This window comes from Polyodon spathula, chromosome 15 (assembly GCF_017654505.1).
Source record: "Polyodon spathula isolate WHYD16114869_AA chromosome 15, ASM1765450v1, whole genome shotgun sequence".
Lineage (NCBI taxonomy): Eukaryota > Metazoa > Chordata > Actinopteri > Acipenseriformes > Polyodontidae > Polyodon > Polyodon spathula.
Window position 1 is genome coordinate 2,718,399 of NC_054548.1, and position 71,395 is coordinate 2,789,793.

The 71,395-nt window shown below is 41.8% G+C and overlaps 3 protein-coding genes across 9 annotated transcripts; 1 reads left to right on the forward strand and 2 right to left on the reverse strand.

Moving 5' to 3' along the window:
• The first annotated feature begins 1,384 nt into the window (after window positions 1-1,384).
• On the forward strand, window positions 1,385-26,040 carry LOC121327764 (protein SON-like). Of its 5 annotated transcripts, XM_041271952.1 has the most exons (15): window positions 1,385-1,510; window positions 4,140-4,303; window positions 5,483-5,702; window positions 6,819-6,970; window positions 7,659-9,009; window positions 9,043-11,879; window positions 12,904-13,100; window positions 13,704-13,850; window positions 14,245-14,424; window positions 18,411-18,521; window positions 19,335-19,451; window positions 23,525-23,672; window positions 23,881-23,946; window positions 24,381-24,496; window positions 25,002-26,040. In XM_041271952.1, the coding sequence occupies exons 1-15, from the start codon at window positions 1,428-1,430 to the stop codon at window positions 25,155-25,157; spliced, it is 6,045 nt and encodes a 2,014-aa protein (XP_041127886.1). In that variant the 5' UTR covers window positions 1,385-1,427; the 3' UTR covers window positions 25,158-26,040. The 5 variants fall into 5 exon arrangements, 3 of the variants coding, with proteins under 3 accessions (XP_041127886.1, XP_041127885.1, XP_041127887.1); XM_041271951.1 differs by having other exon boundaries at window positions 1,386-1,510; window positions 7,659-11,879; XR_005951610.1 differs by lacking the exons at window positions 23,881-23,946; window positions 24,381-24,496; window positions 25,002-26,040 and adding an exon at window positions 21,512-21,593 and having other exon boundaries at window positions 1,386-1,510; window positions 7,659-11,879; window positions 23,525-23,612.
• Window positions 26,041-26,839: 799 nt separating this feature from the next.
• LOC121327617 (protein downstream neighbor of son homolog) lies at window positions 26,840-32,777 on the reverse strand. Its single transcript, XM_041271730.1, has 10 exons — window positions 31,977-32,777; window positions 31,602-31,691; window positions 30,721-30,924; window positions 30,154-30,332; window positions 29,754-29,932; window positions 29,149-29,257; window positions 28,872-28,982; window positions 28,513-28,711; window positions 27,871-28,083; window positions 26,840-27,626 (listed from the first exon to the last, which is right to left on the reverse strand). Exons 1-10 carry the CDS (start codon window positions 32,409-32,411, stop codon window positions 27,489-27,491), a joined length of 1,857 nt encoding a protein of 618 aa, XP_041127664.1. The 5' UTR covers window positions 32,412-32,777; the 3' UTR covers window positions 26,840-27,488.
• A 10,680-nt stretch (window positions 32,778-43,457) lies between these two features.
• On the reverse strand, window positions 43,458-60,585 carry LOC121327982 (runt-related transcription factor 1-like). Of its 3 annotated transcripts, XR_005951626.1 has the most exons (8): window positions 59,583-60,583; window positions 58,524-58,777; window positions 54,739-54,895; window positions 52,512-52,616; window positions 51,061-51,237; window positions 47,938-48,096; window positions 46,387-47,548; window positions 43,458-44,197 (listed from the first exon to the last, which is right to left on the reverse strand). XR_005951626.1 is itself a non-coding variant. In XM_041272383.1 (7 exons), exons 1-7 carry the CDS (start codon window positions 59,608-59,610, stop codon window positions 47,064-47,066), a joined length of 1,365 nt encoding a protein of 454 aa, XP_041128317.1. In that variant the 5' UTR covers window positions 59,611-60,583; the 3' UTR covers window positions 46,316-47,063. The 3 variants fall into 3 exon arrangements, 2 of the variants coding, with proteins under 2 accessions (XP_041128318.1, XP_041128317.1); XM_041272383.1 differs by lacking the exon at window positions 43,458-44,197 and having other exon boundaries at window positions 46,316-47,548; XM_041272384.1 differs by lacking the exons at window positions 43,458-44,197; window positions 51,061-51,237 and having other exon boundaries at window positions 46,314-47,548; window positions 59,583-60,585.
• Between the last annotated feature and the right edge of the window lie 10,810 nt (window positions 60,586-71,395).

Below are 71,395 nucleotides of genomic sequence, written 5' to 3' on the forward strand. Positions count from 1 at the left end.
TCCTCTTCAAAGATATTGTCTTTTGGTTGCAGTTCAATTCAAAGTTTAGTTCAAAGGCAGATCGAAGTTCTTAAGTTGAAGGTTTTCCCCAACAAGGCATCTTCTTGTAGCTTCCAGATATATAAATGATTCCTCAAAGAATAGATCCAAAAATAAATCTTGAATGGCTGGAAAAATCAAGACCCCCCCCCCCCCGAAATCAGTCGATTTCCAGTCTTTTAAAATTGGAAATGAGATGGGTGTTCTGAGACACCAGCCAATCATTTGGGATTGACCCAAAATGTAACTTCATTGGTAGTTGTCCTTAGAAAAAAGGTGTGTCTTTGATGTTCAAAGAATTGTTGTCCAAGCCTTGGATAAGGCTGTCCATCAAATGTCATTTTAAAAGGTAACTTAAGAAAAGTCTATTTTGTTAATAACTCCACTGTGCTCCTTCCTGTCTCTATATCACCTTCATATTCATGTTGCCCACAAAAAGATGAAGAACTCCATACCTTGTTATACATGGCTACTCAGAGCCTGAGCAACACAAACTATATTTGGTTATAAAGTACCAGAGTTGTCAGGAAAGCCATTGTTATTGTAGCTATATAAAAATAACTCTCCTAGCAAAACTCGCCAAAATATACCCTGTATGTGCAAATAAAAATAAAAAAGTTGGGTTTTCAATTAGGTGCCACAAACTCAAATGTTTTCATTGAAGAAATTCAGAGTTCAGTTACAGTGCTTTTCACTTATTTCTCTTCCTGGAAAACCTGCAACAAGCTCTCCGACATGTTTGGAAAAGGATGTCGTAACTCTGCTCATGTCGGTGATGTAACTTGAAGTGAGTCACCTAAAGCAGCCATGCCAGCAGTGAGTCGTATGACACGCTGTATCAACATGCGCACTACGAGATATAAACGAGTACATACATAACCTCTCCTGCGTGTTAATAGGAATCCATAATCATCATAGGGCTGCAAATACAATAACGTGAACTGCACATAAATAAAGCGAGGGGGTTCCGATACTGTCATTTATTTATGTATTTCTTTCTTCTATTATAGCCAGCCACTTTAAACCATAATACAAATAAGACGTGTTATCCCTAAACCATGTAATATTTGTACTTTTAATGTATGACACAATACTAAAATCACTTCAACCTGTCTGCTGCTGACTTCAGCCTGTACTCAGCTTAGCGAGTTTATGGTCTCAGTGAAATCAAAGCAAATAAAGCATGTAACTTGGTAAAGTAGCCCATTACTTTAAACTCACACACTCGTGTAAGGCTGATTTCAAAATGCTGCTTACTGTCCGGTGTGACGTGGCCTTATGGGAAAGTGGAGGACTCGCCGAAACATTCTTCGCAATGTATGCTGGTACCGCGCAACTCGAATGGGATGCTGGGATAGCGGAGGACCGCGCGTCTTGTTCCAGGTGTCATGGCGACGAACATCGAGCAGATTTTCCGTGATTTCGTAATGAATAAAATCAAAGAAATCCAAGACGAAGAGCAACACACCGGGTAAATATCTAGCTTAAAAATATTTCTAATCACGTGTGGTTCGTTTAGAAATGAGTGTGTTCACGTTTTCTGATATTTCCATCAAAGTGATCTGCACGTACACGCAGTGTTTACGGGCCGGTCAAAACCTGCGGGCCTTTGTGTTTGTATTGTGTTTATATATATATATATATATATATATATATATATATATATATATATATATATATATATATATATATATATTATTATTATTATTATTATTATTATTATTAGAGAGAGAGATAAAATACTCAGTGCCGGTATGTTAACAACACGCATGCATGTATATTACCGGATTGTGGTTTTGATTTTTGTTGAATCGGCGTTGCTTGCACTGCAGATTGTCAACATTAGCGATATATAAATGACTAACTGAAAAGTATTACAGCTCTACAACAAACTCGTATTAAACTTGGTACCATCCCAGCAACCTTGGTCTTGCAAAGCTGTGATCAGATCTAGTTTAAATCGATGTGCTAGGGAGCACAGTTCCGTGAAAAGCACGACTCATTAAATAAACTGTATCTGCATCGCAGATTGATTGTGTTAGTCCATAATTGAAAATTAATTAAAGCTTCTTAATTAAGCTTCCATTTTTGTTTAAGAAACACGTAACTTGCTAGGACTGAGCAACTGTATGTGTCTGTGTATCAGGCACCCCACGCAGCACAGCGTGGGTCACGGATATCTCCTGCACGGTGTGCGTAGCGGCACACAAACATTGCCGACGGTACATTCTAGTGTCAAATCCCTACACATTTTATAAATCATGTAAACAACCGTTTCAGAAACAAATATCCAACAGCCCAACTCTTAGATAGGCCTCTTGTACCGTTTTCTTACCGGTACATTAACGAGCACTATTGCGGCCTAATGTGACAAATGAAAATGCGCCACTGTGCCCGTTAATAATTAATACTAAAAGTAATGCAAATACATTGACTTCAGGACGCTAGTTAGTAAGGGAAATAGGCTTCAGATCGACGGAGGTTGTATTGCACTGTTTAAATTATGTAAACTCAGTGGTTGTTTTTTTAAATATATCTATTTATTTATGTTTACGACTGTGTACTATTTGGCATCATACTTCTTTCCCTGGTGATTAAAGTTTGGGGTCCGAGTCTTTTTTTTTTTGTTGTTCTTCCCCCCACTGAGTCTGCCTGACCAGTTCAGGGTGACTTGTTTTATGACTCACAGTAAGTCCCAGTTGTATTATTAAGCGTCTCTAAATTGGGAATCGGGTTTTTTCTTGCCTCCCCACATTGCGTGATGATATATTGCAAAATAACAACATTTAAATAAATGTAACATTCGGAATCGTCAACAAGTCAAAACTAAGAATGTGTTTAACAGAAGGCAGATTCTGTATCTAGTATTAGAAAACGGAAAGCACTCTGTTTGTTTTTTGAGGTTTCAGGATTGATTCTTATGAAGTGACATTGATAATCCAGAAGTTTCTCAAGTTTTTTTTATTTTTTTATTTTTTTTAATGCACGAGTGAAATATATTAAGATTTCCATAATACAGTAAATATCCTTGCATAGGGACTTATTGGAAATATGTGTGCATTTCAATACCAAAATATCAGCGCTTTTTCAGGTGTTCCAGTGGGTACATTGTGCAGTAAAATGGCAGCTAGTTGTCATTAATATGTGATCAGTGTGTGTTGCAGTTTATTAAAATGTTTAGCATCATAAGTGGGCTTCTGATTTTCAGTGTTTTACCCAGATTTTTCTGCTCTCCTTTAAGAATTAAATTGATCCCCGTTGACAGTCGTGTATCTTAATTACAACTGAGAAACATGTTCATAATACAACATTTGTTTTCTTCTTTGAAACAACCAAGTGGGCTTTTAAGTCATTCAAGCATTAGTTTTTCATTTACAAGCAGAACGTACAAACGAAATCGCAACATGTTAATAAGCGACTAGTCTTGACTAAAGCTATAATAAAAAATATATTTTTTTAAACTGGACATTTTATTACAGTCGTTATGCGTAACTGTGTTTACATTAATAAATAGGAGTTGTTTCTGCTTTGAAATGAAAAAGTAACCCTTAAGATTTAAAAGCCCATTTAGTTGTTCCACAGAAAACCAGTTGTTTTTAGATACATGAACAGGTATCAATTGGGTTTTACATTTTTAAAGCGTAGTAGAAAAGCCTGGGTAAAACAGCAACAATCAGAAGCCATATGATGACAGCATCAGCATCAAATTGTGGATGGATTATCTTGTATTGCATTAGATAAGATGATTTGTCTTTCTAATAAATCCACCAATCCACTAATTGGGTAATTCCGAGCCAAATCCACAAACCCAGGCACATTTTCCAGGGTCACCATCTTAGACTTTTTTGTCATTTCAATTGTCTGTTAATTCATCCTATTATAATTCACGAAACCAGTTTCCTAGCAGCACATCCTATGCAAATGTATATAGGCTGAACTGGTTAACACGGTAATACAACGTGTGAATGGTGTTCAGCAGGGTGTCCATATTTGTAGAATATAACATGGAGTACGATGCAGTGCAGTAGACAGTATTACTATAAGGGGTTACATTATCACATGTGCATATAAAAATAGTGACTCTCCTGTGTTTGTTGTAGTGTGGAGAGCGATGCCCAGCCAAATGGAGGTGTGATCCCTGATTTGGATAAGAAAGATGCCAGCGATGAGGCTCCTGGGATCGAAGGAAACCAGGAAGAGCTGACCCTGACAACAGAAAGTGTTCAGTCCGGAACTGTTGAGGGGCAAGAGAGCTCTCAGCCTGGCAAGTCTGCTTCTTCAGATAGTATGCCTTTCAGGGCAGACCAGCCCTGATCCTTGTGTCAGAGTCCAGGCTTTTGTTCTTCTTTCCACTACATATATCTACAAATATACGCATGCATGACACATTTAAAAGTCCTGGTTAAATCAAAAACATATATTCTATAATATATATTCAGTTTGTTTTTAGACTTCTTTATTTTGTAAATATTTTATAATCAGGGGTTCACATAACTGGTACTTATGTGCATCAAAAAAAAAAAAAAAAAAATTATATAGACAGCGAGGGTGCTTGCATTTGCAAGGTCAAGCATATTATCTGGCTGTGACCCACACCTGCCTAACCTCCTAACTTTCTATTGAGTCTCAGGGTCTCTGATCTGTTCGTGATCTCCGGGTAGCTGAGCTTATTATCGCTAACCATAATTAGGGAGGGATGTGATCCCTTTTTAAAAAAGTAAAAAGTCAATAAAAATATATTAAAAAAAAAAAAAAAAAAAAAAAACACGGCACAGTCATGGCTAAAAATAGACAATTTTACAGAATGGTCACAGCTACAAAGATTTGAACTTAAACAATATATTTATTCATGTAATATACTGTAATATTTTAGTATTTGTGCAAACTAAACATGTTTTGTTTTTTTAAATACTCTTCGTCTAAAGTAAATATAGATTTAGTTTTTTACAGTACCTCTAAAAAAACAACCAAAACAAGACTATGCTTACCTTTTAATTAACATGTATGCCTTGTCCGATGTAAAAATAAATAAATAAATAAAATAGAATAATAGTAATAATCTTAACACTGTTTTTTTTTTTTAATGGTTTTGCGATAGATGGAATTGTGCGTAATTGAGGTGTCTTTGTAAATGCATATTTATTTGATGTTTTATTTTTTCCTCAAATTGAGGGTGGGAAATTTGGGCTGCGTCTTAAATTTGAAAGGAATATATATATATATATATATATATATATATATATATATATATATATATATATATATATATTACACACACACACACACACACACACACACACACACACACACACATGTGAGACAGTGTATTTTAAATATGAGCAGGATTTATGTCTTAACTTGCCAGGCAGTTTGTTAAAAAGATCAGTTTGTGGTTTGTTTAGAAGTATTGTACGTTATTGGTTGATTGTATATTTGATTGCAGATACAGAAGCCAATGTGATTGCAGAGAGCTCGCAGGCTGGAGAAGAGAGTGGCAGCAAAGAAGGGAGCGAGACCCCCAGGAAGAAGAACAAGAAGCACAAGAGACACAAGAGCAAGAAGAAGAAGAAGAAACGGAAGGAGGAGAAGAGGTCCCGCTCCCGATCGGGTAGCAGCTCGGAGTCTGGAGTGGAGTCTGACTCGGAACTGCGGTCACGCTCCAGGTCTGCTCTGTCATTTCACCACTCATCACTTTTGTACACTATACTGTTAAATATGTAGCTCAGTTATTTTTGAGTTAGTAGTATCCACATTTATTTATGGAAAAATATGGTGGTGGATCCCTCCTGGTTTCCCTTTCTCTCCTGTACTATGAATTAAGCTTTGTAGGGAGAGAAATGATTAAGTGCTATGCAAGGCAGTTTGTGTATGTTGTATATGTTAATATATTGCCTTCTATTTCTAAGATATGTTAGTCATTTTTACTAAATCAGTTTTAGAGCAAATATCGGGGTGATCCTGGACATTCAAATAATAATAAAAAAAAAAAAAAAAGAACACAGAAATGACATGAAAACCTGGATTTCTGTATATGTGCTTTCAATTCATTTTGTCACATGTCGTAGTTGGCAGTCATGCTAATGGATTGCTTTGCAGTATTTTGTTGCATTCTGTTATGTAAGTTACATTTATATTGCATGAAAACATATTAAAGTGATTTAACATGCTGCAGTACTTTTAACCCTTTGCCACCTAATCAGAATTTAAAACCCAGTATATTAATAGAAAGGTCGGAAGTAGCTGTTTCCAATGCTATAATTTGTTAACTAGTGGAATATAAAAAATAAATATGTAAGCCACGCCCCCCATAAAAAAAAAAAAATTATATATGTGTGTGTGTGTGTGTGTGTGTGTGTGTGTGTATATATATATATATATATATATATATATATATATATATATATATATATATATATTATATTTATTTAATTTATTTATTTTTAATAACTGCTAATATCAACCACTTTCCAAGTTAGATAGAAAAATTATCTGGATATTGCAGTTGCAAAATTTTATGAGTATTTCAATTAAAAACGGTTTTAAAATATTTGTTACCGTTGACAGTCTACAAGGGTTTGTCCGAACCATAGTCTGTGTGTAAAAATGCCCCAAACAGCGCCATCTTATGGAAGTTGGCTGGACTAAGCAAAATATATACTCGAGCAGATTCTCTTATCCTTTGTGCCCAAATAGGAAGTCTATCTCCAGTTACTGTTCCCATGACTAATGACAATGTGATTTGTCAAAATTGAGCTGAAGTAAAAGTGTTCTTTTTGTAGTGTGAAGAGTGCCAATGTGATTCCTATTGTGAAGGAGACTGGGGCCAGCGAAGAGGCTCCCATCGCCCACAGGGCACAGAAGGGAGAGGTTGAACAGAAAATGAAACAGGACCTTTCTGGGACTGCAGAGGAACAAGGGAACACACAGCCAGGTAAGTGCGAGAGACCAAGAATAAGGAGAGCAGATTCATGCTTTCACATTTGGAGTATTCTTTAGTTATTGACTGGGCTGTATTATTTTTCACAGTAAAATGGCTTATTTCTAAAATTTGTCCTTTTCAGTATTAATCATTTCTCTTTACAGTTATTATACAACACGTTAATTCCAGAATTCTCAGTTTCAGTTCGTCCTTTAAATACATTTGATTTTCACGCAGTGTATTCAGACAAAAAATTAAAAAAAACAATATATAAATAAAAATATCCCCAGACAGATCAATTAAATGCTCCCTTCTTGTACTGAGTGATATTTACCAGAAATATTTCCCATCTTTGCTGCCGCTGGGGTCTTTTTTTTTTTTTTTTTTTTTTGAAGAAGTTTTAAAGAAGTCGTTCATCCCTATGCAATGTGTTCAATCATTTACTTGAAGCAAACTAAACCGGTTGCCATGTTCCTAAATGTGAAAGGTAGTGTGTCGGTAAAGCAAACGTTGTCTCTATGTTGTTTTTAAGTGTTACAAAATATGTATATTTACACTACTAAAATGCGGAACTACGTATTGCAGAGTTGTGCAATTGGTGATAACTGGGGGAACAAAATACAGCCTTAGACGTTTAATGTAGGCACTTTATTTTTGGCATTTGCCTGTTTCTTTTTTTAATGAATATAATATTCTACAGCTGGAGAAGAGAGTGGTGGTGAAACACGCAGAAGCAAATCCAAGAAACAAAAAAAGCATGCAAACAAGAAAAAGAAAAAGAAGAAAAAAAAGGAGGAGAAAGAAGAGAAGCGATCACCATCTCGCTCCAGATCGGAAAGCACTTCAGGATCTGGGACAGATTCTGAATCTGAATTGAAAAGGTTTCCGTTGGATTCTCTGTTAAACTCCTCAGACAGCCAGGTGGACAGGCCTGGTGCTGCTGTTGATAAAGTGGTTGACACTTGTACGTCACTGGAGCCAAGACCTGAGAAGGATTTAAGTCCTCCTACAGGGGTGGTATCTGACACTAGTGTCAGTGAAATGCAACTTCCAGCAGGCATTACAGAAGTTTCCATCTCAAAACAAAATGGTTGTTCATCAGGAGAGATTATCATTGCCCCTGTTCATGCAGATGTTTTCGACTCTACTAAAGGTAAGGACTCCGATGATTTTGTTGTGAAACCTGAGGAAGAGCAAGCTGAACTTGCTAAAGAGACTGAAACAAAGAAAGATGTGAGTAACCCGCTGGCAGTTAAAAGAGAAAGCAGTGAAGTGAAAAAGACAAGAGAAAGTCTTTCAAGGTCTCGATCCTGTTCAAGATCCAAGAAACGCAGCTCTAGACGGACCCCATCTAAGAAGAGTCGCAGCCGGTCAAGGAGCAGGCAACGTGCTTTAGGAAAGTTTAGCTCAAGAAGGGGTCGTTCCTCATCAAGAAGACAATCAAGGTCGACTTCTAAAAAGAAGCGAAGTCAATCTTCACCCAAGTCTAAAAAAAGGCATTCCAGATCAAGATCAGTCAAGCGTAGATCGAGGTCTCGCCTAAAGTTAAGCCGTAAATCGAGATCGGTATCCCTTAAAAGGTCTAAGCGCTCAAAGTCTAGGTCTCGCACAAGAAACAGAAGATCTAGATCGGCCAAGCGTAAGCGTTCAAAATCTAGATCCCAATCGCGAAACAAGTGTTCAAAGTCAAAATCGAGGTCTAGGTCACCAAGACGAAGAAAGCGAACATGTTCTAGATCCCAACGTAGAACCAGACGGTCAAAATCTAGGTCCCACTCAAGAACCAGACAGTCTAAATCTAGGTCCATCACAAGGAACAGGCGTTCAAGATCTAGATCACCCAGACGAATCAAGCGATCTCGTTCCAGATGCATAATAAGAAACAGACGTTCAAAATCTAGGTCACCCAGGAGAAACAGGCGGTCTAAATCTAAGTCACCTTGGCGAAGCAGGCGCTCAAGATCTAGATCCCCCAGGAGAAACAGGCACTCAAAATCTAGATCCCCCAGGAGAAACAGGCACTCAAAATCTAGATCCCCCAGGAGAAACAGGCACTCAAAATCTAGATCCCCCAGGAGAAACAGGCACTCAAAATCTAGATCTCCAGCAAGACGCATGAGGAGGAGTAGAGCTAAATCAAAATCACAGAGACGAAATAAGCGATCAAAGTCTAGATCCCTAAGCAGACATAGGAGGTCTAAATCTAAATCACCCAAACAAAAAAGACACTCAAAATCTAAGTCTCCCAAAAGAAACAAGTGTTCAAAATCAAAGTCTCCTACAAGAAACAAGCTCTCCAAATCTAGATACCCCTCAAAGGACAACAGATCAGAATCTAGATCCCCCTCAAAGGACAAGATGTCAAAATCTGGATCCCCCTCAAAGGACAAGATGCCACAATCTAGATCCCCCTCAAAGGACAAGATGCCACAATCTAGATCCCCCTCAAAGGACAAGATGTCTAAATCTAGATCCCCCTCAAAGGACAAGATGTCTAAATCTAGATCCCCCTCAAAGGACAAGATGTCTAAATCTAGATCCCCCTCAAAGGACAAGATGTCTAAATCTAGATCCCCCTCAAAGGACAGTAGATCAGAATCTAGATCCCCCTCAAAGGACAAAAGATCAAAATCTAGATCCCCCTCAAATGACGAGAGATCCAAATCTGGATCACCCTCCAAAGACCAGAGATCCCAGTCTAGATCACCCTCCAAAGACCAGAGATCCCAGTCTAGATCACCCTCCAAAGACCAGAGATCCCAGTCTAGATCACCCTCCAAAGACCAGAGATCCAAATCTAGATTGCCATCAGAACATGAGAGATCCAAATCTAGATCGCCCTCAGATCACGAGAGATCCAAATCTAGGTCGCCCTCAAAACACGAGAGATCCCAATCTAGATCGCCCTCAAAAGACAAGAGATCCCAATCTAGATCCCCAGAAAGAAGCAAGCTCTCAGGAAGTAAATCGCCAACCAAAGAGTTCACAAAGTATAAATCTGGATCCCCTGCCAAAGACCAGTGCTCCAAATCTATAACCCCATTAAATGTAGAAATATCTACTTCCCCCAAACCAGAAACGGCATTGGGACCAGTGTATCCAACAACAGATATATCTACAGGACCTCTCTGTGCAATGATGGAAGAAGATTCAATGCCACAGTCTTTTGCGGCAGACAGATTTTCAAAGTCTGGATCTCCCATTAAAGTTGATTGGTCAGAATTAGAATTTCCACTGACCAATTCACCTTCTCTTGTGAACAGAGAATGCATAGAAGTTTCTTCACTGATTAAAGACACAGAGTCTAATATTATGACAGACGCTACATGGACAGCATTGTCCCCTATGACAGCAAACTGTTTAACAACTGAAAGCACCACAACAGATGAGCATCCAGTAAGATCGGCATATCCCTCAGTAGATAGTAGTTACAATACCAGTTCTTTGTTGAGGGAAAAGTCCCCACCATCTGTATCCTCAGAGTTTTCTGAAAGTGGGTCTCCAAAACCACAGCAGTGCTCAAGATCGGAAATAACAGAAAAGGACTTCACTCTTAAATCACCTCCATCTATAGACAGACCTTTAACATCCACTTTGACCCACACTTGTGATCAGAAACCTGAATTTCCCATGTCGGACAAGTGCTTTAAATTAGAATCCTCCAAGTCAGACGGTAACTCACAATCCAAATCGCCAGCAACACAGAGTAATTTGAGATCTACATCACCAGTAAATGACGAGTCCTCTAAATCTAGGTCTCCTGTATCAGATCGGTGTTCAAAGTCTGAATCCCCTACAAGGGAAGATACTTCAGCATCAACTGCTGACAGACAATCTGAGTCTAAACCTACAGTGGCAGACATTTTTACAGGGTGTAGTACTCCTTGTATAAGTCAACCTCATAGTTCTTGCCCCCCTACAGCAGAGATGCCTTCAGAATCTTTATCCCCAACTCGAGACACTTGTTCTCGATCTCTATCTCCGGCATTGGAGGATTTTCCAACATCTTTGCCCGAGACGGATGGATGTCCAAAATCTCCCATTAGAGAAAAGCATTCAGAATCCCCAGGGCTAGAACAGAGCTCACAATCTAAGTCTCCTGCAGAAAGTGCATGTACTAAACCTGAAGTACCTACAAAAATTGATCGTTCAAAATCTCGGTCTCCTCCGACAAACACTAAGTCCTCCACTAGAAACAAGAGTTCAAAATCTAGATCCCCCTCAGTAAAGAAACACTCAAAGTCCTCCAAGCAGAAGAACTGTTCCAGGTCTGGATCTCCTGCTAAAAAGTCAAAGTCTCCATCAAGGAGGAAGAGATCTAGATCCCCAGTGAGAAAGAAGCGTTCCAGATCTAGATCTTCCAGTCAGAAGAGGAGGTCTAAATCGAGATCACCTGCAAGAAAGAGATCAAAATCTAGATCCCCCATAAGAAGAAAGAGGTCTAGGTCCGATACAAGAAGGAAGCGATCAAAATCCAGATCCCCTAAAAGAAGGCGATCAAAATCGAGATCGCCTTTTAGAAAGAAGCGGTCGAAATCCAGGTCCCGTGGAAGGAACAGACGTTCAAAATCGAGATCGCCTGCAAGAAGAAAAAGGTCAAGATCTAAATCCCCTGCAAAGAAGCGCTCAAGATCAGCCACTCGAGCAAGACGCTCAAGGTCCAAGCACAGATCAAGGACTCGCTCCATCTCAAGACCCCGAAGAAAATCGCGCTCAGTGTCTCGAGACAGGAGGTCTCGCTCTGCAGAGAGGAGGAGGAGAACCAGGTATCGGAGCAGGTCCATTGAGCGCTGGAGGAGGTCCAGGTCCTTCAACAGGAGGAGGGTCTCCAGGTCTCCGGTGTTGCTGCTGAGGAGGAGAAGGTCAATATCCAGGACCCGGAGGAGCCCCAGCAAGACCCCTCCACGCCTCACAGAGCTGGGTAAGGACAGCCTCCGCAATACTTCTCTAGCCATGTGACAAAATATGACAAGTCCGACAAGGCTTAATCTGCCTTGACCAGATAGACGTACAACCAAAGTGTGTCTTCTGCTGTAGATATGGACATGTCCCATTTTGTCATGTGGTTTTTGTAATGTACATGAGATTTGGTACATAATTAAAAATCAGGGCTTTTGAATTATGGACACATTTTCTTTGTTAAAAAAAAAAATATATATATATATATATATATATATATATATATATATATATATATATATATATATATATATATATATATATATATAAAATACACATTCACCCTTGGTTGCACTCCAGTATGCAAGTGTCCATGACTAGAATTATTTTCCAGCTCAAGTTGAACTTGTTTTGTCAGCCTGATTTGAATGGTCTTCTTGAGCAAGCAAGGCAGAATTAGGAAACGAAGCCTATGCATCGGCAATCCAGTGACGCATTCATCGGGAGGTAAGGAGAGAGAAAACATTGACTTGGGGCTCTCTTTTTCTGCAACATCTGTAAAAGAACGGAGATAGTTTTAGTGCTGGTTAATGGCTCTTTATAGGTGTTATAACTACTGTTATCGGCCCTGTTCACAAAACAAAACAACTGGGAAGCAAGGTGAAAAAAAGACCGGAAGTTGTCAGATCCCTGAAAGCCAAGAAGCACTAATTCTGGTTGAGTGCCAGGCAGTCCATGCACTGTGGGCAGATCGCTGAAGGATTGTTTTCCTCAGTTTTCAAATAACTATTTATGAAACTCTTCAAAAAGCAGCCCTTAAAAATAAATAAATAAATCCAAGTTTTGTGAGAAGGACCAATATTTGTGGATGTGCTGGGAGTTTGACTTGTCCTTTTCATGAAGCGCAGATTTCTAACTAAGCTTCAAGAGTATGCTGGCATCTGTGTAACCATTCAGCCTTTACGCGACATTATCTGTAACCTGAGAACAAGGAAGCATTGCATTGTGGTAGACCGCCAAACTGATTTTTGTGCTTTTCTTGACAGATAAGGCCCAGCTGCTGGAGATAGCGAAAGCTAACGCTGCTGCCATGTGTGCCAAGGCTGGTGTGCCCATACCCCAGAGCCTGAAACCTACTGTCATAATGCAGCTGCCGTTACCACTGCCAATCCCCCTGCCTGTTGAGGAGAAGAAGAAGGTTGTCCAGAAAGTGACCAACAGCACCATTCTGGAGCTCACAGAGGTATGCTGTCAGGGCTCCAAGATTAGGAAATTTGATGGCACCTGTGGCAATTGTCCTACCAAATAAATTACTGCAATAAAGAGTTATTGTGCTGAAGTGTAATACTGCAACTTCTTGTAGTGCCAGTAATGCGGTAGAATAGTTTAGGGGAGACAATACAAATGTTTCATTAATGCAAATTGAAAGTAAAGTGTAACACGTGCAGAAAAAATCTAAATCTGTTACAAGGGTTATAGCATTGAATATTCTAATCAAAATGATCGGTCACCACGATCTGAACATTTTCTAAATGAGTTGCTACTACAGACTTCCCTGCTCTGCGCAGTTTTATGATGTTCTACGTGCATTCACAAAGAAAAGTGAGTAATTCAGTTCTGTTTACTGCAGTATTTTAGATTTTTTTTTAAAAAATTGTTATTAGGTGACAATTGAACTAAAATCTTAGGTAGTTTTACGAAGGAAACATTTTCTGTATTGCGAATTTTACAGATTTGTCTTTTTTTTTTTTTTTTTTTTTTTTTTTTACGTATGTACTACAGTAAAATAACATACAGAAGTGCCACTGTTAATGTTGTTAATACCTATTTTGTTTGTGCTTTACAGAAGTGCAAGCAGATCGCAGAGAGCAAGGAGGACGAGAATGAGGTGTTGAACAAGCCGCACGTGTCTGATGATGAAGAGGAGGAGCAGCCCTTCGGAGGCCAGGGTGCCAGGCTGGGAGAGCTCAAGGGCATTTCCTTCAGTCTCAGTGTAAGCCTGCTGTTCTCACTACTGCATCCATAGACTGCTGTCCAATCAAGTGTTTGGTCACAAAGCAGCATTTATCTTTATCTGTTTCTACCTGAATAGAAGAGCCATTTCTCTTGCTGTCTTATTTTATGGTGCAGTCTTGCTGGGTGGTTCTGTGTTATGTTGCTCCATAGTTGTCATAATTGAACGGTCACATTGTCACTTGGTTTGAATGGAATGAGAAAGACTTTTTCTCAGTCCAGGCACCTAGGATTCTGCAGACAAGCTCAGCAAAGACAGATTTAGAGAAAAAGCAAGTCAGTATTGGAGCAACAGAACCTAGAACCACTTGGAAGGATTGCAAACCAACTACAATAGCGAGAGCCTTGCCTGTAAGCTCTGCTTGTCTCTGCAGAACCCCTCAGTGAAAACGGCTGCCAGGACAGAGGTGGCACTGACCAAGGACTTCCCAGTGTCCTCGGGCTCGCAGCACAGGAAGAAAGAGGGAGACGGTGCCTATGGGGAGTGGGTTCTTGTCGACAAGGGGGCCGAGAAGGAAAGCAAGGACGACGTCTTCACAGACACACCTGTGCAGGTGGGAATCACACCTCCGCTCCTCCCCCGTGCCTCTGCAGGCTCCCAGGGGGGTTCAGACTCTTAGATCACTCATCCCTCTTAACAAACAAGCACTGGTAGAGGCAAGGGGAGAGTCCTTGCCTGTAGGACTCGCTCCCCTGCCTATAACAATTCACAAGGCAAACCAAGCCAGAGAGAAACCCACACATGCAAGTACCCTCTTGGAACTGACAAGCTGATTTTTGCAGAGGTGGAAAATACCCCATACATATTCACAGACAGCTTGTGAACATGCACAGCATGTTAGAGACTCGTGAGAACTCGCAGTGGAAACAATGTTAAAGTTTGCCTGGGAAATACACAAAAACCCACATGCACCCAAACATACACATGTACATACAGGGTAGTAACCAATGGATAAACCAAAAGCTGTTTCCCTCCTTCCCAAACCTTTGGACATTTCTTAATTAAAATGGTTACAATGCAAGTTTTCCTCCTCGCCAGTAACTAGACAATATTTTTGTAAAAGCTGTTTCTGTTGGTTAGTTATTTTAGAGATAAAGGGTGTGATTTGATGTTCCTGCAATTTAGGAATATATAAATGTTTTTTTTGTTATTACAGATTTTAATCTGTGAGCTTCTGGGCTCAATGGCTAGTGTGCTGCTTGCTGAACCACCAGCTGCCCAAACTATTGTAACCCTAGTTTAAAACATGGCAGGGTTGCTTTTTTTTTGCAAGCTTCTTGGTACTAAAGACAGTGTTCCTTTGTAGAGCCAGTGATGGACATGTTTTCTGTGTGGTCTTTAAAATCAGTAGAGCTTCAGTAAATCTGTTCAAGGTCAGGTTATGATATTTGCAAACTTCAATGTATTAGTACTGTCTGTGTCTGGCAGTAGACATTGCCAGTGATTGCATATATCTTTTTATGTAATTCCTTCATGTTTTAGATGTTTTAGGCTGTGAAAGGTTGATGAAGGACGCTAGATAGAACTGGATGGTCATCCAAAACGTTAAACTCAAGCAAAGTCAGTGATATACAGCAGAACTAAAACAAATCTTAGTAATATAATTGGACAAATGTTTTCATATTTCATATTTCATAAGTCTTTTTCAACATCTTTCATGTTATAATTGTGGATGGCTGAGAGAAGTTGACTGAGCATGTCATTTTCACTTCCACTAAGTATACATTAAAAGCATTGTGTAACGTGAAAGAAATCCAAAATGTTTAAATCTCGGCCTTAACAGAAATCAACAGGAATTAAAAAAAAAGAAAAAGAAAAGAAAAAAATACACCCAGAAAATCTGAGCTGTGCTTGGCTGGTGTTGGTCAATACACCCTGCTTGACTATCGACTGATCACTGCCATTATAGCCTCCAGCGCTGAGGTGCACAACATGTAGAGTGCGAGGTCACTGGGAATCCTTTGTTTCTTTGGAGTTTGTAGACGTAGGGATTGCCTGCCTGTTTTGAAGTCACTCCTGATTACCGACTCCAGCTCTGTTGTTTGCCCAGGGTTGGAGCTCAGAGTGATTGCTTTCAGCACTGCAGTGCTCTGTTGTGAACATGCATTTACACACATATTCATTGATGTACTATAGTCTATACACTGTATATAGTGTATGTACTGTACTATAGTGTGGATATTACTATATATATATTATATATATATATATATATATATATATATATATAGATATATATATATATATATATAAGCACTGAGCCACAGATAGAATAGGTGTTATGAATGATGTGTAGCCTGAATGCTCATTTTTTGTAATCTCGAGCAGTCTTTACCATTGTGCTTTTGACACACTCACAGAGTACACATCGTATGTTAGTTCTGTTTTTGCATTGCAGTGTTGTGAGCACTGAGCTCTTGTTGAATTCAGTACAATAATGAAATGGTATCCAATTACTTCCATTCATATTTGTATAAACAGGTGCATCATAGACAAACACATGTAGCCTCCCCTGATGTAACCACATTTGTCTTTTTACATAAAAATGACATTTTATTAGTTTTTTTTTTGTAGTCGGATGTTGTTTTGTTTGCTTTGTACATAATGCAATGTTGATTATTAAAGGAAGCTCCTAAAATCAATCTAGCTGGCTTTTTGTATGATTTTGTGCAGTTTCTTTATAAGACGACTTAGTACATTCCCCATTAAAATCTGCAGTTAATCGATTGTGTCTGTAAGTGATCTACTTGAGTGGCCCAGAACTACCTGAAAAAAAGAAAGAAATTGGTTGCAAAACATTACCCAGGACAGGTTGGTATTGCAGACTTCCAGTTTTGAAGAATTGCAGAATTCCAGAATTGCAGTTGTGTTACAGCCGGTTTTCAGGAGTGGAACCTTACTCTTCAAACCGAATGTCTCAAAACTACAAAGACTCTGCTCTTTGCAATGTGGTCTTCCTGTTATACTTGACCTGTTTTGTTCATGCGTTTGGATAGAAGCAACATCTGTTGGTTGAACCGGTGCCTGTTGAGTTTTTTACCTGGGTTTCTTTGGAACTGTTACGAATGCTCTTGGGAACCATTTGCACTTAATGGATTGTGTAAAAATGAAAGTGAAGTGATACTCCAGCTGAAATCCAGTTTACTAAACTAATACAGGTTACCTTGGAAGTCCTATTGAATCTTGTTGACTCGTTTTCACTGCCTGGCGCTACAGGCTTCGGCTGCCCATGACTAGGCGCTGAAATCAAGAGAGCCTTTTGGTGCTTTTTTCCAAACATGGCCAACCTTTGAAATTATTGTCATGCGTGAAATTGTTCAAGTTAACAAAGTTCTCTGCTTTCGGTGAATACAATACAGCTTTTTTTTTAAAAAAAAAAAAAGAGAAAAAAATAAATACTTATGCGTGCTTTACCAGTTTGCCTACAGAGTAGCTGCTTGGGTGAGCAGTGCAAACACCCTGCTTTGTTGCCGGGAGTGCCAGACAATGGAAACGAGGTCTCCGATTCAGGCCATGCCCACTTCTCTATCCAGCTGCAACACAGGCTTGTACTAGAGCCTCATTGTGCTTCAAAGGGTTTCCAACTCCACTTTCAGTTATAGATATCATTGTTTGTGTGAGTGAAGTCAGGTGTCAGTAAAGATGAGACCTCAAAGTACATGGCTTCAATTCCTTACTTAACGAAATTCACTGCAGGTGCACAAAGTTGTGACATAATTTCAAAATATTTTGGCAAAAGGTGGAACCAAAAAAGGTAAAAATTGGGAGCCATTGGCGTGGAGGGCAATTGAGATCTTCAAAAACGGTGCTTCTAAATGATACTGACGATCCTCTGGAACCAAAGCAGGGAGGAGGAGTTCAATTCTTGCTGTGATCCAGATGACTCTGTCTAGCAGAGGGAAAACCTCTTTAACATGAGTAATACTAAAAGAAAGTCAGACAAACATGTCGTTTCTTTCAATGTCATTTATATTACTTGAAATTGCATTAGTTGAATGGACCTCATAAAACAATGCCATGTCTGATTGTGCATTAATAGTATCTATTGAAGCAGGTAGCTTGGTGAGTTTCCTGGCTACCCCTTAGCTGCAGTGTGTGTGAGAGTGAGTGGCACGGAGATAGATTTGAATGCTATCTTGACTACTGAGGGTCATCTTCTGTTGTACTGTGGAAACAGTTGGTTGTTTTCGTGCTACACATGCATTGCCCCCCCCCTCCCCACTTTGCAATAATAATCTACAATTCCTGAAGTGTAAGGGATGATCTGCACAGAAGTGTATGGACTACACAGTGAAAGGTAACGGCTCCGAAGAGGCATCGTGTTTATGGGTGTGATGTGTGCCCAAGCCCCTGCCCAGTCATCCTTGACAAGCTGTTCTATAAAGCATCACAGTGTATGTGTGCTTGACCCCATTCTACCCCAAGCAGCTGTCAGTCGTGATGCTTGGTGCGTAGAGCCCTGTGCCGGGAGCCCAGCGGGAGGAAGGAAGTGGATCTGTTTCCGTTTCTTTTAGTGATTCGTGGTGCTTTCTCTCCCAGCCTGTGGACATCACACTGGCAATGAACGAGAGAGCCGTGGCACAGAAGAAGCTGGCAGAAAACCCCTTCGATATCAACGCCATTTGTATGCTGAGTCGAGCACAGGAGCAGGTAAGCCCTTGACGGCTTTTTCCATGTAGTTCTTACATCATGGATATTTATTTTATATTCTATGCAAATTTTTTTTTGTTACGATTACAAAAAAGTAATTAGTTTGCCAAATAGTCAAGCCAACAACTGTACATTTGTAACGTAGCATACTCTGAACTTTGTCCATAAAAAAAAATAAACTTGACCATATACATACATGCATGCCATTACAGTTTCTCAAAATGATTGAAGAAACTGAAGGCATCAGAGAAAATGTTACGTTATGCTAATAATGTAAGCTTTACTTTCTGTGCTGAGTCCTTTCTAGAATGTAGCATCAAAATACACTTAGATTGTTACTTATTAATTAAAAAAGAAACATGCACAGTCCCCAATCTGTCAGCAGATTTGTCTTCAAACATGTGGGTTAGTATAATCCAAGTACAAATATATTCTGTCTCCATTCAGTGTATTTTGTTAGCAATCCAGTAAGGATTCATTTAGTTGCTACTCTGGGTTGAAACAAGGTGAAATTAGGATTAGTAGTTCTGATACATTTCCCTCTAGTCCAGATGACTTGATTCTTACCTACTGGGGCTCCAAGAATAATTCCAACTAAAAGAAAAATCATGTTAACTGAATTTGTATTGTATTTTACAATGCACAATATGAAAAAGACAATGACCTTGATAACAATTAGAATAACCTATGTACAAACCTGTGTTTACCCAGTTGTTGTTTTTAGTGATGATTGTGTTTCAATGGCAAACGCAGCCACAGTGATGTGTCGAGGTGGTTGTGATGTGAACGGTCACTCTGCTGCTGCCTCCCCAGGTGGACGCGTGGGCCCAGTCCAGCAACCTGCCGGGCCGCTTCACAGGGAGCACCGGCGCCCAGGTCCTGTCTGCAGAAGAGCTCTCCTCCAGTGGACCCCAAGCCTGGATACGAAAGGTAACCCTCCACTCCACAGCCAGCCCGGTTTCATAGAACCTGTGATCGGTAACCCTCCACCTGCAACTCGCAGGGCATCTCCAGTGGTTAGACAGCCTGTAGGCATCAGTAAGAGATCTGCAGATGCTCAATGAACAGGGCACACATATTGAACACAGCAGTGAAGAACAGCTTGATGACACAGGCAGTACACATACTGCTTACCATGCCTTGCAATAACTACATAATCGTCTCACGAATTTATTTTTGAGAGAGTAAAACTAGATGACTAATGGAGGCAGTACACATAGAATAAATACAATGACAGTGTGCTGTCTGCTGCATGCAGAAGATCTGGGAAGTTTTTCTTGGTGTGGTGTTGGTACAGTGTAATAATAATAATAATGTTTATTGCCTTGTGTGAACCAAGTCCTGTTTAAAGTGGATTGCTTGTGCACACTAACATTACGAAGTTGGAAATGGCCAGCTTTATTGTAAATCCCGCCTTTGTATAGAAGAGTGCTGGTAGTGTGAAATTTATGTTTTTATTCCTTTAAATCTGGGTTAGTATCTCTTGATTTGAAATGGGATTTTGTGAAATGAATTGGGGTGAGATAATAAGAGAGGGGTGGGGTGAGAAAGGGGATAAATCCTTCCGCCAAAGTAATCTTTTACAATACCTGCATCATACTGTGTATTTGAATTACAAAATCCAGTTTTGATCAGCAGCACACATTTATATTTGAGATTAGAAACCTCTTAATGTTTTCCTCTCTCAGTTGAGCACCCCACAGCTGTACTTCAGAAACATCCACTTCACAAGTTAGTTTGTTCTGTTTTCACCCAAGTTCTGCCTCTGCTCCACAGCATGCTGAATGCTACCTGAACCCAGCCCCTGTTCAGTGGTGTTTAACCCTGTCTCGAGAGCGTAAGGATCTCTTGATGTCTGTTTCATGTATTTTCATTGATGTAAACAATTCACTAATCTCTGGATCTACTTCCTTTGTTTGGTTTTCATGAAAGAAGAGCAGAACTTCAGAACTTTGGTCAAATATTGCACTTAGTTTTTGCCAAGTGCATTGAGATTCTATCACTGGAGTCAATGCCCCTTGTAAGCCTTCATTATATTGGACATGTTGAGCTGCTAACGACCAGGTTGAAATATTTGAGTAGTTGGTAGCAAACAACACTATTACTCATTTGACTCATCAGTTTAGAACTGATTTGAAGGGCCTAACTGAAACAGCTGTAATCTTTTTAAAGCTTTACCACAGTGATTAGACATCCCTGTGGGTGGCATTCATGTGCCACTTGATTCCATTTTAAAGATATGTCTGTGGTTTCATGAAGACCAGCATTTCTGATCTCCCAGAGATGTTTTAGTTTGTGAACTGGCTACACCACTGAAGAGAATGAAACAGATGTTGATGTTGAAATTCTATCAAAGCAGGTACAAAACGGGATGGGAACCCCTGAGCCCCTGTGACTGGGGGTTTGTGTCAGGCTCTGCATGGTGGCCTCTTTGGTATAAAGAGGTTCCTTGGGAAAGAGGGGAGGAGGAAAGCTGGAAGTAAGTACCCCCGTAGCACCGCCCACTGCCAGCTGTACTGACTGAGGCTACCGCAGCTGCTGTGAAGATGAGGGGGTTCCTAGCAGAGCGACAAACTGGGCAAGAGGTGGACCTGACCTGAAATGAAAAGGCATCCTGTGTTTCCATGAGCTGTGATCCTCCTAGTATCCCTCCCCAAAATCATCCAGGCTTTTTGAAATGCTTAAGGATGTTTTATATGCACACCTTGTGTTGTGCACTCAGCTTTGCACCGGTAACATGAAGACTTTCAAATCTAACAGACGTGCATTATAAACAGTGTCACTATATGCGGTTTATGGCGTTTGCAATGAAATGTGGGTTGTCAGCGTGTTTGACTATAAAGAGGAGACGCCTGGCTACCTGGTAATTTTAGCAGTGGTCTAGTAAAGGGGGTATGTGTCTGTTTGGGGTGGGTTGGGTAGAGGAGAGAGGTGAACGTTCACAGACTGACCTGTGAACTTTCACCCCTCTGTATGGAAACTTGTTGCAGGGTCAATCCTTGTAGCTGCCTTGTTGCCATGGTCACTGTCAGGCCCTTCTAATCACAACAGACCACGGCCGCTGAGGCCTAGGTACGTACGCAAACAACAAATCATTATATATATATATATATATATATATGTGTGGATGTATATATATAAATTAATAGCTGTGCATTTTGAGGAGATGTAGAGTGCCCGTTTTACTGTGTTAAGACTTGATTCAAACATGTCTGCTTACAGTATTGCCACTTGATGCCTGGACCCTCTCCTTCCCCCGTGAATTCCTCTTCCCAGGCAGGACAATGCTGTAGCTGTCTGTTTTTCTGTTGTATCTCAGCTGGATTCAGTATCTAACTACAGTAGTCCGTCGCGTATCCGACCACGGTGGGACCAGAGTAAGAGCGGCTTTGTCAGATCAGTTAATCTTGTTTTAAATACCATTCCACACAGCTGTAACAACTATTGTTTACACAATTATCATTTTGAGATTCAGCTTTTACAAGAGAGCTCTCTGAAATCCCTTGTTTAGAAAGATACAGGGTATTAATGCTTGTGACAGGGTAGCTGTCTGCCGTGTGGGTGCGTGCATTCGCTGCTGAGATCGAGACGGAGGGTGAAGTTGATACGCCCCGCAAGCGAACAATTATTATTTACATATCAACACATTGAACAGCTCACGTGACACTACCAGCAGTGGTAACAAAGTACATACAACACGGTGGGATCTACAATCTCTGAACTAATCTAGTCTGTTCAATAATAAACAAACTCGCCCGGCTGTAGACGGTTTTGACTCGCTTACTCACACTTCGGTATCCAGCCCTAGTTGTGGTTCTTACTCACTCACTCACTCTCTCACACACACGTTGGCAAATTTCAGCTTTCTTTTTTAGCCCAGCTGGCTTTGGTTTTGCAGCAGCTGTAAGGTGAATAAATGGAACCTTTTTATACCTGATGCCCTGCTGGAACAGACCTACCTGCTGATTTAAATTCCACACCTGGCAGTCACACACAACAGGCAGGCTCTCCCAGGAGCATCAGGTACTTCATTCATTAATTGCAATAAATTACACTATTTACAATATACAATTCCCCACATGGACCATTACAACTCCCCAGTTCATAGATGTGTAGCCACATATTTATAGTGATCTTTATCCCTATGCTGTAGCCCTCCTCTTACACTGAAAAATATTATTCCAGCTGATTCCACAGAAACAAAAGGAATGATGCAAATGGAAATAAAGTGCAGGAATTCTATCTCGAAGCACTGGGCTGTTTGCAGTAATTATGATATCTATCTGGAAATATGATCCCAGGGTCAGGAGTGAGAGAGGTCCTAGCATCAAGGACGAGCTTCCATACTGACAGACAGAGATTCTTTGAGATTAACAAAGCAGTGTGTTGTAGTAGCAGCTCTACTTACATTTTGGGCAACAGAGTGCAAAGCACCGTTCTTTGAAGAACAGTGGCTTTGTTCATTTTAAATGAAGATTTCAAGGCTTAGTTAAGTAAAAAAAAATCCTAGTTTGCGGTTTTAACCGATTTTGAAATCTCAGGGCCGCGTAAGCTTCACTTGCATGTTCTCCCAGTCTGAAGTCATGATTGTAGGAGGAGAATTCTATTGAGCTGGGGTTATGGGTGAGGAACTGTTCTGATTTTAATATTTCAGCTGTTGCATTGCAGTTCAAGGTGAATGTTAGCCCTTTTTCTAAGGAATCGCAAGGACAGAATTTTGTGTCAAAGTGCTCTTGAATTGCTCTTTCCCCACATTGCCCATTGAAAATTTAGCAATTGAATATGCCTAGATGTTGACTGAAAATGCAAAAAAGCAATTTCCAGAAGTATCAGTCTTGATATCTAATGTTTGGTACTTTGACATGAGTCTCTGCGCTCTAGTGTGAGCCCGTATGAACCCGATTGTAGAGGTGTGTTGAGACTGGCTGCTAACTTACTGTTTCTTCCGTGTGCCTGTCTCCTCTCTCTCTCTCTCTCTCTCTACCCCACACTCACCCACTCAGGACCAGTTCCTGCGGGCAGCCCCAGTGGCTGGAGGAGTGGGCGAGTTCCTCATGAGGAAGATGGGCTGGCGAGAGGGGGAAGGACTCGGCAAGTACAGGGAGGGGAACACGGAGCCCATCCTGATAGACTTCAAAACCGACCGCAAAGGTGAGCCAGAGCTACTCATTCCTGGCACAGGTTTGCTGTGTAAAAACAAACCCAGTAAGACAGTTTTGCAACGTTTGAATGATTTTGGCTGAAGCAGGAAATGTGTTCCAGGCCACCCTGTTAGACTGCTGCAGGGAGGCTGACCTAACTGTGCGTAACCAGGCTGTGGAGGGCAGTCCTGGTAACTGGCTGTTTCTTGTCCATGCAGGTTTGGTTGCTGAGGGGGAGAAGACTCAAAAGTCTGTTAACTTAACCGTCATGAAGGATCTGTTAGGTAGGTGCTGTGTTTCTATTTTATTTTATTTCCAGTTAACACTTCTGTCTGTACTATTGTTGCTGTTCTTGGTGATTTTTAAACAGGCCACATCAAGGACACTGCTAGTAGCAGGCAGTCAGTCATATAAATTTAAATAAAGAAAAACATGTCCAAACAGGATTCTCTCCATAATAGCCTGTCTTTGCTTTAATGGAAATGCAGTGTGTTAAAATGCTTAACAACATCTTAATTTGCTAAAATGCTTTTCTGTGGGTTACTTTTCTTTCAGAACCCATTCATAATCAGTTCTCAATTTACATCCACTATTAGAATTTGTTCGGGAAAGTCATGTCAAAAATGAAAAAGCAATTCCGAGGTGAAAGAAAGTGAGTTGAGATATTAGGGAGAACATTGTGTTTAGTTACCAGTCTGTCTCCACTCCTCCACTCCAGGGAAGCACCCAATCTCAGCACTGATGGAGCTCTGCAACAAGAGGAAGTGGTCACCCCCGGAGTTCGTTCTGGTTCATGACAACGGCCCTGACCATCGCAAGAACTTCCTGTTCAAGGTGAGCAGCTTTCCACTCCATTCCAATGAAATAAAGTATGTGCAACATCTACAGTATAAATCGCAGGTGCTGGGACTTAGAATGCAAGATTCCATCCACAGCAACCTTACTGTCTACGATTTTAAACTGGTGCATTACAGGGACTGTAGTGAGTTGCTGACTGGGTTACATCCATTTAAACAGGTGCATTAAAGGGACTGTAGTGAGTTGCTGACTGGGTTACATCCATTTAAACGGGTGCATTACAGGGACTGTAGTGAGTTGCTGACTGGGTTACATCCATTTAAACTGGTGCATTACAGGGACTGTAGTGAGTTGCTGACTGGGTTACATCCATTTAAACTGGTGCATTACAGGGACTGTAGTGAGTTGCTGACTGGGTTACATCCATTTAAACGGGTGCATTACAGGGACTGTAGTGAGTTACTGACTGGGTTACATCCATTTAAACTGGTGCATTACAGGGACTGTAGTGAGTTGCTGACTGGGTTTTCTTCTCCCCTAGGTGATGTTGAACGGAAGTGAGTACCAGCCCAGCAAGGCAAGTCCCACCAAGAAGCTTGCCAGGGCCATGGCGGCCACTGTGGCTCTGCAGGCCATGGGCGAGTTGTCCAAAGAGGGCATGGGAAATGGACCGACCTTCACTTCTGCCAGCAGTTAAGAGCCAGCTCGCCACACACACAACACACACACGGGGTGCAGCAGGGACCCCAACTCCCACACATGCATCGCTTCTGCTCCTGGCAAAAAGGGAGAGCCAGGGGATTATGCCTTTTAGTTTTGTTTTTTTCTAGGTTATTTACCAAGTTGAGCCAAGGAAGCATTGCTGTAATTACCATGATTTGTAATGCTCATGTCTGCAAGAAAGAATAAGATTGTTTTTTCATAGATCCCAGGTGCATGCCGTACTTTAAAATTACAGTTTTTGTTTCAGTTGTCAACTTGAGAGGAAAAGCCAGCTGACCATGTCTTGTGGCTTTGATCAGGCATCATCAATAGAGGTAGGAGAGAAAGAAAAATATCCAGTATAGATGTATACACAAATCAGGGCCAAATGATTTCAGACCTTTTTATGCCCTAGAATTGTGTAGCTATACTGCCACCTTGAGTACACATAGTGCACTCAGATCTGTGCATATTATGTTGGGAACCTTTGTACTCTGAATTCTCAGCTGTTTGCTTTTTCCTCTGCTAAGTTGCTACCTTTAACTCTGGGCTGTTGCATGACCTAGACCAGCTTGTCTCTGATGTACTGTGCCAGCAACTTAATTTCAGCCTGTGTGGCTGTTTCACTATCTTCATTTAGAGGATTTTTACTATCTCTGTTTTGAATAATCCTCATTTTTGTTGTTTTGTAAATAAAATATTTTGGTGTTTGTAATGTTCCCTAGTTGACACAGTGGTTTTAAATAAGAGGAATGAAAACGAAGGAATTCCCTTTACCAGCAAGTGATGGTTCTGTGTAATGGCTTGGGATCAGTCTGTATATTTTGTTATCTTTGCAAGTGACAAAAAAATTAATAAAATCTTGGTGTTTGAAGGCTGCCTTTGGAAACTGCATCTGTGTTTTATTTTTGGAATCTGTAAACTATAATGTAATTGTTTTCACCCAGAAACAGCTAACTGCAGCTTGCTTTAAGTAAGCAGTATGATTAAAATATCTAGAACTAGAGGTTGATTTGTTCAACCTGTACCCAGATAAGTCACTACCCCAGGGAATCATGATGGATTGCATCAAACGCCATCTGTGGATTACTAAAAACTGGTGCTAGTTCAAATTCTTTAACAGCCCTGGCTCGGATAATCTGTGCAAGACATAATTTAATCAAAAACTTATGTCGTTTAGTGCTAGTAATTAGATCAATAGTTTGTCTATTTGACCGGGATGATAACATAATTCCAAAGGCTGTCTTTTTGAAAGTAAATGGCAGTAAAGGTGAATATTATGGTAGTTCCCTCCCCTCCCCTCCCCTCTATTATACAGGTACAGTCCTTTCAGTGAAAATGTATATAAATACATAAGCATTGCTGTATGTATAATGCTTAAGTGAAAGCTCCAGTATGCAGCAAGTTACAAGAACATCAGATCTGTGAACAAATCAATTATTAGCAGCAGTGGTACTAAAATAAAAATACTCCCATTATTTTATAAAGCACTGCTGTAACAAAGAAAACTGAATTCTAGCTTCCCCACAACAAGGGAGTTTAAATAAAATGAAAAGGCTGTTCAATCACACAGATCTACTGAATCATCTATACCTAGAGGCACTTCACCAAAGCATTTCAGAAGCAGACAGGAGTGGGAAAGAATTCACAGTTTAATTAAAATATAAAATACCCAGATGAACAAGGCATGTCAAATCAAATACAAATTTCATAAAAACAAAGTTAAAAAATTGCATTAGAGAACAAAGATCTTCCAACTTCATAGCAAGACCGGCATGTTCTTCAATTCCAATTCACATTAACCATCTGCTCTATTCACATGTGCCCTGGTCTTCCAGGAGGGAGGTTCCAATCCCAGTGTGCAGAGGATGTAGAAAATGATGGTGTGCTTTGAAGAGCAGGTTTTCTGGGCAGGTCTCCAGTAAGACATACCACCAGCAGGCAGCAGCCCAGTCAGAGAGAATGCTACAGTATACAGCAGTATGTAGTTCTGTCTGGTAGGTCCAATTTAAAACTTGTAAGCAGTTAGCCTGTCTATGGAAACACTCACAGTCAATACATCTACAATATAGCTTGCAGTAAATCTACCTGGGAGAACAGCAGCTAAGCAGTAAACCTGTGCTTTAATTGGTCTGTTTGGCAGCTGGATTTACCATTCCATTGGGAATGCTGGCTATAAGAAGCTCTTTCCACAGGTGTGGCAGGCAGTCTGTAACATTATCAGGCAGTGCTGGGAAGGGAAAGCCACCTGTGTGTCTAGCAGGAGCTTTTTCTGGGTGAGCACTGTGTGGCAGTGTGTATTCAGCATGAGAGTTGTGTGTGTCTCTCAGGATTTCCAGGTGTACTTGTACTCGTTCATGTCAAGTTGTCTCAGGGCAGACTTCCCCAGCGTGGCCGGCTCCACCAGCTGCTGCAGAGTTTCAGGGTGCAGCCCACAGCCCACCAGATCCTGCACCACAGACTCCTGAGAGGACAAGAAGAGGGAGGACACTCAGTGAGCATTACAAACTCTTTGTATTGAGTGCACGGCGATTCCTTAACAAACATCATAGGAGAAAACACAATTTAAATACAGGTTTTAATTTGAGCTTAGTACATGGTAATCCCCAGAATGTCAGGTGTGATATTTACACATTCTGACCTAATCCCTTTACGAAGCATTGCCAGTTTTAATGCTCTCCCCCATGGATCATGGTTGTTAGTCTCACCTTTATGCATTCTCCTTGGGTGCGGGGGTCAGTGTTGAAGACAGCTGTAGGTTCGTAAGTGTACAGCCCTATGGAAAAGGCTCCTTGCTGGGCTGATTTCAGCAGGAGTGTCAGATTGTGCAGGGAGTGAGGCATGACCGGGCCTGTGATCTCCAAACTGAACTGGTCCCTGTAGCCAGTCTGCACCTGCATCTTCACATTAGAACTGCGCGCCTGCAGGGGAAATGAGGTATTGTCACTCACACGGCACCAGACACCCACAACTCAGAGACATCACACTACATTGTAACAGCAGGAACATTTGAGAAGTGTCATGTTTGAGTAAATGTACTTGAAATCTTCTGTGTTGAGCACTCGGTCAAAAAGAAGAAATCGCAAGCAACATTAATGTTCAGACTTACCAAGACAAATATTCAGTGCATTCAATGTACTTTATTTATGGGAAAAATACTATTTGTTACAATAGTCCATCACAATTGCCTGTTAGCCTTACTGAATGGGACTGACACACACATATATATATATATATATATATATATATATATATATATATATATATATATATATATATATATAATATATAGACTTACACACACACACACACGTATGTATGGTTTTGGTGTGCGTGGCGTAGCTGCTTACCTTGAGGGTCTGCATGGTGGCTCCTCTGAAAGCAGCAGGAGCCAGCAGGGTGGGGGGCAGCCCTGCCTGTGCCCCGGCCGCTGCCACCACGCTCTTACAGTTGATGAGGAAGTTGAGTAGAGTGAAGGTGTTGGTCCCTTTCACCAGCACCACCGACTCAGGCTTGTGATCCAGACGAACCTCGCTGTGCTCTTTACAGCTGGGGGAGGAGGGGGGTGGTCAAGGAGGAACAGCTGCACAGGAACCCATTCAAATCCCTCAATGCATTGCCACAGCACACAGAGATCCCTAACCGTGTTTGCATCACCTCGTTCTCATGTCATCACACCTTGTGCAAGAGCTTCCTTTCTAAAGGATACAGTTTGATTGAAATAGTGTCAGGTTTCTTGATCTTATCCTGAACCCCCATCTCCTCCAGCCAAGAGAATCCACCGTCCTCATCATCATCATCATCACTGTTCGCTTGGGCCCTGAAACCAAACCAAACCAAAACATACAACCTGAATCAGACATGAATGTGGGGATATTAAAATATTGTGCTAGTGTACGGCACAGCTTAACTTGTAGCAGGGCTTTCATACGAAATAGTTTGACGACTCCACCAGATCACACACGGTTTCTAGTGCATGTACTCACGGATTGCCGTCTCCGTCCTCGCTGTCCTGCTCTCTCTCTGGGGATGGCTCGGGCCCCTCTGGGTTTCTGCGCTTCTTTTCTTCCAGCAGCGGTAGTGTGAACTCTATACCTGCATGGAAACACACACACAGCTACAACATGTCACTATTAAAAACTGTCTGCAAGGAAGAGCCACCACAACGGATTTTTATTTTATTTTTTGATGGATGCCAATTTTATATTTGGAGCATCACTTCTTTCAACCAGTTTTAGAAATAGCACCTGCTAAGTAACTTAAGACTGACAGACTATGATTAACATAATATTTTATTGGAGTCAGAAAAGAATCAGAACCTAAAGCAAGTTGTTAGTCCTGAAGGAGCTCCCAATGATTTTGTGGTCGGACTCCTCGCTATGCATACAGAGCATTAACAAGCAATGAGAGAGGTCGTACTAAACTGAGCCAATACGTTGAAGGACATGCAGTGCATTTGCCAGAAGAATAGTCCGCAGGTTTGTAAATTTTAGAAGAAAGTGAACAAGTAACAAGGTTCAAATAAAAAGCATGCTGCAGCAGACCACCCCCGGTGTCACCCCTGATCCTAACCTGGCCGTCCAGCACTCACCCTCCATCTTCATGGCTTCCCGGAGACCCCGGGTTGTGGGGGAGATCAGGGCAGTGATGCCCTCGCTCCCTGCCAGCCCCGCCGCTCTGAACAGCACAGTGAACTGGTAGGTGCACAGGTAGAAATAGGGGCAGAGTCGGGTCCGCAGGAGGTTGTACAGGGAGGTGAAGCTCACAGACCTGCAACATAAACAAACCATTTTAAAATGGATAATGAGATCAAATATAAATCGTACTTTATGTACCCTAAAATAAAGGAAGTTTTGGGTTATTTTAATATAAATAAATGAAGCAGAGGAATTATCCATGTTCTAATGAAACACCCTCTCCCAGTCCTCAGCTCTCTGCATAATGCAACGTTGCAGTCTAGAACTGCTGAGAGATAGCCCTGCGTGTCTTACCACTCGCTCATGAGCAGCTGCTGCAGCGCCTCGTCCTGAGCCCAGGGGGCGCACTTCCCAGCCAGCCTGCGCTCCGCGCCGATGCGAGGGAAGAGCTGCAGCCAGGGCAGGGAGGGGTGCTGCCAGTACACCAAGCTCTGCTGGAAGGCACAGCGAAGCTCCGAGCTGCTCCGAGGCTCCTGCAACAAATGCCCAGTCAGAGTGGAACCGAGGACTACAGCACTCATTAAGCCTTATTGCTTTAAGAGATTTTCCACAAAAGAAAGCACCCCCCAAATATGAGAGTGAAGTAATTAAGATGAGTGACAGCACGAGCTGCAAAACAAAGTAAAACAAATCAAGACAGCTCTTGCATGAGGGACTTTGTAAGGCTACAAAATATTACTCAATGGACCAAACTTACCAGTTTCTACAAAACAATGAATAAAACCACTTGTACAAAATTTTAATTAAAGTCAGTGATCCTGTATTTGTGTATCTACTTTGACAATGTTCAATGTACATGCAGTTCACAGGAGTAAATCGTTAATAACCCTGTGCGAGCCTGTCCCCTCTCCCCTGTAGTACCGGTATGCTGTGTGGCAGGGTGCTGATGGCAGCCCTGCAGTGCTGCCTCAGCCCCTGAGCCTCCTCCTGCGCCTTCAGGTGCTCTGCCCAGGTGAAGGGCAGCTGAGAGGTGAACAGCAGGCGTGTCTTCAGACTCCAGTCAGCCGGGAACTCTGTGCAACCTGAGGGAAGCTCCTGCAGGACTGGGGTCGTGACTCGGGGGCTCTGAAACAACCACACACAGAGTTAGAAAAGAAAGCTCCAAATGAGTGCCCCATGCAAGTGTGCCATTCACCCTGGGATTGCTGCAGTTTCCCACGGGCGTGCCATACATTGACCATCGTATACCACAGTGAGCCATGTTTATTAACATGCTTTACCCTAACTCGCTGGTCTTTACCATGCTTTCACTGTGCTCCATTGCACTGTGCTATGCTTTTACTATAGTCACTTGTACAAGAGTCAGATGGTGGAAGCCTCTGACCCTTACACAAGTATGACTAAATATATTAAACTTTTAGTCTTAAGACTTGACAATGACATTGTTTAACTGCTATGGCAAGAAAGCTTTAAAGGCTCTAAATGGTATTTATTTTTACTATAATGAAATTTGTCTCATGAAGGACTGCACTCACCAGAGGATCAGAAATGGGGGTCCTTATCTGTGGAAGTACACTGCTTAACTATGAACACACAATGACAGCAACATCACCAGCTAATGGTCTTTCAGAGCTTCACAAACACACAGATCTTCATTAAGCACAACAGGTAAGAAATACAAGCAGGCTGCTACTTCTGACTGCACCTGGGCATCTAGGAAACACATGTCACGCTTCAGTGACTTCTGAAACACTTGTGAATATGATCACTGGAGACAATGCAGGCACATGTAAAAGACTTACAGCGATAAGGGAAGTAGCAGTTTGCGGGTGGGAGAGCAAATCCTCTTCGAAAAGGGACTCGTCCTCTGGGAGAGAGTAGGCTTCCTGGACCTGGAAACAAAAAGAATCTATGATCCACCTGGACATGAAGTACCAAAAAACGTGGTCACCACAGCGCTAATAAATACAGTCTCAAATAGAACAGGGTGTTTGTGCAAACTATAATAATGTCACGAAGAGAGTTATATTGTCAGGCAAAAACGGGAGTCTTACACAATCCTACCGCGTACAAGCACTGTTAAACATGACATCAGCAGGTGCTATGTGTAAACAGAGAGTACTGTCAGCGATCCACATGCCTTGTATAGTTACACTATAAAGTTGCTGACGCCTTACTTTTGTGATGTCTTTGCTGAGCGCCTCGGCTCCGAGTAAGCGTGCGGTGAACGGGTCCAGCTCCTCCGGTTCTGTTCGGCTTGGATTCCCGCTGAAAATCCGCAACTTAGTGTTCTCACCCTCCGGCTCCACGCTGCCACTCCCGGGCACGGCCTTGCTGACGCACTCCGAGGTGGTCTTCTTTCTGGGGCTGCTGTATGTGTTCTCGATGTTTGCGAAGGGGTTCCTGCGCTTCACCCCACCGGCCCGGGATTCTGAGACCAGCAGATGTCCCGGGGAGAAGCGCCGGACCCCAGACAGCCCTCCTCCGGGGCTCGATTCAGAGTTACTTCGGCCAGAGCCCAAGCCCGCTTCACTTCGGGCTCTCTTCCGTCTCAGTCGCAGGATCTCCGCCGGCCTCTTGAAGCTGGGCGAGTACCCCGCTAGTTCCGACATTTTAAATTCTGTTCACGTCAACACCGAACAGAGTGCAAGTTCTGGTATCGTACTTACTTCACCTGTTTGACTGACCCCTCACTGATAAACACGGGTCTATTGTTTTCGGTACTGTCGAACCCGCGAAACGCTCAATACCACTGAATAGAAAGCACGCCGCGTCTAGTACAGTAGAGCTGCAGTGCGATCTAGTGCAAGCACACCGATCACTGCATTTTAAAAGTGTATGTAAAAACACTGAAACATCAACACTGTGCAACAATTACCAGGTCGCTCAAGTTGTAGTTCAGTTAAATTTTTTTTTTTAGCTATGAACGCAGCTCTGTCCTTGCCGCTCCCTGGCGAGTCCAAAATACAAATTTGGCGCTAACAGACCGAGAAAAACCAAACATCGACGCGCTGACGTCAAAGCCGCGCCAAATCGTAAACGTCAGCTATTGCGCGCGCAGCTGTATAGTATGCGTTCTGTTGCCCAGCTCGGGCTGCGCCGGCTGCTCTTGGCTGCTGTCTTTCATGACGTCACACGCAGCTTCCAGAAACGCCGTCTCCACATTGCAGAACGCAGCGCTCCCTAGCAACACAGGCAATGCGGTGCGACTTTACTGATTTTATTTCGTTTTATTATTTCTTTGATCACCAATTGCCACGACAACACACTCATTTATTTATGTCTTTATTTATTTACTTATTTTAAGGTAATAAATAATCAAAATTATCTAGGGATTATTATTATTATTATTATTATTATTATTATTAGTATTATTATTATTATTATTATTATTATTATTATTATTATATTATGTGTATCTGTGTGTGGAGATTAGATACATGGGTATGTAGAACAGAAAATAGGAGGCACTTTTTTACAAAGAAAATTATCGGCGCCTCCAACCAACCCACCGGTAATGTTGTTGAAGCTGACACCCTGGGATCCTTCAAGAAACAGCTTAGAGATTCTAGGAACAATAAACTACTAACAACCAAGCGAGCAAGATATGCCTCTCGTTTGTAACCTCTCTCGTGCTCTTCTTATAAGATGTCGTTCGCCTCCACTAACGAGGGGCAGCAGTAGTTTGAGAAGCTATTTAAATTGCGATTGGCAGGTCACTCGTGACCTCTGCATCGTCTCTTTGGTTCACAGCCGCAGAGAGCCTCCCGCAGCATCGTAAAGGAATATCCGCTAGAAAGTGTCCGCTGGGCATGAGATGATTCGAGGGCATTTACTGCCACCTTTCACTACCAGAGCTCAGCAACTGTACGAAATCAAGCCGCCCTGACCCAACCCCAACCCTAACCCTAACGCCAACCCCAACCCCAACTCCAACCCCAAGCAACCCCTGCCCTAAAACCTAACCTCAAACCCCATTCCTAATCCCAAACCTAACCATTAAAACCTTCTGATGCCCTCAGGTCACTTTCAGCGGGTATTCCTGGGTGCTGCTTTTCAAAGCTACGCTGGGCTGGACATGCACAGACTGTTGAGCATGGAGCTTCGTGACGTCACTCATCATCCTTCGCAGAACTGCGGAAACAAGAACACACCTTATATGTTGCAAGGGAGTTCTCTGAGTTGCATAAATATTCCTAAAATGTGTTTCAATTCTCCAGTTTATGTGATTTTTCCCCAGTGCAATCCGGGTGGTCTGTAGGAGGCTATGATACACAGTTTAGAAGACTGGAGGAAGTTCAGGGCACTCGTCCTTGTAGTCTGAGTGACAGGCAGGCAGAGCCAGCGCACATGGCGCAGAGGATCCTAAATATATTCCCTGTACTGTTCCAGAATCGATTGGAGTGCAGTGTACCAATGATTTACAACAACAAAAATAGTTTGAGTGAGGAAAAATGCTGAACAGAGATTGAAACGAGACACCAAACGTATATGATCTAGTTTCTAATCATGTGCTGTAGAATATAAACCAAATGGTAACTGGGTTGATAAATAATATAAATAACCGAGAACATGTATGGTGTAGTTTTGGTAGCGATCCACAAGGTGGCGCAATTGGTCTGTAAAACAGAGGATCATACACAAGCTTTCAGGGTTTTTGTTTTGCTTTGCTTCCCTGGTAATGTGATCTGATTACTATTTCTGTTTCTCTCAAAACATTGCACTGAAAGAAGGAAAGCAGGACTGCCTTGTTATGAATGTGTATTGTGGGTTAATTGCACATCTCTATGAAAGTCTCCACTGGTGTGTGTCTGTGTCTAGCCCCGTGGTTCTAGGCTTCAGAGCGCTGCTAAATGCTCTCAGCCTGAGAATAGAGGATTATCAGATGGGATCTGCAGGGGCTCATCACCACTAAATACAGTCAGGGGGGCTGGATCATTGCAGTGTCGCAGCCCTTAACATAAGCACTTAAGAACTTTAATACAGATAGATCGCCATCATGACATCCCTGTTTCTATTCCCTATCAACTGGACAGGTTGTGACCTGCAGTGAAATTGGAAAAACAAAGCTATCTGAGTCACTTGCTTACTCAGAGATCCTAGCAGAGAGAAAGCACTTTGCACTAGAGTTTCTTGTGCAAGCTGTGAGGCTGGCTGTTTGTGAGAAGAGTTTCTTGTGCAGGCTGGATTGGTATGATGACTCAGTTTTGGCACACTGCAGCTGGGACTTTGCATGCACCTTTAGCTTGCACAGAAGGGTAGCTTCAAAAAAGGCCATTGAGATTTTATTAACCTTTGCAATGCAGGCCCATTCTCACAGGCTTACTGTAGATATGTTCCATTGCAAATCTTCAACAAACTCGCTCTTTCTTGGGGGAGGAAATGCACAATGCAGTTTTCTATTGGCTTCATTACAGGCTGGCTCAGAGCTTGTGCCCCAAAGGAAAGATATGACGTGATGTTATTTAACATGCAGAATCAAAATGGTCATTAAGAACAGATTAAAAAAAAAGAAACAATCAAAATATTATGCATGAGGATATAAAATAAAGTGTACACTGTAGACCAGTATCAAGATCTATAGGAAAGATAACTCAACACTGCAGAGCTGTATAGAGGTCTATAGGAAAGAGAACTCCACTCTCAACTCTGCAGAGCTGTATAGAGGTCTGTAGGAAAGAGAACTCCACTCTCAACTCTGCAGAGCTGTATAGAGGTCTATAGGAAATAGAACTCCACTCAATACTGCAGAGCTGTATATAGGTCTATAGGAAAGAGCGCTCCACTCAACACTGCAGAGCTGTATAGAGGTCTATATGAAAGAGAGCTCCACTCAACACTGCAGAGTGGTATAGAGGTCTATAGGAAAGAGCTCCACTCAACACTGCAGAGCTGTATAGAGGTCTATATGAAAGAGAGTTCCACTCAACACTGCAGAGTGGTATAAAGGTCTATAGGAAAGGTAACTCCACTCAACAAAGTTTTTGTAGGGCCATTTTCAGTATATTGCACTTGAATTTGACGCTATGTTGTTCTATAGTACTCCCCATCCTTGTTTAAAGTGCGAAGTCTAACAGTGCTGCTCCAAACTGACCCCAGGTTCAGAGAGCTACTGTCTCGGTGCAGCCTGGCTGTGTGAAAGGACTCATTCTTCCACTGCTGCAGGTTCAGAGAGAGCTGCTGTCTCGTTGCAGCCTGGCTGTGTGAAAGGACTCGTTCTTCTACTGCTGCAGGTTCAGAGAGAGCTGCTGTCTCTGGTATTGGATTGACACTAGAAACCACAGTGGGTGTTTGAAAGCAGCACTGTATAAACAGTTAAAGCGGAGCAGTATTTATTGTGATTAAATGAACACATCACCGATGATATGCTAACCCAATCAGTGTATTGATGCAAGCCCTGTGTGTGTGCCTGCAAATGTTATTTAAAGCATATCCATAGGGTTGGCTCTTGAGTGAATGGACGGTTGTGATTAGAGACAGGTGACAATGGGAGTGTCTGTTTCTGTATCGATGTGCTTTGAGGATTTGCCGATCAGGAGTGCCCTGTTATGAAATGACTGCAGCATTATTGAGAGAGGCCCATCGCAAAGTCGAAAAGCATGACCATCAGCTGGCAAAGCGAGACCGCGTTCAAGGAGACAGTGTTGTCTGTCCTGAGTGATGTTTGATGCATGGCCTGTCGTAATCTGCTGTCTCTTAGTCCTACTGACGCAAAACTTTTACTTTTACCCGTTTTGCCACAATAGTGAAACATTCAGGCGGTAACTTCTATGTCAGTCCCCACAATAGCACCCAACCCAATATAAATAACACAAATGTACAGAATAAAGCACACAGGGTACAGGTTACATGCAGGCTGAATCAAGACTGGAAGAAAACCACAGAATTAGATTTACCCTTATTGTTTTTTCTTATTCAAGTCTTTTTGCTACCACAAAGGTTGAATCCTACAAGACAAAGTTCAGAGATCCTGTTTTTCAAGCAACATTGTTTTCCGTTTAATTTTGCACTGAATGAAACTAAAGTAATAATCAAAAGCCAATGTTTATTCTGTGGTTACTCGGCAACCATTAGCGGAGATGCAGTGGTTCTCTTATCACACCCTATTAACAAACTTCACGCAGGTGCGTTCAAACAATACCTGAGCAAATACAGGTTAGAGTTTGTTATCTTTGGAAACTTTCTTAATTGGCAAATCTGTCAAGTAGCCCGGTGTTTTTCCACAGCACAGCATCAAGTATGAGTGAGGTGGGAGGCAGACAGCAAGGAGCTTAAACACACACAACAGCCCCTCCTGCAAGGTACAATGTTATCAACAGCAATGCTGTCACTGTTATTAAATCTAATATTTGAGGTGCATTACCACCTCAAATGATCATTTCTGTTTGCTCGCTGATAAGATGTGGTTACTTTGAGAAGTTTAAACCTTGTGATTTCTGATTCCATTTTTGGAGGCAGCAAAACGTATTATTGACTTGAAATAATAAAACGCTAAGGGCCTTTTATTCAATAAAAAACATACAGTGCTGCTTTGTGACCCGCGCTGTTTAAGAGTCTATTCAATCACTTAGAGGAAGCGGGCTGGATTCTAAATATACAGTGCTGCTTTGTGACCCGCGCTGTTTAAGAGTCTATTCAATCACTTAGAGGAAGCGGGCTGGATTCTAAATATACAGCGCTGCTTTGTGACCCGCGCTGTTTAAGAGTCTATTCAATCACTTAGAGGAAGCGGGCTGGATTCTAAATATACAGCGCTGCTTTGTGACCCGCGCTGTTTAAGAGTCTATTCAATCACTTAGAGGAAGCGGGCTGGATTCTAAACATACAGCGCTCTTTACTTCATATAAATGTGCTATGGTGCCCATTGATAACCTAAATGAAACCTATTTCTTCAAACATACAGATCCACATAACATACCCCCTGTTAACTATAAACCTGACTGCCCAGTGGTATTGTACTGAATGTGATCAATAATCTGATCTGATAAATAACTCGGATAAGTTTAAATTTAGCCTCATGACCAAGGCTATTTTTATTACTATTCAAGAATTGTCACAGTGTAACTGTTTCTGATCCCAGGCTGAGCCAATGATAATGTTTTTATAGTCTAATAAGTCATGTGCTAAGTGTATTTAGTAATGTGAAATGAATGTTGTCTACTGAAGGACACTCTTGTAAACAAGGCTTCGACTCAATGGGTTTCACTGGTTAAAGAGCAAAGAAATACAAAATAATTATGCTGTAATGTGTTAGGTGTCCAGTAGGTGGTGTTGGTGTATATACTTAATAGTATACAGGTGGTGCCACTGGTAGTAGCAAGACTGTGACAAACCATCAGAGTCAGTAACTATACTCTCTTGGACATATCCCCCAATTATTGTCACATCTGCCTCCCCAGTGTTCACCTAAATGCAATTCATGGCCACAGGATTGTTGAATTAAGGAGATTTAGCATTAATGTTTAAATAAATAAGCAGAAATTGGTAGAGGATGTTAAAATACAGTTAGAACATAAGAACATAAGAAATTCTAGAATGAGAAAAGGTCATTCAGCCTGTCTATGCTCGCTTGCTTTGCTGCCAGCATGGTCCGTTAGCATTCAGGAGAGGAAAAACAAAAAAAAACCCAAAGCAAGTCATTAGGGGAAATGGAACCACTGGGATTCCGTGGCTAAATGGACCGCCCTTCCTCCAGGTGGCTAGCTAAAGGTCTTATTGTGGTCACAGAGAAGGTTATACAGTATTGTACATGACAGCATCCAGTCTATTCTTGAAGGATCCGATAGTCTCTGCTTCAACAACTCTTTCCGGGAGCCTGTTCCAGTGGTTCAGCACCCTTTCTGTGAAAAATCTCCTTCTCCCCTCGGTTCTAAATACGCCCTTCTTCAGCTTCCACCCGGGGCCCCTGCTTCTGTTCTCTAGGATATAATTCTCAGCTGTTACTTTGTTAAACCCATTGACAATTTGAAATACCTCTATTAAGTCTCTCTACAGGTTCAGCTCTTTCAGTCAATCTTCATATGCCATATCCTTCAATCGAAACTGCACCCTTTCCTGGAATTTCTCATGGCTGTTGTACATTGATTAAAGCTAGTGTTTATTGTAACAGAGTAGGACTGGAATACCAGGTAATAGCTGGGCAGTTTTAGACCTGTGTGATATGATGGATTTGCTTAGTGTCTCCAGAGAGACTTGGGGTTATTTTTAAACAACAGAAAGACTGTCATGATGAAGCATAACTCATTAAAAAAGCAATGCAGCTCTCTGGTGTGCAGTGACGATGTGGCCTCTCTGGCTCGGCGCAATGCAGCTCTCTGGTGTGCAGTGACGATGTGGCCTCTCTGGCTCGGCGCAATGCAGCTCTCTGGTGTGCAGTGACGATGTGGCCTCTCTGGCTCGGCACAATGCAGCTCTCTGGTGTGCAGTGACGATGTGGCCTCTCTGGCTCGGCGTAGTGCAGCTCTCTGGTGTGCAGTGACAATGTGGCCTCTCTGGCTCGGCGTGGTGCAGCTCTCTGGTGTGCAGTGACGATGTGGCCTCTCTGGCTCGGCGCAGTGCAGCTCTCTGGTGTGCAGTGACAATGTGGCCTCTCTGGCTCAGTGCAGTGCAGCTCTCTGCTGTGCAGTGACGATGTGGCCTCTCTGGCTCGGTGTGGTGCAGCTCTCTGGTGTGCAGTGACGATGTGGCCTCTCTGGCTCGGCGCAGTGCAGCTCTCTGCTGTGTAGTGACGATGTGGCCTCTCTGGCTCGGCGTAGTGCAACTCTCTGCTGTGCAGTGACGATGTGGCCTCTCTGGCTCAGCGCAGTGCAGCTCTCTGCTGTGCAGTGACGATGTGGCCTCTCTGGCTCGGCGTGGTGCAGCTCTCTGGTGTGCAGTGACGATGTGGCCTCTCTGGCTCGGCGCAGTGCAGCTCTCTGGTGTGCAGTGACAATGTGGCCTCTCTGGCTCGGCGTAGTGCAACTCTCTGCTGTGCAGTGACAATGTGGCCTCTCTGGCTCAGCGCAGTGCAGCTCTCTGCTGTGCAGTGACGATGTGGCCTCTCTGGCTCGGCGTAGTGCAACTCTCTGCTGTGCAGTGACGATGTGGCCTCTCTGGCTCGGCATAGTGCAACTCTCTGCTGTGTAGTGACAATGTGGCCTCTCTGGCTCAGCGCAGTGCAGCTCTCTGCTGTGCAGTGACAATGTGGCCTCTCTGGCTCAGCGCAGTGCAGCTCTCTGCTGTGCAGTGACGATGTGGCCTCTCTGGCTCAGCGCAATGCAGCTCTCTGGTGTGCAGTGACAATGTGGCCTCTCTGGCTCGGCGCAATGCAGCTCTCTGGTGTGCAGTGACAATGTGGCCTCTCTGGCTCAGCGCAGTGCAGCTCTCTGCTGTGCAGTGACGATGTGGCCTCTCTGGCTCAGCGCAATGCAGCTCTCTGCTGTGCAGTGACAATGTGGCCTCTCTGGCTCGGCGTGGTGCAACTCTCTGCTGTGCAGTGACAATGTGGCCTCTCTGGCTCAGCGCAGTGCAGCTCTCTGCTGTGCAGTGACGATGTGGCCTCTCTGGCTCGGCGCAGTGCAGCTCTCTGCTGTGCAGTGACGATGTGGCCTCTCTGTCTCAGCGCAATGCAGCTCTCTGCTGTGCAGTGACAATGTGGCCTCTCTGGCTCGGCGTGGTGCAACTCTCTGCTGTGCAGTGACAATGTGGCCTCTCTGGCTCAGCGCAGTGCAGCTCTCTGCTGTGCAGTGACGATGTGGCCTCTCTGGCTCGGCATAGTGCAACTCTCTGCTGTGTAGTGACAATGTGGCCTCTCTGGCTCAGCGCAGTGCAGCTCTCTGCTGTGCAGTGACGATGTGGCCTCTCTGGCTCGGCGTGGTGCAGCTCTCTGATGTGCAGTGACGATGTGGCCTCTCTGGCTCAGCGCAGTGCAGCTCTCTGCTGTGCAGTGACGATGTGGCCTCTCTGTCTCAGCGCAATGCAGCTCTCTGCTGTGCAGTGACAATGTGGCCTCTCTGGCTCGGCGTGGTGCAACTCTCTGCTGTGCAGTGACAATGTGGCCTCTCTGGCTCAGCGCAGTGCAGCTCTCTGCTGTGCAGTGACGATGTGGCCTCTCTGGCTCGGCGTGGTGCAGCTCTCTGATGTGCAGTGACGATGTGGCCTCTCTGGCTCGGCGCAGTGCAGCTCTCTGCTGTGCAGTGACGATGTGACCTCACACATTTCAATTGGAAAGCTGGGAGGCAATGAGTGAACAGGACCATGTGAGTGAGTTTAATCTGCCTGTCGCTGGAAGAAATATTATCCCTCAGTTTGTTTGCGATTGCTTCCTGGCTTCTGGCCCGGCAGACAGGGGGAACGGCGCTCTGATAGAAACAGGCCTACTTGGAGTCAGGTCTGGGCTTGTCTTCTGAAGTGTGTGCTGTGAATTCCTTCTGTGTTCAGGAATAGCTTACAAGCTGGGAGGCTGTGGGGTTGGCTCACTCACTGGAACCCACGTGTTTCAGGGGAAGAGTGACATTGTTTGTCTCTGTGTGTGAGAGGAGACAGAGAGAGAGAGAGAGATAGAGAGAGATAGATGGGTAAATAAATAAGCAAACAGCCCCCACATCCCCTGCAAGTCATGTTGTGTGTAAGGTAAATAAATAACTGATCAACAGCATATGAGATACTTATCTACACAAGAACTGTTGAATAATACAAACTCACATTAAGATTATTTTAAGAAGGTTCTTTGCTATTGTGGGTCACGTTTTGGTAAAAATAACAAAAATTAAGGAAATAAAGACTCCTCTGAGATTCCTCTTGTTTACTTGTGCTTTCCCTTTATTTTACTACACTTTGTTCTAGCTTTCATACTGCAGTCATTCACTGGACAGCGTGCGTGTCTCTGGTAATGTGCTTTTTGGTTGGCCCCAGGTCTGTCTGTCAGCATGTGCATGGGTAAATTCAGTGAGCAGGGTTTCAAATCAAATGCTGCTTATGTAAATCAAAGAGTATTCTTTGGGCCTGGGGAATTGCTGTATCTAACGAGTCAAGTCCTGGAGGGTTCTTAGTCTTGGGTTGTGTCTGCGATCGTGTGACACCTGCTGACGTGAGGCACCCTTCATCCTCCGTGTCTGAAGGATTGGCGTGCGTCCCCATGCTTCCAGCGATGTTCCTCCCCACTAATCACATGAGGGGCTGACGTACCCCTGCTGCTCTAAAGGGCTCTGTGTGTGTCTGCAGCGCCCGAACAGCAATGCTCCCCAGCCTGTGGCGTCGTGGCCCTCTTTCAAACTTTTTTGTTTTTTTTTTTTTTTAAAAAAAAAAAAAAAAAAAAAAAAAAAAAAAAAAAAAAAAAAAAAAAAAAAAAAAAAAAAAAAAAAATCTGAATATGATTATTATTTCTAACGGTGCTAATAATATTAAGATTGTGGCTGCCCCCACCCTCCTCACATAATATAATATAAAATTTAAAAAAAAATGAAAAAAAATATAATATTAACATAATAAATAATAATAAATATAAAATAATAAAAAATATTATATTAAAATTTTCATAAAATATAATAAAATCAATAAAAATAATAAAAATTTAAAATTAATCTATTAAAAAAAAATAATTAATAAATAAAAAAATAATATAAAATAAATAAAAAATCCATAACTTTTTTTTATTTGGTTTTATAATATAAAAAACTAAAAAATAATAAATAATAATAATTAATAAAATAATAAAATAATATAAATAAAATTTATAATAAATAAAAAAATAAAATATAAATATCAATATATAATTAAAAATAATAATAATTAAAATAATTATAGTATACAAATATATTATATTAAATAATAAATATTAAAATCAATAAAAATAAAAAAATATTAAAAATATATATTAATAATAATTTAATTATAAAAATTTAATAAAACAAATCAATACATATAAATATAAATAAAAATAATATAAAAAATAATTAATAAAAAAAAAAAAAAAATAATTATATAAAAAAAAAAAATTAAAAAATACAAAAAAAAAAAAAAAAAAAAAAAATAAAATAATATTTTTTTTTTTTTTTTTTTTTTTTTAAGATTTTCTTTTTGTTTTTTTTTTTTTTTTTTTTTTTTTTATTTTTTTTTTTTGTTTTTTGTGTTGTTTTTTTTTTTTTTCTTTTGTTTTATATAAAATAATTATAATAAATACATAATGTGAAATAAGAATATAAAACATTAAAATAAATTTATCTAAATATTAAAAGAATAAATATAAATAAATAAATATAAATAAAAAATTAAAAAAAATAATAAATAATAAATAAATAACATAAAAGTTTGCCTCTTTCATTTCAACTTGAGACAACTGCCTTAAAGAGCACTCTAAGGTATGTTTTTAATGATATAAGCAGCAATCTAACTGATATGTAGTGCATGTTCCTGCACAGAGCTGGTAGAACAAGGATCTGGTGGGTCAACAGAATGAGAGGTCCTGGGGTAGAAACAGACCTGTATTCTCAATGCAATTGCATTGTGACAAGTAATGTAAACACCACTACTACTACTATTATTAATAATAATAATAATAATAATAATAATAATAATAATAATAATAATAATAATAATAATAATAAAACATTGCTAAAAAAAAAAAACACACAGCAGACACCAGTGGATTTCAGCAACACAACAGAAAAGTATATTTAAAAAATGAAACACAATTAGGCAATTAGTTACCCAGGTGAAACAGCAAAGTGTTGTGTAATAAGGGTCAATAACACAATTACACTGTGGAGCTATTTACATACATGTCAACAAAATAAATCACATCAACCACAAACAAAATATCAGCAAAAACTTTCCTTCTGCTCTTGGAAGCTTTTACCACAATGGGAGACACACATGATGTGACAAGGAGCACACTGCAACCCTGCAGGCTCCTGTGGGCTGGGAAACCTGGTTTGTGGGTCCAAACACGACTAACTGTTTTATGACTACAGCGACTACAGCACTGCAGGGTGTTTTAATTCCAGTCAGCACCTCCTTGACCTGAGTAGCCGAACAAACTTCAAATGTCTGTTGTGATGGATTGAGAGTTATCCAGATAGGGGCCTGCCCTGTACAACGGGCCACAAAGCGCTAGGAACATTAGACAAACAATCGGTTCCAATCTAGGCCAAGGAGTTGAGGGTAGAGGTGAGTGGTCAGGGTGGTCAGACACTCATTCATCTCGCTTGCGTCAGAGATTCAAAATGCAAATAAATCAAATAAATAATAAATTACTAAATATAAACTTAATCTCGCTGATAACCCAGCTGAGGTTTCACGTTACGGTTTAGGATTCCTGCATGTCCTCAGCTCCACAGCGGGCCCTGCCAGGGAAGATGGGAGAGACGTCTTCGAAATGCCACATGGCACCGATTTTAAACTCTTAAGATCCACGTCTGGCCTGAAAACAACAGATTGGTACAGAGTAGATGAGATTTTGAATCTCGTCCCTATCGGACTAAACCAGGAACTGTATAAAAATATAAAACCACGTCACTTTGTGTCACATGTCTGTGAGAATAATAAACCACACTGTCATTACTAACACAAGGATTTTCTCTATCCAAGCTTTACAAGAAAATAAAAACTACTGTACATCTTGTCTTGGAGCAGAAACAAAGTGAAGAACGGTAACATTTTAAAATATTTTCTCCCTGTCCATCTGATATCTTTTGGAATATCAGCTTTTTAATGTATATTTTTTTCCTTTGGAATTTATTCTGGTTCTGCTGATGAAATGTATATTAGCATTCAAATGGTATTCTTAAACTGTTCACGCTGGATTCAAAGGAATTCAGGGCCCTTATTTGAATGTGTTACCAACAAAATGTCCTGATAAGTAAGACATCAAACCAGTGATAAAGTCCCAGCCGGTCGCTGCCTGCAGCCCATCCCTGACCTGCTTGTCATTTACATTTTCTACAAGGTTTCTTTTTAAAGCCCTGCTTTTCAAATGCTCCTTTGTGTTGACCAGCAATATACAATATCCCTGCTTTCATTTAAAAAACAAACAAAAAAAACCCCAACAAAATAAATTAAAAAACATTCCATCCATCATCACGAGCTAGGCAGATACAAATCTTTGAAATACCCGGCTGTTAGGAATACAGTAACGGCTACATTGATACCCAACAGCTCCAAACAAAAACAAAAACCAACACTAAAACATCCATTGTGTGGGTGCCCAAGTTGTTACAATATTGCTTCTGTGAATTGTTCTTCAATAGTGCTACAATCGACCCAGGCTTTGCGTCTGACAAAGAATGAAATGAAAAGACTGAACACTTAACACAGCTGGAGATCTGATTGCACACTCTACAGAGTGCTGCTCCACTCCCCTTTCTCAGCATCTCTCTACAGAGTGAGTGAGTGCTGCCCCACTCCCCTTTCTCAGCATCTCTCTACACAGTGAGTGCTGCTCCACTCCCCTTTCTCAGCATCTCTCTACAGAGTGCTGCTCCACTCCCCTTTCTCAGCATCTCTCTACAGAGTGAGTGCTGCTCCACTCCCTTTTCTCAGCATCTCTCTACAGAGTGCTGCTCCACTCCCCTTTCTCAGTGTCTCTCTACAGAGTGAGTGATGCTCCACTCATCTTTCTCAGCATATTTTACAACTACTCCAGCTTGCTCCATTGTTAAAATCAGGGTTTTTAATGTACTTATTTTGTACTCCTTAATTTCAGATTTAAAAGGGGTTCACATTCATGGATTAGGATATTTATTTTCATATTTACAGAGAACATTTTTAAGGAAAATCCGCCACCTTTAACATATTGTTTTTCAATATACATTTAAACAATGTAGTAGGAACATTTTAATTTTAAGATATAACCTTTCGGGAGACAACCCCAAACTATTCGGTGGGACAGCCAAAATAATAGTTATTGACATGATATCCTGGAGGTCTCTCTGGTATTATGGGATGTATGTTGATGTTAGATGCTGTATTACAGAAATGACTTAGATGAGCAGAAATCTACCCTATGAACCAGCAAGCTGCTGGAGGTCCCTGCAGAATAACCAACCAAACCCTGAGCTCAATTCAAGCCCTTCTGGAGCGCTGTGTCCTTCTCTGGCCAGCCGGGTGGTGTCACAGAGATACAACAGGAAGACAACAACTTTGGAAAAGCAGATGCTTTTAAAAAGTAACCTTTAAACAATGAAATACAAAAGGTACACTTTGAACAATCCCATTGACAAGCTGACCGTGGAACAGGCTAAGTATTTTTCATAACAACAAAAGTTGTTCGCAAACAAACCAAAATAAAAAGCGATTTGCATACAATTTGTAATGCCACATGTTATTCACTGCAATCACACACATATGTGTGTGTGTGTGTGTGTGTGTGTGTGTGTGAGTTTGTGTGTCTGTGTGACAGTTTATTTGGTATAAATTACAGTGTAACACAGAGAAGTAAAATGCTGCTCTGATGTAAAAAAACTTTCATCAAAAACATGATTGATACTGATTGATTGAGAATAAGAGGATCTATATATATATATATATATATATATATATATATATATATATATATATATATATATATATATATATACCAAGTTCTTAAAAAACAGAATAACGGGAACTAACTCAGTCCAGCCCTTGTGAAGCCAAGCAGGTCTTGAGGAGGAGCATGGAAACCATCGGGGGGGGGAGGAGGAGGAGGAGGAGAGCTTCCAATAAACATGACATCCCCATGAAAAAATGCAAAAAAAATCTATTCACAGCGTTTCTGAACGTAAATCATTCACAGTTTTTAACCAGTTACGTTACACCACATGTTTAGTGGTCCATAATAATAATAATAATAATAATAATAATAATAATAAAAAACACAACTTTTCTCAAATATCTTGCATAGTCAACAGATATTTTGATTAAAAAAGAAAATCAGTGTGGCAACGAACATTGATTTTATCTCTGTGTTTTTTTTATTTTTTATTTCATATTCAATAAGGCCGCCACACTGCCTCGGCCATGTTGGTGGGGGACTTGCTCAGATTCAATAATGCCACTACAATGCCTCGGCCATGTTGGTGGGGGAGTTGTTCATATTCCATAAGGCCGCCATACTGCCTCGGCCATGTTGGTGGAGGAGTTGTTCATATTCAATAAGGCCGCTGTACTGTCTCAGCCATTTTGGTGAGGGAGTTGCTCAGATTCAATAAGGCTGCCACACTGCCTACGCCATGTTGGTGAGGGAGTTGCTCAGATTCAAAAAGGCTGCCACACTGCCTCGGCCATGTTGGTGAGGGAGTTGCTCAGATTCAATAAGGCCGCCACACTGCCTCGGCCATGTTGGTGGGGGAGTTGCTGTGGCTCCCCTCGGCCTCCACCCCTTCGCTCTGGCTGGGGAGGTTGGGGTGGAGCAGCGCCGAGCCGGTGGAGGCATTGGTGCAAGGAGGGAGGATGCGTGGTGGGGATCGCTCCCCCCCGGACATCATGGAGAACTGGTAGGAGCCAGCGGAAGTGCTGTAGTAGAGGTGGTAGGGGGGCGAGCTGGTCTGGAAGGCACCAGTCTGCCCCTGCGAGGATGCTCCAGGGTAGGGGGGAGGCAGGTAGGTGTGGTAGCGAGCAGCGCTGCTCATGGCTGACATGCCGATCCCAATCCCCGTGGTGACGGGAGTAGGGGTGTAAGTGAAGGCTCCCGGGTAGTGCATGCGGGGGTCTGAGAAGCGGCTGTCTGGAAGGGTGGAAAACTGCCTCTCGATAGCCATCCGGGGGTCACTGAAGGCTGTCAGGTCTGGAGCAGCTGGGAGAAGAGTTAAAACAGATCTTAGATAACAGAGCCTCACCGAGGCAAGCACAAGCAAGCATGTTTAATCAAGCAAAAATTGAGAAATGAGAATTTCTAAATCTAACATGAAATACTGTATTGCTATTATGGCTTCCAGTAAACTTTAGCAATATCATTTTGTAGTTTCTTTGATTACAAGATGTTAAAGAAAATATTTAAATTATGTTCATATATATTTTTCTATGTATATAATTATGTCTCAATCTTAGGTGATGCAAAACTCTTGTTTAGCAGAAGTGCAAAAGGTCATCCATTTGCTACAGCACTGTAAAGGAAGCTAGCCTTGTGGAATGAGGCTTGGCTCTGCAGGGGTGGTCAGTGATGCTTCTACACATTGGCCTTACCAGAGAGCCTGCTGGAGAGCTCAGTCAGGGAGGCCATGCCGCTGGCCCTGCCCGGGGAGATGGGGGTGGCAGGGTGGACGGCCGGGGTGGAGATTTGACCCAGGTACGGGTACGACTGCTCATAGGACCAGGAAGGGGATGCCTGCATCTGTCTGGAATCTGAAAACAAGAATACACACACACACCCCAGATCAGGTAGGCTGAGTAAGACATACGCACAGGCAGCTTAGTCTCAGGACACAAGGATGGGTTACTGCATTGTACACCAGATTACTCTGTTATAAGCTTGACTGTTCTACAGTTATAAGTAGAAAGGGCCTGTTCACGGTCTCAATAAGGCCACTGTTTGAACCAAATAGGATTCGAAAGGGTATGTGTCTCCAGGGTATATTGCTGCCTATACAATATGTGAAGTCCTAGGAAGGGCTCTTCTCAACTATGCAAATATTTACATTTGTATCAATTCAGATCAAGAGATCAGACTGACCCTTGGATTTGAACAGATATCGCTGGGCTAGAGGATTTTAGGACCAGCCACTTCTAAACCATTGAGAATTGAGCAACAGTGATCTGAGAGACAGCAAATTCCATACAGTATCGAGAATACAGTGTGTAAATTCTCACAACCAGCAAATTTAATGGCGAAAATTCAGTGCTTTTAACTTAGGCCAGCCAATGAAATAAAGAAACAGGGATCCTAGCGTATGAAACCAAAGAATCCAGAAGTAGGATCTTGTTCTGTTTCAGAAGTGTACAGCACCTCGGCCCCTCTCATACACAGAGCCGGACCCCAACAACCACACTGCATAACTGCTGTGGAAGAACTTTAAAACAGGCTGAAGCAGCTGCTCTAAATCTTTGACATGTCGGCAATACAAGCAACAGCAAAAAAAAGGTCTTGAATTACTTAATAATCATTTCCTTTGGCCGAAACCCAGCGTCTATTTATGGGAAAGGGATCAGAACACAGCCGTCATTCAGACAGGAAGAGCCCCTTCCCATCATGCCCTCATTTCATCTGCTAGCGAGCGAGTCAACACTGCAGGCTACCCACCAACGGACTGCCTGCTATCAGACCGGAAGCAATGAAAAAAGACAGGCCCAGGATTCAGGAATAACACAAGACTTGACAAACACCCAGGATTCAAGAATAACACAAGACTTGACAAACATTAGATACATCTGTGATCTTTCAACTCATTTCCCAATGACTGGCTGTCTGCCAAGACCTTAAAGAATAAACATGAGGCAGATTCACGCAGGATACCTGTATCCCTTAACAAGCCCAGTTGCTTTGCTTGGTGCACTATCACTCGCATCTCAACTAGCAATAGCTGCTTAAGTATCAGTATTTGGGGTGTGGTAAAAATACATTTAACATTGAGGAAGTGCAAATCAACAATTGAAAGCCCTGATATCTTGTACACAATCGGGTCATATGGCCAGTCTTTTTTAAATTTGAAAATAAGAGTCAGAGGCCCACCAAGCCAGCAGAGTGCCTGGGTGTTTCTAACAAGGCTTCCTTTGTCTTGGGCAGGTGTTAGAGTCCAGTCCAGGAGCTCCTCCAAGAAACTGAAATGAACACAGACCCACACACACAGACCAAAACACAGAGCCACACACACACAGACCTAAACACAGAGCCACACACACAGACCTAATCACAAATCCCCACACACACAGACCTAAACACAGAGCCACACACACAGACCCACACACACATAGACCCCCCCCCCTAAATAAACGAATAAAGATACCTAGTTAAAACATTTCTCTGATGCAGTACTGCAGACTGAGAATCTGCAGCTGCTCACAGACCATGGGAAGCACTAAACTCAGACTACCATTTTAAAAGTAACATTGGGTAAAAGCAGGTGCTAGAGCTATGGACGATCTATCGATCTATCAATCTATCTATCTATCTATCTATCTATCTATCTATCTATCTATCTATCTATCTCTCTATCTGTCTATCTATCATAAAAATACATATACATTCTTTTTTTTTTTATTTCAAGCTCAAAGGGGATATAGATATAATTATTTTTTGTAATCTTTCTGTCAAATGACTATACTTTTTATTTCACTTTCTGCTGAGATCATTAAAAACGCGTTGGCTTTCTCCTCAAGTAAGTGTGGGGTGAAATCTATATCTGCACCCCTTATAAAATAAAGAAGATACAAGGATGAAATCAGAAACTTCAAGCCGGTGTTTCACTGGTTGAGCGCAGTTGTATTACCAGAGCTTAGTGCTGGATCGCACAAAACTCCAAAAAACGCACAAACGCTCTTAACAACAGTTATTACAGTGTTGTCGCTCCTGTTCGTCGGATTAGTTGCCCCGCCTCTGGTATTGTTCAAACCTGAACATTATGCAGCTGCCGACATCAATAAGGACAAAACCTTGATCCACAAGCAGATAAGAACTTGACGCAAGTACGGAAACTACAGTAAGTCAAGGTCAGTACATTAGCTATATAATACTATCCCTTACAGCATCCAGGTGTGTTACATTGCCCCCATTCTCATGGTACTACGAAGGGTTAAGGACACGTGTTTGTAACTTGCTCAGGCATGCAGTTGTGCACAAAAGGCTTGCTTTATTTTTCTATTTGTTTTGTTCTTAGATCTCAGGACCTGTTCAGTCTGGGAAGGTTTCAGTTACTGGCATACTGTATTTCGGTAAAAGAACAAACAAAACCACTAGCAACCTTTCCCCTGACAGCATGAAACATAACAGGAGTGCTCCAGCTCTGTGACGTTCAGGATCTCTGTGTGTTTGCAGGGTGCCTGGCTCCATACAGTCAGAATGGTGTATAGTTTACTGTGTGGCAAAGTGCTTGTTTGCTCTTCACTTGCTGTGAAGAAGTGTGTAGGATAAGGGTAGCTTGACACATCCTCCTCTCCCCCCCACCTCTCTCTCTCTCTCTCTCCCCCTCTCTCACTCTCTCCCCTCCTCCTTCCCCTCTCTCTCTCACTCTCTCTCCCCTCCTCACTCCCCCCTCTCTCTCTTCCCCTCTCTCTCTCACTCTATCCTCCTCTTTCCCTCTCTCTCGCTCTCTATCCTCCTCTCCTCCTCTCTCTCTCCCCTCCTCCTCCCCTCTCTCTCTCACGCTCACTCACCCTGTATCTGGCTGTGCGGCTGTCCCGTGAAGGGGGTGCTGTGGTTGAGGGCTGGGCGGGGGTTGTGGTGTGGACTGACCCTCATGGCGGTGCGTCTCAGCTGTTCCAGCTCGCTCAGCCGCTCCGAGAACGCCAGGCTGCCGGGCTTCCCCTGCTCCTCCAGCTTCTGACGGTGCCCTGCCGTGCGGAAACACAGGGGGGTGGGGGGCGACGTTAACCTCTCTGAGGAACACAAGGGGGGGCCTATTTAGAGCGTGCAGCGAGTGGTGGATAATGAGTGGGGGATATGCAGGCTTATAAACAAATTATAAAACAAACTGCAACAAAGCCCACAGCGGTTACTCATGCAGTAGAAATCATTTGGGTTAGAAATAATGATAATGCAGGCTGTGGTTTTTCTATTGCTGCTCTCTCTCTCTCTCTCTCTGCCCATGCACTGTTCAATCTCTTTCCCCCCTCCGTAGAGAAGACCTCACATGCAGGGGAATTAATGATTGTGGGACTCAAGAAGAAGGGGGTCCGTCACCAGTGCCCTCGCCTGCCTGCCTGCCTGCCATCTCTCTGTTCTCCTTCCCCTGGAGCTATCGTGAGGAAATCACTTCTCAAATACAAACTCCTTTCCATGTCTTTGATGCTGGAGCAGGGGTGAGCAGGGCTGAGCTCTGTGACTGCATTTCAGACACAGGCAAAGTGGCCCATTAGCAAGACACCTGTATGTTTCTTTAAGCCAGGATAAAGGGAAGGACATGCCTAGAGGTGACCCAGGATCTGTCTGTAGTGGTTTCTAATGTATATGGTTTGTTTTGAGATCTGTAGATATGTGTGTGTGCGTGTGTGTGTGTGTGTGTGCGTGTGCGTGTGCGTCTCGTGACCATGGCAAAAGTCATCTTTTGAGGGGCGGCACCTTGGTGAGGGGCGGAAGAACGAGTATGTAAATTTCAGCCACTGGAGTCAAGTGAAGGATAAGGACACTTGTCAATTGGGGATTGGTGTTCCACTGACTACAGAGGCGGGACATTACATACTAAAGGGAACGTACTACTGTGTTCGGGGGGGTCCGAAAGTAAAATAGGAGGAGTAACGGGTGGAGGGAGAGACTGGTTTGCTGCAGCGGGATTTTTAAAACAGAAAACACTAACATTTCTTTTGTCTTTTTTTGTTTATGTATGGTTCGCCACGAAGACGATTAAAGACGAGTCATCACGGTTTGTTTTGGATTTCACCCCTGCACTCCTTCCCTCACACCATTTTGTTTTATTTTGTTATTTAATTATTTTGTTGTGTATAGATAATAAAAATAAATGATTTTATTTCTGTACACATAAATTACTGTCTGGACATTCCATTTAATACACTCACGCCTCACAGTGCGTGTGTGTGTGTTTGTCACTGTGCTTTTGTATTGTGCTCCTGGTTAGTCTCTTGAGTTTCCCCGTGGCTGTTGTACTCACGTCTTGGCTCCCGCGGTCCATCCACAGTGATCTTGATGGCTCTGTGGTACGTGGCCACTTGTGGCGGGTTTGTAAACACTGTGATGGTCAGTGTGAAGCTTTTCCCTGTTGAGAGAATGTAAAGGCACGGTCAGTTCATTCAGGGAAGCTAGAGAACAAAGTTCAATTACAGACTTGGACAATAAGATTCACAACCCCCTGTAAGTACAGTAAGCACCAATATCTGAATCTTTACTACTACGACTCTTCCCATGGAGTATTTATCTCAGAAAAACATGTTCTTCAAAATAGGCCCCCTTCATCCTGATTACACATTTCTTCTTAAAAAAAACGTATGTCAAAGCTTTGTAAGTGCCACTAAAATTGTACAAATACAACAAATGCGAGCGCGTGCAGAGTAAGCCTGGTCAGACGAACACACTTCAGGCTGTGATGATTGTGGAGATGCTTGTTCCACTCAGACTCCATGGCAGGAAGCTTGTCTCCTGCTGGAGCCATGCCAGCTCTTCCACTGCCGAGGGACGCAACGAAGGACCTTCTTGAATGTCGATAGTAATCTGTCATCCTTACATCTACCTTAGACATTGGAGCCATTCTCCAAAAAAAGAAGAGAAACAAAAAAAAAAAAAAAGAAAAAAGAAAGAAAAAAAAAAAAAAAGAGAAAAAAAAAAAGGAAAAAAAGAAAAAAAAAACGTTCTTTTTTTGTTTTTCTTTTTTTCTTCCTCTGAAAAGAGAAATAAAGAGGAAAAGAAAAAATTCTCTAAAACCTTCTTTTTGTTCTCTTCTGTTTTTTTTCGTTTTTCTTTTCTTTTTCTTCCTTTTTCTCCCTCCTTTTTCCTTTCTTTTTTTTATTTTTTCTCTCTTTTTTGTTTTTTTTTGTTCTCAAAGCAGGGTTCATTGCGATTGTCTTGAAGTGATTTAAAGGAATTAATTCATACAAATTAAACCCGAGTGATACCCATGCGTCACTACAGGGCCACCCCCGAACTGAGGGAAAGAAATCCGACTCTGAGATTATCTGAGATTCTCTGGTAGCATGCTGTATAACTGCCCCCCAAAGAGAATTCCCTGGTGTATCAGACCCCCAACATCCCAATAACAAGGCAGCAAGCGAGGGAGACTGGCCTCCTGCTGCAGAATGTCTGTGAGAGACACAGCCGTTCAATATGAATATGTCTCGCTTACTCACTCTTTCACCTGCCAGGATCACTATCTCTGATTGCAGGGATCTTCGAGGGTTACATATTTTACATACTTACATATGGGTTTACATATGGGTTACATATTTTCAGCTCTGCAGTTCCTCTTACTGCACTCTTGCATCTGATACATATTCTTATCAAATAACACTGGTTTCACATTAGGTACCTCCTAAGTACCACGCTGTATGCACAGAAACCACACATGCACAGAAACCGCACATGCACCAAGAAGCTCTACAGGACGGTACAGTTAAAGAAAGCGATTAGATGTGTCATCTGGTGTGAGGTCAGAAGGTCTTATTACTACCCAGTTTTACAGTACAGGTCGTTGAAATCCCCCAGGGAAAGGGGTCCAGCCAGCCTATATCTTCAGTGGCTCAAGAGGGATTCAAACCATAGGGTTTTCTTAATGTGTTTGCCAATTCCATCTTTGGCAGGGAGCTGGCTTAGCCTGGTTTGTTTGCATGTGCTCCCTTCTTCAGAAACATTATGGCCTGTTATTAAATGGTACTGGTTCCAGCTAATGAACCTGTGCTAATGGGATATCTGACACCCAGCCAGTCAAAGCTAATGTTATTAATTAGTGTCGATCTGTGTTAATGCAATGGTTTGATTGTGTTTGTGTGCTTCTGACTGTGGTGTCTCTTTGAACAGTGTGAAAGACAATGCTCTTTCCACTCATTTGAATTGAGTCCATCTAAATATTCAGATAAACAAGGTGTTGCTGTGTTCTCAATGGTGAGCAATGCAGTGAATAGATATTCAGATAAACAAGGCATTGCTGTGTTCTCAATGGTGAGCAATGCAGTGAATAGATATTCAGATAAACAAGGTGTTGCTGTGTTCTCAATGGTGAGCAATGCAGTGAATAGATATTCAGATAAACAAGGCGTTGCTGTGTTCTCAATGGTGAGCAATGCAGTGAATAGATATTCAGATAAACAAGGCATTGCTGTGTTCTCAATGGTGAGCAATGCAGTGAAGGCTGTGGACCTGTGCTGGCTGGATTTTAGGGTCTCACTCACCTCTGCCGCTGCGCCCCACGAATCTCAGGTCGTTAAAACGGGCCACCTGGTTCTTCATGGCGGCCGTGGCGTTGCGCAGCTCTGCCGAGTAATTCTCATCGTTTCCTGCCATCACCGTGACCAGCGTGCCGTCGGGAACGTCGCCCAGGCCAACCACCTGCGCAGAACACAAGACAGATGGGGTTACTGGAATAGTGACATTCAAACATCAATGCATGAGGTCAAATTAACAATGTACAGTAACACACACACAGTACAGACACAGCCTGGGGGGCAGATAGCATAGAGGCCCTGTCAGGAAGAGAGCCCCTACATTATCTGTACCAGCTGAGCTACAGTTAAAGGGGGTCAAGAAAGAAATGAATCAAGGTTCACAGCAGTCTGGCTTAATCTGTATTATCTACAGGACATTCTGTGTAGTGTCAGAGCTTTCCCTCTGGAGGCCAAGCAAGAATATAATGATATATTCCCTAAACTCTCAATTAAAACATCAGAGCAAAGCTATACAAACATTTTAGTCAAAACATCTTTCTACAAGACTAAGCAACACCGTCCTCCCCAAATAAGAAGAAGAAGAAGAAGAAGAAGAAGAAGAAGATGATGATGATGATCTTGCAGGGGGTGCATCATCAGACACCATTGCTCTAGCCTCCAGCAGTTCAGAAGAATCCCTGATTTAGAGCCATGTTCAAGTATGACAAACACCACCTTCAAAGCAGAGCGAATCAAGGAGCATCAATCCTGTTATTGTGTCCACAAGCAAAAGATCTAATCTAATTCTCCAATGCGTAAAATCTCCATGTCAAAACTGACAAGCCCGAACAACAGTCATTGCAACAAGGCCACTGAGCCGACAAGCAAGGGGTGGTTACTGGAGCTTGTGAACAATTACTTGTCTTCCTCTTGTACTTGCAGTCCCTGTTCATTGCTCCACACACACACACACAGGGTTCAATCACAGACTGTCCATGTGCTGGCTGACTGGCTGACTGACTGGCTGCTTGTTTTAATGTGGGATTCTTTGATTGCTGTAGTTCATGTTTGCACAAGTGCATGCAAGCAGTCAGATAGAATGTAGAGGAAATGAAATGTTAATAAGTTATTACCCAGTTTCCCCTTTCTAGAAAATCCCCCTTGCAAATAAAGGTAACGTTTTAAAAACTATTTTAGACTTCTGCAGCAGTTTTTAATAAATGTATGCAGATCAGCAATTAGCTATTGATTGTGTATTAACATGTCAAAAGCAAATACAATATGCTGATGTGAACCCCTGGACAGTAATAACTCAGCAATAGCCTTAGAATCAGATATAGAATATTAAAAGAAAACAAACGGTGAGCACATTTCTGTTGCTTTGTCTTGCAGCAAATCAATAGCACGCATGACAAAAACTAATTCCAATTCAAGGAGCAATGGGGCAGAAACAGCATTCAGAATGCACATCATCCACAGCACAGCAGCTGCAAACAGAATGTGCATTCAAAACTGCACGCAAGCAAACGTGGAACAAAACTATATATAACACGCAGAAGTGAGAATGACCTGCAATACAATACTCAAAAGAAAATAGCAAACAACAACCCTGGCACTGTGCAAAAGCTGTGCATTGTGAACTCCACACGCCTTTATCAAGCAATGCATTCTTGAATACCTTGCACGCGCGCGTTTACGACCTACGCTGTCTAAGGGGCTGCAATGAGGAGGAGATCCCTAATTAACATTAACAACAGGGCATGTTGCGAAATGTCAGTGTTTGTTTTACACTGTGCTGCATTGTAATGCCGTCGATAACTCTGTTTTGGTTTGCCCTTAGGCCGTAAAGGTAACTCGGTAAAAAAAAAAAAAATATATATTATACATGTCGGTAAAAGGGTTGGCACAACCGGAACGTTTCTCATTTTAAACAAGACATTTAAAAAAATAACTCGAAATTACTAAACCACTGACAGATTTCGATTGTAATCCCATTATTATTATTATTATTATTATTATTATTATTATTATTATTATTATTATTATTAAGCAATGGTTTTACTAGTACAGGAACCTTTGAAAATGAAAAGTTAAAGCCTCTAAATTCGTGTAATGTATAAGGATATCGGCTTCATTTGCGATATTGTAATAAAAGCGTTTCCGTGTTATAACCATGCTAATAAAATGTATATAGGGCCTACTGACTGCGATGCTGATATTTGTCCATTTGTAAAGAAAACAGTGGCACGGCGAGACAACAGCGTTACAAACATGCTGTTATTATTTTTAAAGAAACTTCGAGATCGCCGCTAACGGGCTTTCAGCTGTGTTTAATATTAAAGGAAATCTTCATTTGAAACACGACATGTAAGATTGTATTTAGTTCAATAACGAATATATATATATGTGTGTGTGTTCAATGGACATTGTTTGCGAAAACACATTAAAGAAAGGTCCTGGACTAACACAAAAGCAACATAGAAAACCATCGCATGCCCATATTAGCTAAATCTGCTCTATCTTAAAATGATGTGTACTACTGTTTTAAAAAGCGGAAAGCGTTTTTTTTTTTTTTTTTTTTTTTTTTTTTTTAAAGCACAAAACGAATTATATTTAAAGCCAGCCTATATGAACTGTGCTTAGAGGAAGCGACACATCAAATCTTGAGAGACTTTAAAACCAAATACAGACATTCATTTGTATTTGTTTTATAGTAATTATTTATATAAGTATGTATTTATGTATGTATGTATGTATGTATGTATGTATGTATGTATGTATGTTATTATTATTATTATTATTATTATTATTATTATGATGATGATGATGATGATTATTATTATGATTATTATTCTGCTTATTTTAGAAATGTGAAATGCGTTACAAATATGTAGCTGAAATATATCTTCGTATATAAATAGTGCCTATTGAAACCCGCACGAAATCTAATTCAACCCACATTATTTCTTTAGCATAGCAAATGGGCTTTTAGGAGAATAATACAGTATATTCGTTTAGCCTGCATTATTATTATTATTATTATTATTATTATTATTATTATTATTATTATTATTATTATTAATACAAATGCAAGAAATGAAGAATAGACCTCGGACTATCTGTGACCCGCCAAAAAACAAATTAACGTGTGATACTGAATGATTCTATTCGAGGGAAGGTGATGCGGATGAATGAGCACCGTGGTTAACAGCACTGCTGTAACATCCCATTGCGTTTATCAGCTCAAAAACTATTTTACAAACCTAATGTGCAAATGTAAAACCCAAATAGCAGCCACTATTATTTTATAAAGGAAATGCGCTTCAGTTGCTGGAGATTTGATTTTGTCGCACACTCTGGTTTTGAGTGAATAAATCCCGCGATATAGAGAGAACGGTGCAGCAAAAGCGCTGTTTCACTTCCTGGACTATAGAGGTTCTGACACAGACCGTCCCCTCTCACAGCAGAGCTGGCATGATTCCTAAAACAGGCCATCACATCTCCGTCTATTACCAAGTAAGGACTGTATTTTATTATTGCCTGATTATTTTGTGGAGGTTAATGTTAGCTGCTCCAGGTGAACAACGCCACCCAGTGGATTCTCGTTACTGTGCATTTGAAAATCTGTAGTTTCAAAAAAAAAAAAAAAAAACACACAGTTCAATCATCTTTTAGACATGCATTGATCAAAGATTAAAATGCACGTGAAAGCAGATGTTTAAAGAATGCAACATACATCTTAAGAGTTACATGTCATTAAAGTGTGTTGCATGGGAGATTTTAAAAACATTGCATTACAGTGCACGTCTTACCTTAAAAGCTATGGGCAGGGTCTTGTTGCACCTCCAGTGTGTCGGCAGGACAGAGCAGAGAAAGTTTGGGCTGTCGGTCCGGACCAGCTCCCCGGGGTGGTCTGACAGCACCTCCACCACACTCCGGTCTGTAATGCGTAGTTTCCCCACCAGGGCAGCGCTGTTCTCCTGCCCCCCCAGCGGTAAGCCTTCGCTTATTTTGCCAGGGCTCAGAGTGGTGGACGGCGGCGTGAACCTGCGCGCAGGGGCAGCATCTGTGGCGAAAGCAACACATTGTTAAAATGTCAACAAGTGAGCAATGCTAGGGGAAGTGATCGGTTATTAACAGACTTGTGCCAGAGAGGAACACTTTGGAAGTCAGTGAACAGTTACTAACTTAGCAAACAACACCCCAATAACCGCACCTCAGCTGTGACTATTTAAACCACGACGATCTCATTCAGGTATCAGCTGGGGGACATTTTGCAGTTCATGCGAAACAAATCTGAAAGAAAAATCATCCCCTACAGTCCACAACAGCGACTTCAATGTACATTCATGTGTTGCTTTCATTTATAAAGCTGACAACCACGCGGAGGCTCCTGCCAAGACATTGCTTTTAAACTGTTGCTCATTTAGAAATGAACGGGGTACAGACAAAGTTATAAATATATCCTTGTGTGTGTGTGTGTACATCTACGGCCAAAAGTTTTGCATCGCCCTTTTTTAACTACAGGTATGTGAACATAATTTACATATTTTATTTAACATAGTGTAATCAAAGAAACTACAACACGATATCGCAAAGGTCTACCGGAAGCAATAAGCAATGTAATTCAATATGTTAACGTAACATTATTCAGCAGGTTTCATTGGACTTTTTGAAGCAAAATGAGTTCATAGTCTAGGGTGGTGTAACGTTTGGCCATAGCTGTATGTATGTAGTGTAAGCATGTTTGTGTTAATTTCTGTATGCATTATTAATTGGTATGTACAGTTGGTAGTCCTCTCTTGCCAGCTTATGGTTAACGAGATATAAACAGATAACTGCAATGTAAAAGAGCTCTGCCACTATCCTACCGTATTTGGCGTCCCAAAGGAAAACCATTACTGTAGTATATTCCGCTTGATGGAGAGGAAGGATAGCGCCCGACACTGGCAGTGTCAACTAGCGACTCTTCAGTTTACAAATATATCATCGAAGTTCAGCTTTGTCTGTTGTTCTCGCCTCGCAGACCCCTCTCTTTTCTCAAGTTCATAGGAGGGGCGCGTAAACACGAAGCCGCATCTGAAACCACTCTGGGGACCCTGGTTACCCTTGGTGGTGTATTCTTCCGCGGTGTTTTGCTGGCCGTGTGCTCTCAACAGCAGCACCACTTCAACTTGAAATCCCCAGCAGCGCTTCGCGAAACTTTAAAAAGGAACAGAGGCTCTCAGTACCAACCGAGGCGGTGAGTCACTGCCAAGTCGCGCATCGCCCACGAAACCAACCCCGCTTCCTGTACACAGCGCACAGGCAGATCGTGTTAACTACAGCAGGTGGAAGCGCGGTGCATTCACTTTCACATTCGTCAATAAGAACAGACACTCCTGAAACAAGCAGGTGAAGGGCGCAACACAGCCCCCTGAGCACAGACACTCACAAACTAATAAAGCAACAGTTGGTAGGGCGAGGGAAGCTGCAGCATCCTTCTCCAGAGAAAAGATAGCAGACTAAACACTGAAGACGAGTCCAAACTCAGCAGGCGCATGTAGGAGAAAGGTCCTGCGCCCCACAATAGACAGGTGACAGTTTGTCTGGGTGGGCAGGCAGGCAGTGGAGCTGGTGTCTCAGCTCTCCAGTCGAACTCAGTGCGCTGTCCCGAGCTGATAGTGATAGTGCTGCTAGGTCACTTGACAGTAGTAACACTGTTGGTGCAAATCTACACCAGAAAGAGAGCGCAGATTTCCCAATAGAAGCACAGACACTGGTTCTCTTGTGTAAGTAATTCCCCGGGATTGACAAAATGCTTCTATTTCTTCTATTTCTCTACTGTCACTCGGTTCCACTGCAAACCCGAACACGCTGCTTGCGTGCTCAACTCTCTCTCTCTCTCTCTCTCTCTCTCTCTCTCTCTCTCTCTCTCTCTCTCTCTCTCTCTCTCTCTCTCTCTCTCTCTCTCTCTCTCTCTCTCTCTCTCTCTCTCTCCTCTCTCTCTCTCTCTCTCTCTCTACGCTGTGCACACGCTATATGAATGACATTGCCTGGAAATGAAGTCACTTTTACTGTAAGCGGGCTCCGGAGGAATGCGAGAGGGGAGGGCTCGTTTGCATACACTGATCTCTCGGCTAATCGGGACACCGAAGCTGGGCCAGAATCCAGCCAATCAGGGGTGCGCACGGCCCCTGTCAGTCAATCCTATGTGCTAAACGCCTCAGACCGTCAATGGGATTCTTGAGGCAGGCTGGAAAGGTTTCAGTTTTATTGCATTCAGACATTATTCACCATCACAGTCTAACAAGAAAATAAAATAATCAATCAAAACAACCCTGGAAATACTGGCTGTAAAAACAGGCAAATCTAGAGTTAAATTCAATATAAAATCGAAGCGTCTCATACCGGCCAGCTTCTGTTTCTGTGATTGAGCTCAAATTGGCCGCTGTTCTCTTTCAGATCTCGATGAAAGCTAGTTTGGGTTGCGCGTCCAGATCGAGCCGCCGCTGGCCGGGGTGAGCTGCGCTCCAGCCCGAACACCGGGAACAGTAGAGCAAGATGACAGCACACATAAATAGATTAATAGATCCAGCATAAATAAATCCAGCTATTGCATGCGATGCTTCCATGTAGGCTACAGATCGTCTGGAGTATGGAGTGACCAGCATTACCTGAACCATGGCCATTTTCATTTATTATTGGGATTGTAAGGGAGAATAACGACATGTAGATAGATAGATAGATAGATAGATAGATAGATAGATAGATGTCATTTCATTCTTATCAAGGTGACAGATTGTATTGTACTTTTCTCACGAAATAAGACTATATAACAAACCATGTTAGAAAGAAAGAAGTACAAGAAAGAAAGAAAGAAAGAAAGAAAGAAAGAAAGAAAGAAAGAAAGAAAGAAAAAAGAAAAGAAAGAAAGAAAGAAAGAAAGAAAGAAAGAAAAATCTCCTAAATCTCGAATACAAGTTAGTCGTCTACGTTGCAGTGACACCCCAAGGCCTGCAGAGGGCAGCAAATGATCTCGGGGATGCAGCGAGGAGCGCCGTGGAGAAAGGCGTGTGCTCAAACTGCACTGCATGGAGCGGCTTCGGACCCACGAGCCCCCAGGTTCATTAAACAGAAGTGTGAGTACGTTCAGTTTATTGAATCATCTGGTTTCTGTTTGTTTGTTACGTGTCTTTATAATATGAAATGCATAAATACACATCAAGACAATACATACGTAAATAAATGCATTCTTGGATTGTTTAGAGTAAAGCCATTAATCAATTATGGCTAGGGCATAACTTACTAATAGACATGTCATTATTTAATTAGAAATCAACAATAGGCAGTCTATTGCTTGTGGATTCAATACGAATAGAGTCACACACAATTGACAAGTTGCTTGGCATTTGTACATTGCGGGTTTTGATGCTCGCCCACGCAATGGTTTTTCAGAGAGACACAGCTGTAACACCTAATCGCTTCTTTAGTGCTTGCAAAGGGTTTTCTAAAGCATGTAGAATACCAAATATCCAGTGCGTTCGATTAGAACTCAGTTTGAAACAAGGCGCCTTAATTATTATATGTGTTCTAATAAAACAATAAAGAAAATGTTCAATGAAAAAAAGCTAAAATTACGTTCATGAACGCACTGATAAATTATCTAATCTATTGAATAATAATAATAATAATAATAATAATAATAATAATAATAATAATAATAATAATAATACACCTGTTTGAACGAACACAAAGAAAGCTGTTTATTTCAGCTTTCTTTGTGTTCACACACACACACACACACACACACACACACACACACACACACACACACACACACACACACACACACCAGTGAGAACCAGCAGTGACGCATCAACGAACCCAGCTGTGTGTCACTAGCTTTGCTGTATTCGTTTCAGAAGTGCAGGACTGGGATACATAGTTTTATTTAGCTGCTTTATTTAGCTTGAGATCGACTGTCTTGGTGTTTTGAAATTGCTGTCTACTTTATAGGGACATCTTTTCCCATTCTTTCCCAAAAAGCCCTTTATTAAAAGTTATCTAATCTATTGAATAATAATAATAATAATAATAATAATAATAATAATAATAATAATAATATGTTTTCATGTTTTCTAAATGCGCTGCAGTGCAGCAGGCGTGTGTGCATACTGTTAATTGAATACGCAGAATATACAAACCCCGCAACATTTCAACACTGCAGCAGTTCATTGTTTAATGTAACTCATTTTAAAAGCATGACTCCTTCACGCTGTACAATGCCTTGTTAAACACGAGAAAGCGCCTGGGTGCCTCGGACTGTACGTGATTGCCCAGTTTCCAGAACGTCACCCCGGTGCTCGTTACGAGACCCATCGGTCATGAAACACAGCACGGTTTGGACAGCTTTACTGCTTTGAGAGACAGCTCGTACAAACCACTTCGCTCCTATCAGTCAGGTGTGGTTTTTATCACCGTTTGGAGCCATAGATTAGAGGGACAGTTGCTGAACAGTAGCCGATTTGTCTATTCTCCCTTCCTGCTGAAAGAACACAAAAACAAACATCGTGTTTCTGTTGCTGGTGGCCTTCCCAGTATAGCCAGGCAGTTCCAATAGGCGAGATGAGCGATAAGGAGCGCCAGGCCGGCCATAGGGAAGAACCCCAACAAGCTCGGACTCTTTCTCCTTTCGGTTCCGGGGTATTTTACACCTCAGTCTAGAGCTTATATTTGTGTTCATTGCATAATGACTACTTTATATAGCACCCCCACACAGACACACACCCTCCCTCCCTTAGAATTGCTGAATTAATAAAATAACTGTTTAGAGAAGGATAGCAATTATTTCTCATTTTTCAAAGCTTTATTCTAGAAAAAGTTTGTAAACTCTTTTCAAAAAGCAGTAAACAGTCCTTTAAAAACCAGTTCTGTGAATAGCGCCCAATGAAATCCCAATAAGATGCTCTAGAGTGTGTCTACTATCTGCCTCTGTGTTTTAAATTAAAGGGTGAAAATGTTTTTGTTTTTTTGTACATAGATAAAATGTTGAGCTGATTTAAATGTGGAAGTTCCAGACAAAAGCCCTTATAGAGCTGTGTAGAAAGGGAAGTAAACACTGCACAGTGAACTTGTGATTTTTCAAGAATTTTGTGAAGCCATGTCAGAACAGAATGCTCATTCCAAGGTTCTCAAGATCCTCTGCATGCATCCTGCTTTGTTTGTCAGATTGATTTTACACTGGTAGCTGGCTGGCAAATGTCTGTTACTTCTCTTTTTATTTGAAGCCAGCCTTGCTTTAAGAGTTTAGCCACAGGGTGCAATATAAAAAATGAAAGATTAGTGATCGCTTCCCTGCCGGTCCAGTGCTGCTTACTGTGGATCTCCCTTATCTGAACTGACTGCAGATGAGCGAACACACTGACAACATTCACTGAAATAAAGAAATTCCTTTCTGGGACCAGCTTGAAATTGAATGAAATGACGATAGTGAACCACTGGGCACTGGACAAGCCTGTTTAGAAAAGGGAAGTTTTATTTATTTTTATTTTTATTTCAGATAGCACTTCCTAAACGTTTTAAAAAATAAGGTTACTGCTTGAGTTCTGTTTAGAACACCAGCCGTTCAACAGAACCATCATTGTGGTTGGGTTCTATAAAGGACCATTCACACACTGAACCACGCCGGTCTGTCTGCTGGGTTCAGTGTTAAACCCAAGGCTCCCAATAGACATCAATCCTTACCCTGGGGGTTCTCATGGTTGTTCTATATGGATATTTACTCAAGACATGCACAGAGGCTGACAGGACAGATGCTGTAGATCGACAGATAATCTGCGGTATCTCTCTAATAATAATAATAATAATAATGCCTACCATTTAAAACAAAAGTGACAGTGGACGAGAACATTTTTTTTTTTTTAACCTTAAGATGTGGGACTGTCGCGGCAGCCACCGGCCCCATGAAACTCGTGACCGGCCAGCGCATGTGACACTGCGAGACGCCGCGGAGCCGCTTTGAGAGGTGAGCTCCATGAACCGCCACCCCGCTGGGCGTGTGCTGCTATCTCGGAGACCGCACCAGCAGATAAGCGGGCCGCAACAATATTGAGCAATGCCAGGGCGATTTCAAAGATTGCTTAACCCATGAGTTCAAGCACGACAACTTCAATATATTGAATAAGTATACTGTCCTTAAATTGATGCACACTAATTCGATTAGCCGTTCCGATCTTTTTTTTTTTTTTTTTTTTACCCAGTCATGTTGATATCACTAACCTATAGGAAACGGTTGCCCAAAAATAATGTAAGAATTTGAAATTATGAAGCTATATGAGAGAAGTGGCAAACAATTAAAAACAACTAATGTTTTAAAAATAATATTCTAAACTATTTTCTTTATTTTTGTTTCCACTTTATTATATTGTTTAGCACTATTAAACCGTAATTTAAAGAAATACAGAAATCCGGCAAATTGTAAAGAATGTCTGCTTAAAAAACCAACCCATTTGCTCATTTGTATTTTGTTTCATAATTTCAAATTGAGGTGTTTTTGTTTCAAATACAATTCATAAATTCGTTTTCACAAAATATGGCGTTGTCTTATTAGTATTGTTGTTGTTAGTATAGTAGTAATATTTTTGCTGCTGCTGCTGTTTGTATGAACTGACATTAACGTTTCATTACATATTTTTCAAAATAAACAAATTAACAGGTAGGCCCTATACACATCTGAAGCCTCCTGTATATGTTCAAGCTGTTGTATATGTTTTTTTGTGTACAAATACACAGTAGTAGCCTACAGCGCAGGAAGCGATTGCTGAACAAAATGTTAAGCCCTTAAAATGTGCTGACTCTGAAAGACTTTCACTGCTGGTCACCTTCAAACACATTTCTTTAAAGTATAAAACATATAATAAAACACAAACTGTTTTTAAAAAATACATGCCAGTTGTAATTCTACCCTGTGCTGATGTCATCATAGCATTAAAGAACACAAGCTGTTGTGAAAATACAACCATACGATCATAAGACATTGTTGTGCACTTACTGAATGTGATTAAAAGCTTTATACAGCTTCATACACTGTTCACAGCTTCATGCAGTGTTCAGAGCTTCATACACTGTTCACAGCTTCATACACTGTTCACAGCTTCATGCAGTGTTCAGAGCTTCATACACTGTTCACAGCTTCATACACTGTTCACAGCTTCATGCACTGTTCACAGCTTCATGCACTATTCACAGCTTCATGCAGTGTTTATAGCTTCATACACTGTTCACAGCTTCATGCACTGTTCACAGCTTCATACACTGTTCACAGCTTCATGCAGTGTTCACAGCTTCATACACTGTTCACAGCTTCATGCACTGTTCACAGCTTCATGCACTGTTCACAGCTTCATGCAGTGTTTATAGCTTCATACACTGTTCACAGCTTCATGCAGTGTTCACAGCTTCATTCACTGTTCATAGCTTCATTCACTGTTCACAGCTTCATGCACTGTTCATAGCTTCATGCACTGTTCACAGCTTCATACACTGTTCACAGCTTCATGCACTGTTCACAGCTTCATGCACTGTTCACAGCTTCATGCACTGTTCACAGCTTTATACACTGTTCACAATCTTAAGACATTGTTGTGCACTTACTAAATGTGACTAAAAGATGTATACAACTTCCTACACTGTTCTTCATACAGCCATTTTAAAAGTTTACTACATACATTTGCATGGTAATTTTGCAATTATATCATAGTTTGACATGTTTTTTTTTTGCTTTACCACACCTCTCTGTGCTTTACAATGTTTCCCTATGCTTTACCACACCTCTCTTTGCTTTACAATGCTTCCGTATGCTTCACCACACGTCTCTGTGCTTTACAATGCTTCCCTATGCTTTACTACACCTCTCTGGGCTTTACAATGTTTCCGTATGCTTTACCATACCTCTCTGTGCTTTGCAATGCTTCCCTATGCTTTACCACACATCTCTGTGCTTTACAATGCTTCCCTATGCTTTACCATACCTCTCTGTGCTTTACAATGCTTCCCTATGCTTTACCATACTTTTCTGTGCTTTACAATATTTCTGTATGCTTTACCATGCTTTCATTGTGCTTCATTACATTTTGCTGTGCCACACGTATAACATTGATTACACTTTGAAGGATAGGAATATTATACCTGCAAGAACCTGTCAAACAAACCTCCCTCTCAAACAAGCAAGCTGTTCACTGAGAGCATATTATACCTGCAAGAACCTGTCAAACAACCTCCATCTCAAACAAGCAAGCTATTCACTGAGAGCATATTATACCTGCAAGAACCTGTCAAACAAACCTCTCTCAAACAAGAAAGCTGTTCACTGAGAGCATATTATACCTGCAAGAACCCTTCAAACAAACCTCCCTCTCAAACAAGCAAGCTGTTCACTGAGAGCATATTATACCTGCAAGAACCTGTCAACAACCTCCCTCTCAAACAAGCAAGCTGTTCACTGAGAGCATATTATACCTGCAAGAACCCATCAAACAAACCTCCCTCTCAAACAAGCAAGCTGTTCACTGAGAGCATATTATACCTGCAAGAACCCATCAAACAAACCTCCCTCTCAAATAAGCAAGCTGTTCACTGAAATCATATTATACCTGCAAGAACCCGTCAAACAAACCTCCCTCTCAAACAAGCAAGCTGTTCACTGAAAGCATATTATACCTGCAAGAACCCGTCAAACAAACCTCCCTCTCAAACAAGCAAGCTGTTCACTGAGAGCATATTATACCTGCAAGAACCTGTCAAACAAACCTCCCTCTCAAACAAGCAAGCTGTTCACTGAGAGCATATTATACCTGCAAGAACCCGTCAAACAAACCTCCCTCTCAAACAAGCAAGCTATTCACTGAGAGCATATTATACCTGCAAGAACCTGTCAAACAAACCTCCCTCTCAAACAAGCAAGCTGTTCACTGAGAGCATATTATACCTGCAAGAACCCATCAAACAAACCTCCCTCTCAAATAAGCAAGCTGTTCACTGAGAGCATATTATACCTGCAAGAACCCATCAAACAAACCTCCCTCTCAAATAAGCAAGCTGTTCACTGAGAGCATATTATACCTGCAAGAACCCGTCAAACAAACCTCCCTCTCAAACAAGCAAGCTGTTCACTGAGAGCATATTATACCTGCAAGAACCTGTCAAACAAACCTCTCTCAAACAAGCAAGCTGTTCACTGAGAGCATAATATACCTGCAAGAACCTGTCAAACAAACCTCTCCCAAACAAGCAGGACAGCTGATCTATCTCACAAAATATATTACTACGAACAAAGGCATTCTTCATTTTTTTCTTTTACATGGGTGCATATGTTATGGTCTGTGAAGTGAGATGCCAATGTGATAATTATTCTATGTCTAAATTGTAAACTACACAAAAAAGTACAGTTTGATATCATCCTGGGGAAAATTCTCAGAGGGTTTTTTTGTCTTCCAAATTGTTATTACCACATATTATTTATGAAGCAGGAGACTGTACTATGATACTATCATATATATATATATATATATATATATATATATATATATATATATATATATATATATATATATATATATATAATTATTTTTTTACAAGCCACTAAATGAAATGATTTGATAACTTCCTTTCTGAGCAAATTCATGTGAATAAAGTACAGAAGCTGAGAAGCATGGCATGGCAACACCCTGAGTAAACAAACAGAACACTTAAACACAGACATGCAGTAGAGAAGATAGCGAAAGCTCCTCTTTACCAGAGAGAGGGTTGGTGCTCCTGCCTTTCCATGTCAGGTACATGGCCCAGGAAAGAGGGGAGGACATGCCAAACTGGCCGTGGTTCATGGTTCAGCCCGTCAATGGGGGTTCTGGGTCCGGTGTGTGTGTAAGAGGCTCGGAGGAGAGTGAGGATCCACATGTCGTCGGCTCACCTCCTTTATACGCACCCCCCCCCCCCACCTCCCCCAGGATTATTAGTTAGCACCAGCAAATTGAAAAAATGACATGCAGTCATGCCTAATATATTCTTTGCACTAACCAGGGCCACTAGAGAATACGCTTCAGTTTGCCCCAGGCATCTTTAACCTGGTAATTTCATTTAGCTACTCAAATGATTGTTTTTTTCAGAGTGAAAATGGACGAGAGCAAAACAAGTTTCACTCAGAAAGTTTGCTTCAGAGAGCAGGGGGAGGTGTGGAGGACAGGCACAAGGAGAGAGGACACAGTTTCTCAATCAGTGTTTCTGTGTGTGTGTGCAGGAGGGGGTGGGGTTAGTGTCAGGTGAAGTTTACCTGAAAATTATAATGAAGGCACCGCAGGCTTGTAATGTGAAAAGCCTCATGCCATGATATCCAAAAAGTGTGGTGTGATAACTCAGCTTTTCAAGGCCCATCATGGCAGTCTTTCTGACCGGAGCCCTGTCTGCTTGGTCATCCATTGGGCAACAACGTCAGCTGGTTGAGTAACAGAATGCAGCAGAAGTGCACACACTGATATCTCAGGACCCTGCTGTCCTTCCTAAGCATTTCACAATGGACCCCTTTCCTCATCGCTTCCTCTTTGGAAGTGTTCAGGGAGCTCTGCTCAGGCTGCTTCCTGGAGCAGAGGGGACACATTCAGCCAGGGGCAGGCTTCAGAGCCAGGAGAAACACCCTCCACAGTGCAGGGAGCCTGGTTCCACCACACAGCCCACTCATGATTTCACCCGTCTGCTCTGCTTGGTTCAAACTCGATTTGTCAAACTATTTCTATATTTTGTATAGCAGCACTCGAACGCTAATGCTGTTTGTTAATCTAGTATCGGAATTTCATGTTCTAAGAGTTTTCAAGTTCTAAGAAAACTATTCCGAGCTCTTTGATAGTGTCCAGTTCAACGCACAGAGGAAAGTCATTCTGAAGATTGTAACAAAAATTAAAACACTTGATAATTTTAGCCTTTGTGTTATGCACAGGCAGATGATTCAAACAATTCAAACAGTGTTGTATTTTACTTCAATCTTCATAAAGTCTACTGGTCAACTGGTCAATATATATTTTACACATAGCGTGACAGCATTCAAAATGAACCAATCATTGTTATATATCAATCTGATTAAAAGGTGTATTTGTTTCAGCAGGTGTAAGGGGCAGTGTTGTGTGATACACTGCCATGGCAGATTCCGTACCCTGTGTGTGAGATGATGTTAAAAGCTCTTGCATAGTGGTTAAGATGCTCGCTTCTATGGTGTGTGGGGTCGCCGGTTCACACCCAGCCCCTGCACTGTTGCATTTGCTACTCAAGAATGCAGATGTAACTAGCTACTTAACCTAACAGGTGAAACAAGACCCTCCCCTCTGTGATCATGAGATGGCAACACTCATTCCAACAGGCAACAAGGCATTGTGAACCGGAGACTCTCATGACAATACTATGCTGCAATACAAGCACAGCCAGCCACATGCTCTCCATACACAACTGATGACATGGTGTTAAGGCAGAAAATCAGAAAAGACCTGGGTCTCTGAGACTCGTCTTCCATTCCCCTCGCTGAGGGAATCACATGATCACTCCTCTAGAAGGGACTGAGTCACATGAGGTCGGGAACCATAGCCTGAGATCAAAGGATGCTCTTTAACGACTCTGTGTTCTCTGCAACACTGTGAGCCTGCTTTATCTGCTCTTTGAGTGTGACAATCAGATCAACACTGAATGATCTACCCTGGCAGCCCTTGCCAATACATCCACATAGGAAGAAGCACGTTTGTTAATGTGTGTTAGTAAGCTAGCTATTAACAGTCTTTTTTAATAATATAACAGGTCATTATGGGAGCATGCTTAAGCAGAGTTTCCCAATAAAAGTCTATCACGTCATGGAACAAACAAGGTACACCGTGCTGCAATTAATATGTAGTCATATGCAAATGCTGAGATCATCTTCAATAAGTGCTGCGGTATTTCAGTTATATTCCGCTGAATATAACATCTCATTTTAACACTAACTGCATTACCTTCCGTGTTAAATAAAACCAAACATATCCTGTTAAACTTGAATAAAAACCCACATGCTAAGACCCCTTGTTCTTAGCAGGCTCTTACTCAGAGCAGGGTTTTGAATTCCTGTGTGGCGTGTGGCTGTAGGTGGTTTCCATGCATCACATTGTCACAGTAAATAGTTTTTTTCCAAACCAGGAAATGAATCAGTGGAGGTGATCAGCGTTGCTACTGTGTCGCTGTGGACTCTATACCTCAGCCTGTGACACATTGCAGTGTTCACCAGTGCTGCTCCAGCGACACATTCTGGAGGTGATCAGCGTTGCTACTGTGTGGCTGTGGACTCTATACCTCAGCCTGTGACACATTGCAGTGTTCACCAGTGCTGCTCCAGTGACACATTCTGGAGGTGATCAGCGTTGCTACTGTGTCAGTGTGGACTCTATACCTCAGCCTGTGACACATTGCAGTGTTCACCAGTGCTGCTCCAGCGACACATTCTGGAGGTGATCAGCGTTGCTACTGTGTCAGTGTGGACTCTATACCTCAGCCTGTGACACATTGCAGTGTTCACCAGTGCTGCTCCAGTGACACATTCTGGAGGTGATCAGCGTTGCTACTGTGTCAGTGTGGACTCTATACCTCAGCCTGTGACACATTGCAGTGTTCACCAGTGCTGCTCCAGCGACACATTCTG

Coding starts and splice junctions, on each gene's coding strand:
- LOC121327617 (XM_041271730.1), bottom strand. CDS start 32,411: ATGTCGGAACTAGCGGGGTACTCGCCCAGCTTCAAGAGGCCGGCGGAG. Junction 29,258..29,753: donor GGAAGCCATGAAGATGGAGG/GTGAGTGCTGGA, acceptor GTTTCCATGCAG/GTATAGAGTTCACACTACCG. Junction 28,084..28,512: donor CCACCATGCAGACCCTCAAG/GTAAGCAGCTAC, acceptor TTTCCCCTGCAG/GCGCGCAGTTCTAATGTGAA.
- LOC121327764 (XM_041271951.1), top strand. CDS start 1,428: ATGGCGACGAACATCGAGCAGATTTTCCGTGATTTCGTAATGAATAAA. Junction 4,304..5,482: donor GCAAGAGAGCTCTCAGCCTG/GCAAGTCTGCTT, acceptor ATTTGATTGCAG/ATACAGAAGCCAATGTGATT. Junction 19,452..23,524: donor CCCAAGCCTGGATACGAAAG/GTAACCCTCCAC, acceptor TCACCCACTCAG/GACCAGTTCCTGCGGGCAGC.
- LOC121327982 (XM_041272383.1), bottom strand. CDS start 59,610: ATGGTTTTCCTTTGGGACGCCAAATACG. Junction 54,896..58,523: donor CCCTGCCCATAGCTTTTAAG/GTAAGACGTGCA, acceptor TGTTCTGCGCAG/GTGGTTGGCCTGGGCGACGT. Junction 52,617..54,738: donor CGTGGGGCGCAGCGGCAGAG/GTGAGTGAGACC, acceptor TTCTCTCAACAG/GGAAAAGCTTCACACTGACC.